The sequence below is a fragment of the Thalia democratica genome, chromosome 3 (assembly GCF_965202585.1).
Source record: "Thalia democratica chromosome 3, ktThaDemo2.hap1.1, whole genome shotgun sequence".
Lineage (NCBI taxonomy): Eukaryota > Metazoa > Chordata > Thaliacea > Salpida > Salpidae > Thalia > Thalia democratica.
The window spans coordinates 50,165,104-50,237,192 of NC_139167.1; the positions used below are offsets into that span (position 1 = coordinate 50,165,104).

The 72,089-nt window shown below is 24.8% G+C and overlaps 4 protein-coding genes across 4 annotated transcripts; 1 reads left to right on the forward strand and 3 right to left on the reverse strand.

The window, feature by feature from the left end:
• Positions 1–23,926: 23,926 nt before the first annotated feature.
• Positions 23,927–31,764, forward strand: LOC145831721 (tetratricopeptide repeat protein 9C-like). Its single transcript, XM_082939032.1, has 5 exons — positions 23,927–24,231; positions 24,783–24,903; positions 25,554–25,682; positions 28,354–28,551; positions 31,420–31,764. Exons 1-5 carry the CDS (start codon positions 23,962–23,964, stop codon positions 31,527–31,529), a joined length of 828 nt encoding a protein of 275 aa, XP_082795158.1. The 5' UTR covers positions 23,927–23,961; the 3' UTR covers positions 31,530–31,764.
• A 10,648-nt stretch (positions 31,765–42,412) lies between these two features.
• Positions 42,413–48,311, reverse strand: LOC145832738 (uncharacterized). Its single transcript, XM_082940067.1, has 9 exons — positions 48,188–48,311; positions 47,964–48,087; positions 47,491–47,848; positions 47,213–47,273; positions 46,603–46,736; positions 44,769–44,933; positions 43,991–44,092; positions 43,568–43,733; positions 42,413–43,056 (listed from the first exon to the last, which is right to left on the reverse strand). The coding sequence occupies exons 1-9, from the start codon at positions 48,237–48,239 to the stop codon at positions 42,935–42,937; spliced, it is 1,284 nt and encodes a 427-aa protein (XP_082796193.1). The 5' UTR covers positions 48,240–48,311; the 3' UTR covers positions 42,413–42,934.
• Positions 48,312–48,365: 54 nt separating this feature from the next.
• On the reverse strand, positions 48,366–49,688 carry LOC145832740 (putative hydroxypyruvate isomerase). The gene has a single exon (XM_082940069.1). It carries the CDS (start codon positions 49,581–49,583, stop codon positions 48,822–48,824), a length of 762 nt encoding a protein of 253 aa, XP_082796195.1. The 5' UTR covers positions 49,584–49,688; the 3' UTR covers positions 48,366–48,821.
• Positions 49,689–50,144: 456 nt separating this feature from the next.
• Positions 50,145–51,484, reverse strand: LOC145832739 (IST1 homolog). Its single transcript, XM_082940068.1, has one exon. It carries the CDS (start codon positions 51,451–51,453, stop codon positions 50,548–50,550), a length of 906 nt encoding a protein of 301 aa, XP_082796194.1. The 5' UTR covers positions 51,454–51,484; the 3' UTR covers positions 50,145–50,547.
• Positions 51,485–72,089: the final 20,605 nt, after the last annotated feature.

Sequence of the window (72,089 nt, forward strand, 5' to 3'; positions counted from 1 at the left end):
AATTTCATATATATACTTTGTTTACGTTTCTAATACAATAACTTTCTTAACATAACCTTATAAACAAAAAATTTATAACTTTCTAAAAGAGTTGATTAATATAATTTTTTTTAGACATAACGTTTATAATGTAATTTCTAACTACGCCTCATAAAGTCTTAACTTTAAATTTTATTGAGCTGTTACTAGTAATTTTATCACTTAAACATCGATTTAAACTTTAACTTCTAGTTTTAAATCAACTAAGTATGTCATACATACTCATTGCCTAAATTTTAAAACTACTTGTCCTAGTAATTTTTTTTTTAACACGACTAGATTAAATTATTTTTTTTAGTTTAAGATATTTTAAGTTATTTACTTAATATTACATTTAACATATCACAAGTTTTGTTATACTAGATGTAATTATTAAAAAATATTTTAAAACCTCATAAGTTTGTTATTAAACTACTCTAACTGTTTAAAAACATAATTTGTTCGATGTTATATACAACAAATTGTTTGTAAAATAGATTTTTAATATCATATATTAAAAGCAAACACTAATTTTGATATAAAAAGTTATTTTAATATATTTAATATCAGAATACGCTTTTTAAAAATATTAAGCTTAATTATAAAAAAAAAATTCCGTTTTAAATTTTACTAATGATGATTTATATCTATGGAATATATTGTATTTAAAAATTCTAAAATTATTCTAATGCTGAAATTTTCAAAAGCACTACTTCTTAGTTTATTAAATCTCAAAAAATGTTTAACATTACAACTTTATTTAAAAAGAAACTTATAATATTTTAGTAATTTCTTTTCAACTTCCTTGTGCACGGGATCTTTGGTCCAGCTATACTACGATAGAGAAAGTGCTGGAAATTTTGCCACGCCAGTAGCTACAGCAGTAGCTTTTTTTACGCTTTCCTGGGTTGGTAAATGATTAATAATAATTAATAAAACAAATTTAAACTAAATTAAGATGCTAAAAATTTTAGATTTTATAGAAAAATTTATAGCTAGAAATATCAGCAACTATGTACAAGAGTCTATAACTACTTTAGATAATGTATATTTTGATACATTTTAGTTCTTTTTCGATAGTTACTTGACCAGGTAAGAACTTTGTTTAAACAAATACCTTTCAATGTTCTTTGTTTTAAACTTTTAGAACTATTTTGGTCAATGATTAAAAATTTTTAATTATCAATGTTTATTACTTTACTTTGTCAATGACTTCTTTGGACTCAGTTTTTTCAACGTTTTTTCTTAAAATTAGATTTCTCTAAACAGAAACTATCTAGAGTTTTTTATATCAGAGCTATTAGTATAATACTTATAAGTTGAATTATGGTTTAGTTTTTTTTTTCTTGTATACCGTAACCTTCAAAAAACACTCATTTAGTTCATTACAAGAGTTAGTTACAATCAAGAGACTTCAAAAACACATACAATTCTAAACTTTTATGTATTGATTAAAGTATTTGTAAATAAGATATAGCTGTAATATTATTAGGGAGAAGCAAGTCTAAAGAAAAAAACAGTTGTTCCTGATAAAGATACATGGTTAAAATGCTTTTTACCAGGATTTCTTTTACTGCTTATGTACGTGTTGCTACGATTCAAATCACCTGAAAAGTAAGTAAATTTATATAGAAATTTATTTATTTTTGGCCAAAAACAAATTACAAAAGACTAAATGTACATTAATATAAAATTGGACTTTTATAAAAAAAAATTAATACAATAACTTAGTTTAATACAATATTTAATAAATAAGTTTATTGATATATTAGTATTATGAAATACTTTTATTACTACGGTGTATTAAGTTGGACACAATGAATGAGTATAGAATCAATGTACTTATAAACAAAGCACTTAGATGTAAAAAAAGTGATGAAAATTTAAGAAATCTAAAACAGCAATAAAAAACGTTAGAAACTAAAAGTTTGTTTGAATATAGGCTAGATGTATGTATAAATCAAAAAAAGACGACTTACCAGTTAGTTTTAAGTATTGGCGTTAAAAAATAGATAAAGTACAGAATATTTTAACAAGGTCTTGTCAAAGAATTTTTTTTTTACCAAGTTGTAATAGTAAAAATAGACATAAATCTCTAGCTTACTTGGGCAGTTAACTGTGGACTTATATGCCTATTGACTAAATGACCAAGGCAATTTTGGAAAGTTAAAAAATTATCTAAGAAATATTTTACTTATAAAATCATCAAAGACAAAGTAGGAATAGGTTAAGTCTGGTTATAATTTTTATACGATTTATAAATATACTGAACATTGATTAAAATCTAGAGATAATCCTTACTAAGTATATTTATTTGATGACATTGGTAACGACATTAGTCCAGTCTAGGTTGTATCAATTACTAATGTACTTTTAATTTATTTTAGACTATTTATTTATTGTTAACTGTTTGATTTTGATACTTAAGTTAATAAGTATTTTAAATAACTGCTTTTAGTAAAATTTAATAATTAGTTTATTTAATTATACTACTGTTAAAATGTAAATCTATAGCATCTTAGCTAACATTTTTTTTGTGCGGAAAATTATTTTTTATATAGTTTAAGTTTAATTTAATTTGATTACTACATGGTTAAGTTTGAACTTTTAGGTTTAGGTACATATTACAATCGTAAAACTTCGGTAGCTAGAAATACTTATAAATAACAACTATAAAAAAATCTAAAATAAATTACCTTTTAACTTTAAAGTTTATCTATTTCTTAGAGTTTATAATGAGTTAATAGCTAGATCTAATGTTTAAAGCAACTTTTCTGTACCAAATAATTGTCTTTTTTATATTAAGTTGTTCTAAGCTCAGTGCCACACTTTCTTTTTATTTTTTAAGTTTATGTTCTCTTCTTTTGTATTATTTTTCATATAATAATTTTTTTTGTATAGCTGAAAATAATAAAATCAATTAAGCGATGTGAGCTTGAAGACCAAGAGGTTTTTCTATATATCCGTATTTTAAGGTTCTGAATTTTATTGTCTTAAATAAACTACTTTAAACAACTTTAAAATGTTTGTAACTAAAACTACATACAGTTTAAAATATTGTTTCTTCATTATAGATATACATTGTATAGGTTTGCGTTTTAAGTTATAAGTTTAGCTTAATTTCAAAACAAAAAGTTTTTTTTTCGTTTTTCATTTGGTACTGGATAATTGTCGCTTCCTTACTTACCTGTAAAACAGTTTATTTTGCTATTGTAGTTAAACTTGCTAAAATAAGTTTATTATTCAATTTAAAACAAGTACAAACGTAGTACCTAATTTTTAGTTGGAATAAAGAGTGGTCAACGTGCTTTAGAATGGTCTTTCAAGCGGCTTCGTACGCGATGTTACTGCGTTCAAAGAAAGATGTAAAGAAGAAAGACCACCGCTTCAAAGTACCTGGGTTTCAAAATCCTTGCAGTTCTTTAGGGTGCTGTGCTTGATTGAAGTTTTGAAGTGACTTTGTAAATGAAATCGTTACTTAATTAATGAAAATACTAAAAACCTGTCATTTATCCACATGAAAAACTATGCCAAAAATTACTGTTGCTATCTTAAATGTGAATTTTGTTTAGAATTTTTTTTAAACACGTTTTGATAAAAAGTATAACAAAAAAATGTAAGCTTGTAAGAAACTCTTAAAATTTTTTGTATATTTTCGTATCATCACTGCTTTTTTTACTGCATATAATTTAAAAAAAACTTAATGGATAAATGCAAAAGATTTTTAAAAAGATTCGCGTTTTTTTAAAACTTTTTTGCGTGCATCCAAAAAAATTTAAACATCTAATTGAAATAATTTCTTAAAACTTAAAACAAGTTTGTAAGAACTTTAATGTTTAGTTTGTTTTATTTATTGTTTTTGCGGAAACTTTATAAACAGTTCTATTAGAAAGAAAACTTGTTTAATATACAGTGTATAACAGTGTCGTAGCGTGGTATTTTGGTCAGGGGGTGCGCAAATTTTTTTCTCAAAATATCCTCTAAATTAAAACTTTTGTAATAAGCTATAAAAAAACTTTTTATAAGTAAATAATTGAAATAAATTTATTAAGTAAAATAAGTTCGTTAACTGTTTTAAAAAATATTTATATATTACAAAATTAAACAATTAAATAAAAGTATAAATTTCATTAGAATTACTTATACTTGCAAAAATGTAAACTTACTAAATAAAAATTGTTTTTATTACTTACAGTAAACTTTATATCTTTAAAAATTAATATATTCAATAAAAGTATCTGCTTTTTTTACGAAAAAAATATCAATCTCTTTAATATACAATACAACAGTGATAACAACACCTCATTGCACATAATTTTAATAAAGTTACACAGAAGTTAATATAGACCAACTTTATAACTGTTATTACAGTTTATTAAAACTTTGTAAAATAGTTAAAAGTATACTTTTTAAATTTAATTCATTTGATTGTATTTGTTTAAAATAAAAATCACAAACAAAGTTTATTTCTCATAGGCCGACACGCTTTTTCTTGTATGTTTACAAAAATAAAGTTCAGAAAACTAGCAGTAGTCTTAACAATGTAGCATAAAAAAAAATTGTAAAATTGTTTAATTTTTCTTTAAGCGTGACGTATTTTTGTAAACTTGTTTTAGAAAAATAATCTGCCATAAGGTTATACTACAGCGGTGCGCTATATTAATTGCGTGCTTTTTGAGTTTAAATTCTTATGAAGTTAATGAACTTATAAAATTTTTCCTTATGGGGTTTTTCATCAACATCGGTGCGCATTTGCAATTACGCACCGAATCAGTATATTGAGTAATAACATATACTTTCCTAACTTGTCACTAATTGGTATTCAAAATTTCGTTTAACTTTTTGAAAATAGATAAACATAGTTGAAAAAAGGCAAATTAAGCAGAAAAAATAAACTATAAAGGATAAAGATATTACATTCTTTTTTTTACATTTTTCTTTTTTTGGGTGGCACGCATGCGCCAGTGTCCCTCCCTACGCTACGCCCCTGGTGTATAATTAAGTTATAAATATAATGTTTAAATAACAATTTTAAACTGTAGTATCTTAAAAACTTTTCTTATTCATGTTACAAAATCTTTATTATAATTTTAATAGGTTTTATAGATATTAAATCATAGCTTAATGGATTTTTCAGTTTTAGTACAAAACTTTACTTTTAAATTACGCAAACAATGTTTTAGAAAAAAAAAACGAATTAAGAAAATTCAATTTATCTTTTTTCTTGGGTACTAAAAAAATTTATAACTTAAACAAAAAAATATTATAAATTTAAATTCTTCAAGGAATTAAAACCGAAATTTATATTAGTAAAATATTGAATTATGGTTCTGCTTTGCTACTGTTTTTGTTAACACAACTGTTTCGTAACTAAAGTTAGTACATGTTACTAGTTTTAGTTGATTCATTTTAAAGTTATGTTTTTAATTTTTTCCTTAAGCTTCTTTACTCATTTTTTTATTACCTTTACAAGCCTTCTGTTTAAATTGATTTTAAAAAACTAATTGCTTTTTCAAACTAATTTTACCAACTTAATTATTATTTCTTAATTTTATGTAGCGCAATAAAGTTATTTGTTTGTATATACTCAATAAAATTCATTACAGTTTACTGTATGTAAAATTTAACAAGTTTAAAACATTTTCTATAAGTATGAGTTTACAGTTATAACTCATATTCATAATGCTCTCTAAAGCCAGTTTTTGTTAGTAATAAGCATTTAGTACAATTTATTTTCACAAGAAACACTTGTAATTAAATTGAAATAAATGACAAAACCATTTCTTAAAAGTTTCAAGGTTTTTATGTGTAATAGATAAATTTAGAAAAAAATACTTTTTAAAGTAATTTAGAAAATCTATTACGCAGAAATTAAGTTTAAATGTTTCGTTCCCAATATTAGTATATAATTGTTTTTTAAGAGCTAAGTCATACACTGACTTATGGCTAAAAACAAAAAAAACATAGTTGATATCAACCAAAATTAGTACAGTTTTATTTCTGAACAAAATAGCGAGCAAATTAGTGTTAACCTACCAAGTTAAGCTTAAAAATGTTGTAAAGATTGCTTGTGAACAAAAACTAAAATGGAAGTCAGCTTAACATCGTTAATTTTCACAATATTTGTTACGAAAAAGTTCTAAACTGCCATAATGTATAAGACTTTGTTATTATATTTTCAATAGGTAAAATTCAAAACAAAAATAAATAAACTTTTATACTACTAGAATTGTAATTTAAAAAAATCAATTACAAGCAACTTTGCTGACATTACTAGTTTTTGTTTTCAAGTAACGGTTACCATTCTGTACAGAGAACTTAAAAATTTATTTCAAAACTATTAAGCTTGCAACAATTTATAACAAATATTTTTATTCTATTGTCATTTTAACTTAACTTCTAGTTAATGATTTTGTTTCTAGTTGATTAAAGTAGAAAAAAAATACTGTAGAGTAAATAAAAGTAGTTTTGTTATAGATGTCATTTACCTTTGTTCGAAAGGCTTTTATTTATATTTTATAAATGTTATTTTTCTCAGTCGGTATTTGGTATTCAAAATGGTTTTTTTTTAACTAGTTTTACAGCTTAATGCATAAAAAAGACTTTAATTGTTTTTATGAGTTATTAAATATTAGTTATTATATTCTATTTACTTAAAAATATTTTGGATTTGTTCAAATAGTATTCTAGTAATAAATAAATCTTGCAGAACATTTTCAACACATTTAAATATACTAAAAGCATATGCTAAAAGCAAATTGTATATGTGCATAGCTTCAAGTGGCAAAAAATTTAGGAGGGTTTCTTACTGAACTTTTAAGAAAATAATGTTAGAATCATCCTATACGTTTTTTGTTTACTTATTTTGATTAGGTAACAATAAAAATTTATGTTAAACTTTAGGTTGAAGACAAAATATATGATTGTGTTATAAGTTATGAAAACACAATCTATAATTTGTGTAAGTAATCATAAGTTTTATTATTTACAAAATAGTATTTTTTCTTTAAAAGTATCTATATCTGTTTTATTTTTGCAACAAAAGTTTACCTATATCATTCAGAATATACATTTGAATTAATTTTTAAAGTTTTTTGTTTTATATATATTTTTGTAAATAAAAAAGTAACTACGTCAATATTAGGTTTAATAAATACTTTTTTGCTAAAAGAATTTTTTACGATCAGTTTCCGTTATTTAGACAATGTAGAAAAATTATTTAAGACATTTCATTTTTAGTAAAACATTGATTATTTGTTTACCAAACTCTGAATAACATTTAGAGACTTTTCCTAATGAAAGTGACCACTTTATTATTTTTCTAATGAAACGTATATATTTTCAAAACCTTTTTTTCTACATACTGATTATTATAAATATGTTACATGTATAGCTAGTTTATCAACCTTGACTCGTTTTGACGGGGTAGAATGCTTTGTTAAGTTTTTTAATAAATAATGAACTTCACCACCACACCCGAGACAACCTACAACCTTGTTTCGTCCTTATTGGGGCTCATTAGGAATATTCCCGAGAAACCGCTGTTAAGATTTTACCAAGCGGGATTAAGTACAAAGTACTGAAGCGACCGTTTGTGAGTAAAGTTAAAAAAATAACACACTTAAATCATTCACAGCCCAACGTCTCAGACATTGTCAGCTAATTGTGAAATTATCGTCTAAACTCGTTTGATCAGTTTCAACCGATATTTATTTTGGCAATCATCAACAAAGTTGAGATGCTCGCACCATCAACAATAAATAATGAACTTCACCACACGACCAACAATAGTATTTTAAGATAAAAATAATTAAAAATAGTTTTATGTACTATTAGAACTATTCTGATTATATATTTTAAAAGTCATACAAACAAATATTTTAAAATAAGTTTTCACTTATCAAGTTTAAATCCAGATCAATTGTTAAATCTATCGTGCAAATTTTCATTAGTTTTCCGTTTCAACATAGCTTTATTGTTTGTAAATAAACTATTTCTTATACAGAATTTCTTATACAACCGACAAAACTGCAAACATTTTAAGTTATTGTTAATTTTTCTTAAGCTTATCTTACACTCTTTTATAGAAATATTAAAAACTTTCAATAAGCTTATAATTTTATATTTGCTTATTAATTAAGATAGTTTCTTTTTCATAAAAACATTTGCGAAATATATAAACCTCTTTAATGCTAAAGCTTAATGTATTAACAAACAAATTAAGTCCAAAATTTAGTTCAATATAAATTGAACAAATAGTAAAATATTTCTTTTATTAATTTTATTATTTTAATTTTTTATGATGCCTAATTTACACATAAAATCTAAAATTTCATTTAAGAAAAACGAGAAGTAACAGTTAAAACTAGCATTCGCTAGGTTTTTATAAATAACAAATTAAATTTAACTATTGACTTAAAAAAAATCTTAATAAAAAAAAAGATTAAAAAAAAGAACTGTCTATAGCTATCATTAAGTAAACTTAACTTGGATGGTTTAAAAAAAAAAATGTTTTCAATCTAAAAAATACATCATGTGTCGAAGTTTTCCTACCCCGGTTTAGACCTTGTAAAGCTCGTTGTAACGCCTTGAAATTAAACTAAAGTTAAAGTTTAATAGTTTAAATATACAACACTAGCTAACAATATATTTTAAACTTCTATGTAAAAAATGTTGTTTGATTTGTATACTTTATTGTATCATTATTTTTGACATAAAAGATGCTCTCAGTAATTTTTTTTAATACCACAAAAATAAATCACGTTAGTTTATTACTCGAACAAAAATAAATATTAAGTTTCTAATTATGTTTTTCACACAACCAAAACGTAGTAAAAATATGCTTGTTTTAAATTATCGACAGTATTAATGACTGTTTTATTATCTAAAACTAACTTTATATTAAATATATTACAGAAGTTTAAGTTTGCACTGTTTTTTATACAAGAATGGGTTCTAGTATCTCTAGTAGTGTCTCTGACAATGATGTTAAAGACTATTTGGACATCAAGAGAAAAGATATTTTTAATCTTATTAGTTTCAAACTTTTGGTTATACCTATATCAGTGGCCAAAAAGAAAGGATTTTTGGCGCTGGCATTTGCGTTCACATTTAAGATGACTGTTAATATAGTAAGTTTTTTTTCAATTTTATATCATTAAAATAACTCAAAAATCTAGAAAATATTAGCTGTACTTTAAGTTTTTTTATACATTACTCTAATATGTGTATTTAATTATTATATTATTATATTTTCATGTTATATTTTAAGTATTTGAAGTACACATTTCAATTAAGATAAATTTTTAAGGAAAAAAAACAAAATAGCTTTAAATTTTTAAAGATTTACTACATTAATAATTATATTGATATTATTATATTGTTTATTGTGCAATGTTGGACTCAGGCATCAAAACCTGAGCCACTTAAACAGGACACACAAAAAAAGAAAAAGAAAATAAACTTATATTCAACACTTTAAGACAAATTATGTATATATATAAAAACATAATTTAAATGAAAACACAAAGTTAAACACAATATGATATACAAATGAACCAAATTAAAAAAAAAAATTCAATTTAAAAAATTTCAAATTTATATATTACTTAGTACACACAAATAAGAAGTTTGTCTAAAATCATCGCTTATAAAACAAAAATTCATAATTACAAAATAAATAAGTAAACCAATAGTTTGTAGGAGGGAGGCGTAGGGAAAATAATATTTTTTCTTTTGTTTATAGTGGAAAATTAGTGAATTTTGCTGGTATTTATTGTATTTAAATCAAACCTTTTTAGCTTTAAACGAAATTGTTCAACCCCCTCACAAGATACTATATCCTGAGGTAGTCTGTTCCACATAACTTTTGCTCTGTGAAAAAATGCGCCTTGCCACTGACTGTTTTGAAAATCATGTTTACATTTTATTTTCAAATTATTTCCTCTTAGTTGATATTAATTTTGGAAAAACTAAAAAACTGGTTAAAAAAACTTTTATATTTGCCATTGATAATTTTGTAAAGAGTTAATAGATCGAATTCCCATCTTCTATATTCCAGTGATTCCAAACCAAATTGAATCATTTTATCATTATATGATGTGTAAGATATGTTGCAACGACTACAAATATGACGGGTAAAACCCCTTTGCACAGATTCAATTTTATTAATATCCTTTTTTAAATGGGGGGGGGGGACCAAATTTAGGTACTATACTCAAGTTTAGGGCGAACGTATGTTTTAAATAGTTTTGTCAGAATTGAAGCAGAATTAGTTTTAAAACTTTTTAATAATTGATAACATGTAGTTGTGCCACCTTATATAGATAGTTGATATGTTCATTTCATTTTAAATCTTTGGAAATATAGATTCCCAAATCTTTAAAAACTTTAACTTCTGGTAACTTGATGTTATTGATTAAGAGATCAGTTGCAAAAGATTTTTTTTGTTAATGGTTAGAATTTTACATTTGCTAGGATTTAAGTTTAGCTTTCTTGTTTTTAACCATATGTAAATATTATCTAAAGATAGTTGTAATGAAGTATTTGACTGACTTAAGATTTTGGCATCATCTGCAAATAAGCTTAACTCGCTTTTAATATCAATGTTTGAACAAATATCATTAATATAAATTAAAAAGAGAAGGGGACCAACTACACCACCTTGTGGTACTCCACTGTAGATTTTTAAAGAGTCAGAAAGCGTATTATTAATGATTAATCTTTTTAATCTATTATTTAAAAAGTTATCAAACCATTCAATTAAGTTTTCATGTAGCCCATACTGATTTAAAATTTTTAATAATCTTTTGTGTGATATTGAATCAAAGGCTTTTTGAATATTCGTATAAACTACTTAAGTAAATTCATTTTTGAGATAAGGAACTAACCAAGAATGTAAGCATGTTAACAGTTAAATGGTTGATGAGCGGTTTGGGACAAAACCAAACTGTTTGTTAGTTAATAATTTGTTATCAAAAAGGTGATTGAGAATTTTTACAGATACAATATGTTCATAAATTCTTGAAAAGCCACTTGTTAGAGATATTGGTCTGTAATTTAACGCATTGTGTATATTACCTTTCTTGTAAACAGGAATAATAAAAGATGTTTTTCATTGTTTAGGAACATCAGATAGTTCTAGAGAGCAACTAAATATTAATGATAGTGAAAAAATTATTGATTGGATAACATGCTTGATATAATAGAAAAAAAGGTGAAGTAAAAATATTAAAACTTATACAGTTATTTTTGAATTAAGTTTTTAAAGTTATTTGTTGTAAAACAAATTAAATTACAGTAGGACGTTGATAAGGTATGCACTTTAAGAGCTACGCACTAAATCTCAAAAATATATTGGTATCAAAAATAATTAAAATTTTATGGTTTTTTATTGAACCAACAAAGTTAAGCGAACAAAAGCTTGATCTTTTTATTAAAGTTCAAATTTAAAGTAAACATTTTATTAACATGATATGCAAAAGGAAAAATTAAACATATAAACTAACAGTCTAAGTCGTTTTTTTTTTTTGAAAATAAAAATAACTATGTTGGTATGTTGATTATCAATTCTAAATTAAAGTTTAATTACTTTTACTAAGATGCAGAGCTGCCATAATACAGTTGAGCTGGCTTTTTAAGAAATTAGCTGTCTAACAAAATCATTAATTAAGCAAGTAACACTCAGTATCATTTATAATAGTTATAAGTCCTAAATCAAAAGACAGCAGTTATGACTTTTTTACGCTTTTGCTGTGATCTGTCACCGTATCAGTTGCACTTAATCTAGTTTAGCCTTTATATGTTCTTCTATTTCGTTTCGTAGGCGAATTAATTAAATTAACATTGATAACTTAGTAGAACTTATTTTATCATGTGACTTCTTTGCCTGTTTTTTATACTCCTAAACTGTTTTTTCTATTGTGTATTCATATGATATAATTTTTTTAATAAGAAACTACTTAAAGTTATTAAACCACAAACAATCAGAAATCGTTAAGTGTTTTCAAAAGTAAACAAAATTAAACTTCTAAACTAAATTAAAATGTATCCTGGACAAGACGTTAAAAGGTATCCGTGGGGTGCACGACTATTCAAATTCGGACAATTCAAATTCCGACAATTCAAATTCTTTAAAAAAATTTGAAAGGGCCACAAATAAAAAAAGTAATGTACATTTGTGAAGTATAAAAAATATATATGTAGGTGATATTAATATCTAAAAGCCATTTTTTTCTTTTTGCTAAACCTTAAATATTTTTTGAGTTATGGCTTAAATAAAGTAAAAAACATAGTTATTTTTAGTAATTTTAAGATATCTTGAAAAATAATTAAGATTTTTCTAAAAAGAAAAAAAATGCATTGTAGATCTTAATAAAATCTACACATGTATTTTTATTTTTTTCAAATTTATATTACTTATTGAGATATAGCCTTTTTAATATTTTTCTAACAATTTGAATTGTCGGAATTTGAGTTGTCCGAATTTGAATTGTCATGTAACCGTATCCGTGGTACTCGATAATAAAAAGATTCTTTGTGCACTAGGTCCTAGGAACAAATATTTTGACGTCTATTTTTTGTCGTTCAATAAGATTGAATTAATATTCATTGTCGAAACTGAACTCAAATGTTTTAAATCTACTTTAAAACTTTATTTTATTGTAGTCTTTTTTCTATAAGCAAATTGTTATTTTGTTGAATAAATTTGACAAGTAACTTTAAAACAGTTTTCTATAGTGTTCAACCTTAAACTTAAGCACTGGTTTACTAATTGGATTGGTGAACTTATAAAAAAAGGAATTGATTTGCGACCAACGCTTGCATTTTTCATTAACTATGCTGAAACTCTTACAAATGTTCATATTTTCATGGCCATCAGTGAGTTTAAAAAAGAAACAAGGTAAACATTTTAAATACTAGCAGGATACTTAGTTATAAATTTGTGTTAGTCTTAACCTAAAAGTTTATAAAAATAATTTTAGAACTAGTAATTTAGAAAAGAACAGACAAAATGTTTTTGAATAAAATTGATTTTGAAGTTATTAAAAAAGGTGTGACTAAATAAAAACAAAAGTTTTAATTTTGAAACTAGTAAACCGACCAAAAAGTATATTGAATAAAAATTAATCAGTTTAAGTAAAATTATGAAATAAAAAAAGTTCATGTAAAATTTATTGTACGGTACATATGTATCAGATTTACTAAGCTTGCTAATTAAATACTTTCTTTACCGTAATAAAAATATACAGTAAAGGTGATATCTATAAATTTAATTTAAGTAATTCTATTGAAAAAGTTAAAAAAAGTCTTAAATCAAATAAAAAAGTTTCAAAGTTATTTTAAACACTTTGTGTTATTTTCTATAAGCTGTAGTGCAAAAATTATTTAACTAGTAACAAAGGTCTATTTCGACGCAATTGCAGAAGTAAAAAACTATATTTAATTATAATAAGTAAGCAATCTAGTCTAAAGTTTATGAAAATACTCTTATTTCGCAAATCAAGTCGAACTATTATTATGAGAAAAATTTTAACAAAGACAAACAATTTAAGAGTATTTTTAACCTCCTTATATTTAGGCATTGAAAGACTATTATTTACAATTTAAAAAAGTGAGCTTTATATTACACTAAAAGCAACAAATTACTGTAAATAATAAGCTTGAAGGTTTAAAAAAACACGTGTTTTTTTTTCTATTAAGGGACATCAAAAAGTAATAAATGCTTTAAATAACAACAGTTTATACTTTAAAAGAAACGATACTAGTTTTTTTAAATATTGTTAGATTATTTTTCTGTATCTTAAAATATCTAACGTAGAATTATACTTATGTGAATGTTTTATTAAATTTGTTTTCTAAGTCACATCTAGTTTTTCTTAAATCCAAGTTAATTTGTACATTTTTTCAAAGCCATAAAAAAAAAAAAAAAGTTTTGTTTTCAGTGTACTATTTACAACTGTTCTATGTACCTTGTCATTATTTTGCCAGTTTGACAATGATCATCATAGAGATAATTATCACTTCGTTTTAGATTGGTCTTACTATTTGTTTATCATATCGATGGTTAGTGAAATTTTAAATACTAGCATACTTTTAGAATAAAAAATATGTTTTAAATTTTAATCTTAAATCAAAATTTTTATTGAAAAAAGAAGTTAAAGTTTAATAACTTATAAAAAAAATTTAACTAAAAGTAGTCTTAAACAAGCAAAATAAAATATAAAACAAGTTTTATTATAAAAATTAATCATAAAAGTATTTAAAATTTATTAGGTTTGGAAAAGTTTCAAGAAAAAGTCACTATACCCTGATCCGAAAACGGTTTTAAAGTTTTTTTTGCCTGCTATTGCTTTACACTTCATTGGAAAAAGTTTAAAACCTACGCAGTAAGTTGATTATTAAAGAGTGAATTAAATAGTATATAAATTGAAGCTTTAAAAACTTGAAAGTCCACTAACTTCAAACATAGTTTTTAATGAAAGTTTAAACATAGTTAAACGAAGTTTTTAATAATTAAAATAATTCTAACCTGAAGTAGAATACAACCTGTAATATTTTACAGAGGTACGTACATGGTGCTTGTCAAAAGCCTATTAGACGCTCTCTATTATGCAGTTCTTATGTGTTCAAAAAAAGAAATTAGGAAGGATGGTTATTTTAAAATTCCTGGATTTCAAAATCCATGTACAAGTGTTTGTTAAGAAACTGTTATTAATTGTTGACAAACAGTAAAATTTCTAGTAATTTTCAAAAGTTATAACTATTTTGTCGATTTTTAATTAGTTTTTGAAATACACTAAAATAGTTTGATTGTGTTTTGCAAAAGTCTGAAAATTTAATTTCAATTCAACAGCTTAAAACTGTAAATACTTCTCAAAAAAAAATTCTTAATAATTTTTTTTTTCACTTTCAAAATGTAATTACTATAAAACAGTATAAAACTTTTCGTAATAATAGTTGGTAAAATGTAAACAGCTGTTTAAATACATTAAATAAACAAACATTTGTTTATTTTTTTTTTTTTAAGTATTTATAAAATTAGATGAAATTTAAGAATTAGAGAAAAATAAAATCGCAAAATTAAAAAGAATAAAATAAATTATTTTTCAAAATTAAGTTGATTTTATTGTACTAAAAATAGGTTTGTATATATATATATATATATATAAAATAAGGTTAATGTTTAAACATAAACACTTTCAACTGAGCCCACTTGAAGGGCTTTTAAATAATTTATTCAAATGGCGATTTTAAAAATTCTGGAACATATGTTTCACAAAGCTTTAATTTTTCATAAAGCTCTGATCATCAGCCAGTTAAATTCAAAATACAAAGCACTGTACTAAACAAAGATACAAAAGTTATGCAAAAAAACAAAAAACAGTATGACGTAATATTGTACATTACAAATATTCAGTACAAAAATCGATCTACCTTCTAACTAATTAAACAACCAAAATTAACGAAAACAACAGTTATTTGACTACAAAATGCTTCAAACAACAAATTTTGAAGCATTTTATAGTCAAATAACTGTTGTTTTCGTTAATTTTGGTTGTTTAATTAGTTAGAAGGTAGATCGATTTTTGTACTGAATATTTGTAATGTACAATATTACGTCATACTGTTTTTTGTTTTTTTGCATAACTTTTGTATCTTTGTTTAGTACAGTGCTTTGTATTTTGAATTTAACTGGCTGATGATCAGAGCTTTATGAAAAATTAAAGCTTTGTGAAACATATGTTCCAGAATTTTTAAAATCGCCATTTGAATAAATTATATATATATATATATATATATATATATACACTTTAATAGGGAACGGGTCTAAATTGCACGAAGAGAAAAATGCATGAGGTTACTAAATTGCACGAGGCGACTAAATTGCACGAGAACTAAATTGCACGAGTTTACAAAATTGCACGAAGCCAAATTTGCACAAAGTCAAAATTGCACGAGGGCACAAAATTACACGAGTGAACAAAATTGCACGTAGACGATTTTACACCAAGGGTCAATTTTGAACGAGTTACATTTTTGCACGTAAGTAAAAAACTAAAGAAAAAATTAAAATCAAACAAAAAAAAAGCAAAAAAAAAAAAAAAGTTACTGACCGAGGGTAAGGGTTAGGGGAAATAGTGATAGTAAAAATAAAAATAAAAAATTAGCTAATAAAAGTTATAATAAAAAAAATTAAAAGAATAATAATAATTAAAAAAAAAAGCTACCGACGTAGGGTAAGGGTTAGGGGTAACAGTGATAGTAAAAATAAAAAAAATTGCTAATAAAAATTATAACAAAAAAAAAATTAATTAAGCAAAAAAAAAAAAGCTACCGACCGAGGGTAAGGATTAGGGGTAACAGTGATAGTAAAAACAATACTTATACAAAAAAAATCTTACCGAATGAGGGTAAGGTTTTAGGTTATCAGTGATAGTAAAAAAAAAAAAAATAATAATGAAAAAACTTAAAAAAAAATTTAACCCGTGCAAAAGTGACCCATCGTGCAAAAGTATCTTCGTGCAAAAGTATCTTTGTGCAATTTTATCTCCTCGTGCAAAAGTGTCTTCGTGCAAAAGTATCTTCGTGAAATTTGGTGAACTCGTGCAACTTTGTCCCCTCGTGCAATTTTGTACGCTCGCGCAATATAGTAAACATACGATAAGTTGTTCTACTTAATGATAGTTACATAACAATTCAAACTCTTGAAAAAATATTTAAGGGGCAATATCTCAAAAAATAATATGTATTTGAAAGATGTAGAATATAAATTAAAAGTTTCTGATAGTATAACAAATTTGAAGATTAATTATTTAAGAAAATTTTCAAAAGTACTAAAAGTTTGAACATTCTGAAACTTATTTTAGCCATCTCTAAAAAAAAAGCTTAATAGCTAAAAAAATTTGCATGTCGATCTAATTAATATAATTGTGATGGTAAAATGTTTTTGTTTTTTAATCTTAATTAACGTGTTTGAACAATAACACAGAGTTATTAAAACCTGTGTTGTCCAAATTTAAATTGCCCTAATTTGACTAGTCGTTAACCCAATTAGCCATATATAACTTTATTTTTAGTTTTTCGTTTTTATGCAGTACTTAAAAGTTGTAAATATAATACATTCGTTTGAAAAATTAAATCATATTGTATAGTTTGTTTCAGAAAAAATGTAATTAAAAAGTTTACAAATACAAGTTCGCCTTTTAAGAAATATCATTTTGTTAAAGTTTTTCTACATATCTTTGTTAATCTTTTTACTTTATAATTTAGTTGCACAGAGTAAAACATTTATCAGACTCAAGATGGTTTATTGATTTAGTTTTTAAGATCTAAACAACTTGTAAACGTATGGTATTGATTATTTATTTCTCATTTAAACAACTTTTACTTATTATCAGACTAGGGAGTTATTAGAAATATGCAAACAGTTGTGGATGATAGTTTCAAGTTTCTTCGTCATAATTGTATTAAAAGGAAAAGTAACTTGTTTGAAGTATATATAAAAGCTTTAAATATTTTTGATTACTACAGAAAATTTGCTAAAAATACTAAAAATGCTTCTACAAAGTTCTTTATTTATTATTTTGTATGTGTTTTTAGTTATCATTAATTTTTGTTTCATTTGAAACTAATCAGTACAAGGTCAGCTTCAGACTAGGGGTTGTTAGTGTTTTTAATCGGCGGGCTATATGAAGAAAAAATTAGTCCTTGACGGGCCAGAGCTTTGCAATTCTATTTAACCTAAGAAAATAACTCAATTAATAAGTTAATTTTGAAAAAATAAGATTCTACGTGACCTTTTTTTACTATTTCTAGTGTAAGTTTCAAATGTCCTCTAAATTTTGCTCTTCATTTCAAATCTTAAAATATCTAGTAAAATTTTATGTTGATTTAACGGACCATATTTTTCTGCTCTCGGGCTGCAGTTTTACTTTTTGTCGGCTGAATTACACTTAACTTTTGTAAGTTACCTACTTCTAGTTTAAACTGCACTAGTTTTAGATTTTATTTTTTTCTCAAATTGCACATAAAAAAATATCTTATAATACACAGAAGTTATGATCAGTGGTAAAATTAATTTAAAAAACCAGATAAGTTTTTATCTTACTCTAATTTTTTAGCTATTTTAAATTAAAATCAAAAACATTTTATATATTTATTCTATTGTTCAGTAATGTCCAAATAAAAACATGTTTACTTTGTGTGCAGAACTTATTTTTATTAAACTACAGTGAATACTTAGAATTACAGCGAAAACAATAGTTTTTTTTTTTTTATTGAAGTTAATGCAGAAGATCTTTTGATACTCAAATATTAAATATACTATGTTTGATATCAAAAACTTGATAAATTAAACCTACTATACAAATAATTTTAAAGGTTTTTGATAGTTTATATTTATACTAACTATATAATTAAAAAAAAAGTTGCAAAGTATTTTTTTTATATAGCGGTCTGTAGTCTTTAATAAGTCGCGAGCAAATTTTTCTATTAAAAATTGATTCTGGTCCACACTGTATAGAAACATTTCTTTCGTCGGCCACTATTATTTAAAACAGTTAAAAAAGTTACCTTAAAAATTCTGTTTTAAACCTAAAATGTGATATAATAAGCACTAGTAAAGCACTAGTAATTATTAATTATTTATTTAACGGACTAATTGTAAGTATTTACCAGAAATAATTTTTATTATCTTTAGGAAGTATGTTTTTAGCTGAAAAGTTGAGCGGGGCGCAGTTTACTAGCTCCTGATCTAAAAATCAAAAACTTTAACTAAGTTTCTTAACGAAAAACTTTAGTTGTAATTTATAAAAGTATTCTTTGTACAATAAAAGTTATTGAGGATAAACTAAAAAATAACTGTTTCTCGGATAAAGTGTTATTTTTCAACTATTAAATTAAAAAACTGATGTTTATCATCGTTTATCGTACATATGTTCAGTACTTTGTAAGCAAAATGTAGACCATATCAAATGTGGTGAAGCATATAACTTTTAGATATGATAGCTCAGTCGTATTCCCTGATTTAAATCGCAACAGAAAACAATCACAAAAGAAGCCAACCGTACGCTATGTTCTGAGAGTTAGCGACATGCGAACCTGAATTCTATGCTGTATAACGGCGGTTTGGTTCCTTAAAAGTGTCGATTTGCTTCAACTAAGACTACGTTATTAGAGGTTTGCAAAGGTGACCAAATATAATAAGTATTTAGTTTATGAATGTTCTGGTGAGCACAATAAATTTCGTTTTATAAATCAGAGACTACTTGGAAGAATAAGTATTTTTTGGAGGATGAAGTATCAAAATGATGTTATTTTTGCTGTAGTTAGTGTACGGTATCTTTTTATATTTTTTTTGTTTTGTACTTACCGCTGAATCCTTGAGCGCGTCACGAATAATCAGTTTTAATTGCTAGAAGGCCATTATTGTCTAACGTAGATTTTTGATTTTTTTCTAGTTTTATGAAAATATTCATATTTACAGACAAATCGACGTTCAAATTAAAACTTATAGACAGAATCAATTCCGAAATAAATATAACCTTATTAAAAAAAAACTACTTTTGTAAGCAAACTTATTTTGTTGACACAGCTCTTGTTTTAGAGTTAGAATGCAAACTGATTCAAGATTGTATAACTAAAACTCATTAAAAGCAAAGGCAACAATGTTAACTGATCTTTAGTTTGGTTTGCTGCACAACTTAGATTTTCTAACACGTGCTTTACGATTGCCAAGAACTTACCTATTTTATTTATTACCTCCTACTGCCCACCATTCAATATCCTTCGTTGCACGTTGCTATTACGTAAAATCTTACCCACGTAACTCCTACCATGGTTGAAACTAAACTTATATATGAATAACTTTTTTATGGATGGGTGAAATTGTATACCTGTTTATTAGATTCTAATGCTAAGTTTTAAGTAAAAAAAAAAGCTAATTTTGAGTTAAAGATTTATTTCAGTTCGGATTGTATTATTTTTATCAATACTCTGATACATTTAAAAACAAAGTTAAAAAATCTAATATGTTATGTTACCATTGACTTATTACTGTTACATTGGAAATACATAAGTGATTTTCTTTCTATAAACTAATAGATAACCTATAAAAAAATACTTACACATACCAAGTTATATAGAGTTATTTATTGTTTAATTCTTGCTATATAAAGTAAGTAGTAAACAAAGACGTCATACTAACGAAGTATCAAGTTTGAATTTGACCTACTTTTCAAAAGTTAAAAATAAGTATTTTATCAATAAAGTCCAGTTATAGAAATATTTCAAATAATGTTTGATATTATCATTATTAAATTATGTTAATCTAGAAAACTAAAAACTTGTCAACTTTTTAAAACAGTAACATTTTAAAGAGTCAATAGTTTATTAGTTTGGTTTTGTGTATTTAAGTTAAACTAAAAAGATATCATGAGTTAATTTGATATCAGTTACAAAATTTGTTAGAATAAACATAGAACTAAATATAGAAATTTACATAAAAAATAGTTTTTTTGTATCTTGTTTTAATAATTATATGGGTAATAATTATTTCTTTCTGGAGTATGAAAAAGTAGTTTGTAATATAAACTTATACCTAAAAGTTTATTGTTATTGTATAACCATAGTATAAATTTGTTAAATGGAATTATTATTAGTGGAATGATTAATATTGCAAACGACATTCAATTGATAGTTTTTTAAAATATTTACAACTAAATAAAAATATGCAAATTAAATATTTTATTTACTACCAGGTATCGGTGGCAAAAAAAATCTGACCTTTTCAAGTATAATAATATAGTAAACTGCACATAGCAATGTTGCTTATCTATAATGTGATATGTAATGAAAAATAATGATTAACTATAATCATTATAGATAAGCAACATTGTTATGTGCATTTTACTACTTTATTATACTTGAAAAGGTCGTAATTTTTTTGCCACCGAAACCTACTAGTAAATAAAATATTTCATTTGTACATTTTTATTTAAATAAGCTCTTTACATTTCAGTAAATCGAGCAATCTTTTTTAGTTAAGACAAATAACTACATAAAAAATTTACAACAAAAGTTATTATAATTTCCATAATTTCCATAATTTATATATTGCGTCACCATACGTATGCAAAAACTTTCAATGAAACTTCTTTTTCTAAAGTTTTTTAAAGTTTTAAAATGTCAGTCAAGCACTTTTTTCTGGTTTTAACCTTTTTCTATATTAATGTTGAAGCGACGACAGAATCTATTTTTAGTTCTTCCGCAGACAACACAACTGCAAATACATCAACAAATCAACAAAACGTCGAAAACAGAATTGCCAAACAAAACATAAGCAATCGACTAGGACCAGCGCTGGCAGTTAGCATCCCGTTGTTTTTTGTTATTGGAGCATTAGTAGCATTACTTGTGTACAACTTTGTACCAGAAAGTAAAAAGAAACAAGAGCTCCCTGAAAAGAAGCTGCTCTTCAAAGTTAGGCAGTCTATAACTCCTCAGAGGAGAGTTGAAAATAGCGTCATTGGTTTGGGAAAGACTGTGTCGGTTACATCTGTAATGCACCACTCATGGAGAACTGCTATGGACACGAAAAAAGTTCGGAGTAATATTGAGACTATCAATAACTAAAAACTTATTATAGTGACAAAGGTCGACTTTACTTTTTTTACTCAAGAAAATTAACAATAAAGACTAACATTAAAGTCTTACTTACCTTTTAAGCTATTGAAAGTTTCAAAGATTACTTGCTTAATATGTCATTAACTCCAAAAATGCATCCAAGTTTTTTTTCAACATTTAAGTATAAAAAAGTTATAGAGAGCTTGTAAATTTCAGATGCATTGTTAATAATTTTCGAATAAAACTTTTATAACTTCGTACTGTTATAAAATGTACACTTTTATTACACTCGTACATGCTTCATTTTAAATGATTTTTAGTTTATTAATTTTAAGAATCTATTTATAATTTAAAAAAAAGCTATATTGTAGTTTACAGTAATAAGAATTCCTGAATTGGATATAAAAAAAAAATAAACAAATGTACTTTTTTTCAAATTAAGAACTTTATAATTTAATACTTTTACAGAGCTATTTATAAGACAGCTTTTTACTTTGAATTACAACTTGTAAACAGAACTCCTACTTACACAGATATTTATAGAAGATCTTAAGTTTAGGATAAAGTATACAAATGTTGCTGTACAATTTTAAAAGATTAAAGTTATAAAAACTAATTTTATGATAAAATATAGTTTTAAATTTAAGTTTAAAGTATTAAACAAAATCAAAATCAAATCTTATTTGAAAACTTTTTATCTTACTTTAAATTAGTATCTTAATTAAACTGTTTCAAAATATTTTAGTTGTATATACATTCTTAAATTAAAATTTATTGAAACTCATTGAAATTGAACAAAAATAATGTGGTGATTCATTTTTGTTTTATATGTAAGATGTACCATTTATATATTTTTTCTAGTTTATATATTTTTACAGTTAATGAAAGTTTCAATTGTGTAAATTCGAGTTATAGTTACTCATGGTATCAATCTATACAACTTTGGGTTCTTTTGTTTATAAAACACTTAAACACAATCATAGTCACTGTTTGTAAATTCTAAAAAAAAAACTAAAATAAATGCCAAATATTTTCATTTAATGTTAAGAGCATTTAGACCAACAAACTTTAGTTTTATAAAATTTTGAAAACTTTACAATACCTTTAAACTTGTAATATCCTTTATAAATATGATTTATTTCGATTAAGCATTAAGCAATTGGACTATTAACAAAAAAAAAACGTCATGAATTCAAGAACTCCAACAAAACATTCAAGTGCCGCTGCTTTTAACATTTCAAAAAAGTGAAACTAAGCGATATTTTTAGCCAAGTTCAAGTCTAAGAAACGTAAAATGTTTGATTTAATAAAACCATTGTTAAGCTTGATCCATTCAAAAATTTAATGTGGCGTTATCGGCTAAAAGATGGTCATCGAGTACAAAAAACAAGGCTTAACTAAGTAAACAAGCAGCAAAAATATCAGTATCTCGTTTGTGTAATAGAAGTTCTTAAGTAGAAGTTCAAAAATAGATACAAAAATATAACTTTTGAGAAGGTATTAATTTTTTACGATGTCTGCGATGAATTTTCAAATTTTTTTAAGATATTTTTTTTCTTAAAGCATTTAGAAATAGTTTTTCATAAAATAAAGTATTAGTGATGATAACTTTAACACAAGAATTAATTTCAAGATTTGATTCGATAATATGCAAAGTTAAAATTCATATTTCTTACTATTTATTACGTTGAAAACTAAAATTTAACAAAAGTACCTCGTATTAAATTTATAACATTACTTTTATTTGCTTTAGTAAAACTATTGCATTTACTTAAGTAATACATACTAATTAAAGTTCATGAATGAAAACGAATAAGTATATTTTCTTTTGATCTACTAATTTAACAAAGAGTGTAGAAAGTTATAGGCTATTGTACAAACAAACTACAAAATAAGCCAAGGCTAGATTTTACTACTGATATAATTGAGTTTAAGTATTTATCGTACTAGTTTCCAGTACAAAATTTGTTTTTGACTTTAACAAACACAGATTACAGAAACTTTGGTGAATTAAGCTTGCTATAATTTAGTTTAGTGCAGTTAAGTTTTTTTTAATTATAAAGCTGTTTAAAAAAGTGTGTATTTGTTTTGTTTTCTTTATTGATATAGTTATGTTTATAATTTTCGGTAGTCTATTTGGCGTGTTTGAATTTGAACTGACTTTAAAGTGACGTCACAAAGAGTACAAAAGAACAAGAGCTGCTTAAAACGCTGTTACAAATACTCAAGCAGTTTTACAATACCAACTGGTTTTTAAATGGAAAAAGCAAACTTTTAATTTAACTTTCATTAGCTCTAGTTTAAAAAGTGAACAGCAAAATGAGCGCAAAGAAAGCAGCAAGGATTACCTTCGGAGGTTGCAAGCACCTTATGACGTCATTTCAAGAAAGAACAGACAGTGATGACGACATCGTTGTTACTTCGGGAGAAATACCATCCAATCAGGAGGAAGTCAAGGGACTTTTCGACGTAGTAAAGAGAGATTTTCGCTGCTCGACGGCTGCGATTCTTAACCGACCGTTGTACGAAAATCCTGAAACTGGCAAAAATCGTAACCACATTCCGATCAAGAAACTTTCTTATGTAAAAGTCAGTAAACAAATTTTTGTTTTTATTCTATTTTGATATTTTATTAAATAAAAGCTTAAAAATTAACAGATTGTTCATATGGCGTGTGTTTCTTAGTGTTTATATATTGTTTTATATAGAATTTTATATTATAAAAGGTTTTCAAAAGCTTAATTCTATATTATTGTCACCAACACTCTTAATTGTCAATCAAGACAAGTGTAAGCTTATTATTATTAAAAGTCTTATAAAAATATTGTCTTTATTTTTGTTGTGTTTAGTTTAGTCTCATATTTTCATAGGAAGCGTATTTGTTGCAAAATCAAAGTAAAGAGATAGAGGTATACTTTCAGTTTAAAAAAAATACTTAGTATTCATTTAAACAGTATTAACTTAAATGTTTCAAAGTTTTGATACAAACGAAACTTTCAAGTGTTATTTTTGAAAGCTTTGATGCTTTATGAGTCTGTAGTTTTAATGCTAAACTAACAAACTCATAATTTTTCTTGAAACAACGCTTTGTTTTTTTAATTTTTCAATTTTTAACTTATTTAATATGTTTTACTTTCAAGGAAATGCAAAGGAAAGTATCTTTGTCTTTAGAACTAAAAAATCAAGCTGACGAAGAGCTTAATAACGAAAACTACCGAAGTGCAATAAAGCTGTATCATCATTCTTTGTTATATATAAAAGGCATGTAATAATTTTAAGACTTGTTTATTCTATTATGTTTTAAGTATATAATTTTTTTATATTGTATTTATTAGTCCTTGGTTTCAAAATATTTTCTAAATTTAATAAAGCACTTATAAAACAAAGCTAACAATCAAATTAACATTTGGCTTTAAGCAAAAACTTTACTTAGATAATTTAATTTAGAGCCTAATACAAGCTGGTTACTAATAGTAATTAAAGTAATTTGATTTTCAAACTAGGAAAAATTAAAATTATATTTTGTTCTTTGATATACATATTTCAAATCAAAACTTTATGCACAAGTAACACTTGTTATATACCTTATATAATTTTTTTTTAGAATTCCTAACTTTAAAATTGTCAAATATGTTTTTTAATACTTCTTTTTTTTTCATGATTTTTTCTGATTTGGTCTAATTAAAAAAAAAGTAAAGTTACTCAACTTTCCTTTTAAAGTTTAGAATATGAACTAAAAAATACCTATAAACATTGAATATGAAAAAAATAGTTGTATCTCATTTGTATAAACTATAACATAAAAATACAAAATATACTCATATTGGTTTTACTTTTTTAGTATGAGTTTGAACTTTTATAATAAGTGATAAAAAATAGCCTTTATTCAGTAATTTTTTTTCAATTTAAAGGATTAGATCCTGATGAAGGTATAACTCTCTATGAAGAAACGTGCACTAAAAATTCTTTAAGAACAATGCCAGATAAGCTGAAAGAAATAAAAGTGAAAGCAGAAATAGACATTTGCTCGAGCCTAGCTGGTTAGTAAAAAATATATTTTAGTGCTACATAAAATTCAATATTAACTAAAATATTAAGACCTGTTTATAAACTTATTAAACTTGAATTAAAATTTTTTAATCAAAGTCATAAGTAATTGTATTGCACTTTTATGTTGCATTTAAAAGAATTTTGAAACAAAGAGTTATGGTGATTTGTTACAATTTATTTTTTTTGCTTTTATTGAACTTTGTCTTTAGCAAAATTTATTATAAATTATCACGTTCAGTCAACAGTCATGACAAAAGTTTGCTTTTCAAAAACAATTTTGACACATTATAATTGATTAGTAAATCTTAAACAAACAATGTGCAAACTATAAGTTTAAGATAACACCTCAAAAACACTTTTAAGTTTACTAAAAATAAAACAAAAGCTAATGTTTTTTTTGTTTGATTATTTTATACATTTGCTTTTTATAGCTCTACAGAAGATAAACAAATTGTAGTTGTTTTGTATCAAAAAATTACCTATTGTCAATTTTGTTAAATTTTTGAAAAAAAAAGTGCTGAAGAATAATATATGAACAATTTGCTAATCATTTGTGTACTTTAGAATTAAGAAAAAACGAATAACTACACAAAATATTTTTCTTTTATATTTCTTGCCAAAGTACACCATCGCAATGTGTTAATAAAATATATTTAGAAAATAGACCTAAGTAAAATATGTAAACTAAGTTGTAACCTAATTTTAATCGTTATCCTGTACAAATTTCAATAACAAGTATTGAACTATAGACGGTTATGATAAAATTATTCAACTGAGTACTTAAAACAAGTACGTGCTTGTTAAATTACTACAAAATAATAGCATTTCGATTTTAAGATGTATTATGAAATTTAAACTAGATGTGGGAAGCTTATCTAGTCGGTAGAACAATGTTACGGTCTTTTGTTCTTAACAACGGGCCGGATTTATAAAACATAGACTTTCGCTTGCCTCTGTACTTTATAAATTTGTACTAAAAGACTTTGTTTTATGATTTAGCCGCTAAATTATAGAAAACTAATAATTAAAATATTACCAGCACAACTTCCTATCAATTAAATATACATTATATTTGTTTATTTTTATAACTAAAAAAGTATGTTACAAGCTGGATAAATATGTTTGACGGACCAGATCTGTCCTGTGGGTTTTGTGTTGCTCAAACCTGCTTTAAAAGACAAGTTTAATTTTAAGCCATTAAAAGTAAATCAAAAAAAAATGATAATCATTTATTCAATAGTTTTTAAATGAAAATTAATTCAGTTATTTTCTTACCTCAATGACAATAGTTTAAGTAAATCTATAGTTCTTTTAAGATTCAAAAAACTATAAAAGTTTTTAGGTTTTACACTTGTTTCCTATACCTCAATTAACTTATCTTAAAAAAACTTTAATTTTTTTAAATTCTATCGTCACAGACCTTAATTATACTATGATTTTTTTGTTTTAATCTAACAACAAGTAGGTCCAAACTTTGTTTATTATCGCTTAAAGAACTTTTTTATTATAAAAAGTAGTTGATAAAGCTGTCTCTAACGATTAAATATTAGAAATTGAAAATATTTTAAGTGAAATAAATTTAAGTGATATGAAACTAGTCAGAAATATTTCAAACTTGTATTTCAAATTTCTCTTTATTGAGAGTTATCGCAGTTTTTCAAAAAAAAAGTTATAAGAAATCAAGAAATGAAAGTAATTATACGTGTAAAAACAAAAGTTTGGAATATTATATATATATACATATTACATATTTAAATATTTTTTTAAGTATAAAGTATTTTATCACTTAACTGTAATTTTTTGGGTGAGTGTCAAATATGCACAAATGGACACTTTTCACGAAGATACTTTTGGACAAGTTTAAAATTTTATTTCTTATTTCTTCTTATTATTATTCATTTCTACTTTTACTATCATTGTTACCACTAACCCTTACCCATGGTACTTTTTTCTTTATATTTTTTCAACTATTACTGTTTCCCTTAACTCTTACCCTTGGTCGGTAACTTTGTTTTCTTCTTCTTTTTTTTACTATTATTTTTTGATTTTTTTTTCAGTTTTTTTTTTTATTTCTCTTTTTTTTTACTATCACTGTTACCCCTAACCTTTATATGCTTGGTAGGTAATTTTTTTTTCTACACTCGTGGAAAAATGACCCTTCGTGCAAAACGAAACCCCCTGTGGAAAAGTGACCCTTCGTGCAAAAGTGTCTTCGTGCATATTTGACCCGTACCTAATTTATTTATAAATTAAGTGACAAAGTTTTACTTTACAAACACGAAGACTTTTTTTTCTTAGTATACAAACTTTCTACTTTTTACTTTTACTATTGCAATCATACTAACATACAAAACAAATATGTTGGTGTAGTATTTTTAATCCAAATGTTATAAGTTCTGATATACTTTTAGTTGCTCAAAAAATTTTATAAGCTTATCTTCTGACTAAGTAAGAACATGTTTTGTTAATATACAAAAATGACTCTTAAAAATGGGTAAAAAATTATAAATATTGTTTGTACTTCAAACTTCTTTTGATCAAAATTACTTTTGTTGTGGAGCTTTACAAACAGTCCATATAAATTAGCTACACAAGTTGAAGAATACTTTATAGTTTTATAATTTTTTTTGAATAAAATTTTAAATAAAAATTGTTCCGCAGTTTGCCTTATGCACAAGAAAAACCCTCCGTACAAACGAATAAAGGAGTATTCCCTCCGCATCCTAAACATGCAACCAGACCACTTGAAGGCGCTTCTGAGGGCCGGCATGGCATGCTACCACCTTCAAGAACTGGAGCTGTCGAGATTTTACTTGAACGCAGCCAAAGACGTCTCAAGCAGCAACGATCCAGCAACAGGTCGCTCTCACTGCCTGCAATGTCAAACTTTGTTTGAAAACGTCATACAGTCATCCTAGTAACATATTACACTTTTTTTAGATTTGCTAACATCAACCTTAAACCCATGGGTAGCTTCAAAAACGTGCAACTAACTTGCATATTGCTGAGCTTGCATAGTTTTTATTTTTTATGTTAGTTTTATTTTTGTTCATTAAACCTTTTTTTTTTGGTTTGTTATATGTTTGGGTAAGGTGGGTAGGGATAAGGGTGCAGAATATATATATATAAATATATAAACTATTGCAAAAAATCGAGTTTAAAAAAAATATAAGATAAGTTTCTTAAAAAAAAATGTTTGATCATCAACTGTAAGTTCAAAATGAATTGAACTTTTCCCGAGATTAATAAAATGTTACTCAAAAAAAAACAAAAAACAGTGTGACGTAACTACAAAATTTTGTAGATAGTTTCATTTTGAACCTACAGCTGATGATTAAAATCAATTTTATTATTTTTATGAAACATGTGTTCTGTTCTTTTTAAGTTCGAATTTTCGCAATAAGTTATTTAAAAGTCCCTCAAGTAGGCTCTGTGAATGGTAATTTAGTTTGTACAACCACATTATTTTCTATAAATACATATACATTAAAAATTATGCAAGCTCAGCAAATATACAATGTAGTTGCAGGTTTTTGAAGCTACTTTAAACCCATCAATAGTTGCATCAATAGTTAAATCTTTTAAATTGTTTACTTGCTTTATGTTTTAGAATATTTTCATTGGTGTAGTTTTTATTAACTTCAAAATGATAGTTTTATTTACTTAATTGCTTTAAAGCATGTTCAATCAGTTATTTAGAAAATATAAACTTTGTGTTTTATTTTTTTATATTGACAGTCTCAAGTTTATTTTTGGTAAGGTTAAAAAACTTATGTAGTATTTATGTTTACGAATATAAAAATATAATAATTTATTTTTTAGTTTTACACTATTATCATTTTATGACAAACTTAGTTACCTAGTACACTTTTTTTCAATATATACATTATCCACTCTATTTAATACTTCATTATACAAAGCAGTTTGTTAATCTTGTTTAATTGTTTTTTTTACTTGTGTAGTTTTATGCAACAGTTTTTTATCCATCCCAAAGTTTATGTCGTTTTTGTTTGAAAGAACTTTAAAAAGTAAAAGTAAATAATTATTTTTAGTAAACAAATTTGTATAAAAAACTTATAAAACTTTAAATTGGTTAGTACGTTAAAACTCTTGTTTTTGTTTAGATTCAAGCTACAGTGTCTTAAAAAAGTATTTTTTACAAATTCGATTTAGTCCAAATGAATATTTATCAAGTTTTATTCGCTTTTATAGATGTTTTAGCTCGCAAAATTTCTAATAATGAAATTCTAATAGCAGATATCATATAACTGTTTGTAAGTTTTATAATAATTTTAGATACTAGTGTAAGTTTTATTCTTTTCTTAGAAATTAACTTATTTTTTAAGAACTAAAAAAAATTATTTTTAATGTTCAAATACAATATTACGCACTTGAGTTTGTTTTTTGACATAGTGTTTTATACTTAAAAGAGGATTGGCAGCCGTTTGAAAGGACGGGGTACTCTTGACTTAAAAATATATCGCTTAAATAAAAGAAAAAAAATCCTTTGCAGGTTTAAGTACTTTAAAAATTTTTTGATTAAATAAAGTAAACATTTATAAGCGACTTGTAATGATACAAAGATATAGTAGAGAGAAGTTTACTCAAAATCAAAACAAAACAATTCTTTAACTTTGCCTAAAAATGATGAACTTGGTCTGCAGTTTGGTCTGCAGTTTGCAAAACTTTAATTAAAGCAATGACCACATAAAATAAACTTACTATAATTGTTGGACAACGGTATATATCAGGGTTTCCCTAACTTTTTTTATAAGGCCCTCTTTGAGTAGATTAAAAAAACTATTGCCCCCTCCAATAATATATATTAAAAACTACCCTTTAATACGCATAAGACTTTTTTCTTCATCATCAAGTCAAGAATATGTAGTGTAAGTTTCTAGGTATGTCCTTGTGGCCACCTAAATTTCTAAAACTTTCCAGTAATACTAACTACTAGTTATAAATTACCCCTACATACGACTTTTGTCCTATTTTTTTGCTCTTCATCATCAACTCCAGAATATCTAGTGAAAGTTTCAAATTATAGTCTCATGGTGCATAGGGGTCTCTAGGCTCCCTTTTGCAGCTTGTGGCCACCTTTAGGAAACCCTGGTATACATAGTACTTCAAGATGTATTACAACAATTCTCTAATTAAGTTAAATCATTTACCTTAAATCATTAAACTTAAATATTTATATATATTTATTTAAGTTTTCGGCACTTATCAATTTACAATACAATATTTAATACTCAATGAAAAAAATAAAAATAGTTATAAAAATTTGGACCTTTAAAATAAAATCAAAAGAACAAATTTAAGTTAGGTTAGAAATTTTTTTTAAGAAAAACGACCCTTAAAAGTATGTAGAAGTATATAAAAAGTACATTAACAATACATAAGATTCCATGTACAAATAGATAAAAATAAAAATACAGCAATTTATGAGTACATCTTCTAAAAATAAATCTTAACATTTCCTTACTTACTTACTTATTAATTCTGTTCTAGAATTAAGTGCTATTTCGAGTCATCAAGTGCTTTTCTTAGTCAACTGTTTGCAAAATTCATATTTTTTATCTTAAAATTATTTTATTTATTGTAGAATCTAAACTAAGCTTTAAGTTTAGTAAGCAAACATAGGTTATTTAAAGTTTCTAAATAATTTTAAACAAAATTTTTAAACAATATAATTTTAATAATATTTTTAAAAACGTGTTTTTACAGACACAGAGGTGAAACGATACTTGGAAAGAGTTGAAAAAAAGTTAAAAAGTTTGAAAACAGTTCACTTTCAAGTGTCTAAAACAAGTAACACTTCAAATGTTCCGCACTGAATGTTCCAAGTCTTTGAATTTTTTTTTTGACACACTCAATCTACTACTTTATTAGAACTTAGTTCTAACTTTTGATTAAAAACTTAAATGGTAGAAGTGAGTTTTTTAAAAGGGACTAAAAAACCTACAAGTGTATAATTTACAAAAATATTGTTTTCTAAATAGTTTAGTATGTAATAAAATTGGTTTAAAAAAACCACATAAGAAAGCTGTTTTAAACCTTAAAAAAAACAGAATCAGAGATCTTTCGTTTAAATCTGTAAAGAATTATTTGCTTTTAAATATAACTAATAAATACATTTTTAGTTTGGATTTTAAATAAGGAATAAATATTCAAATATATTAAAGAAAGTACTTAAATATGTAAAATTGTTGAACAGTTCACTGTAATGTATTACATATTGATATATATATATATATATTTATAATATAAAAAAACAACTAGTTTTCAAATCGTTTACTTAGTTTCGATGCTTTATGCATCTCCTCAGAACGATAATAAAGAACAAAGTAAGATTTTTAAAGAATAAAACAAAAAAACACATTGTGACGTTTCAACTAAAATTGAATAATTTTAGTTAGTCTATTTTAAAAACAACTTATGTACAAGTTAACTTATCTTTGCTTTGTTTGTTCTTGTTTTTAGATTTATTTTGTTGTTATTTTTTCGTTATTATTTAGTGGTTTTGGTTCTTTTGAAATACATATTTTGATTATGTAGGCAGGGTTACTGCCTTTCTTTTCTTTTATTTAATGATAAATATTTTTTAATTTTTTCAATCTCGTATTTTCCAAGCAACATAAATGGCATGTTTTATTGTTTTTTGGTTTTGTTTTGGTTCTGCAGAGTATTTCCCATTTTAAATTATAGTCTTTTTTTGCGTCTTTTAATTCCCAAATATAGTTCGATAGTTCGGTATTGTGTCTTTTTAATTTGTTAATAAAACTTGCTTTATGGTTGCTATATCTGTTTTTAAATGTTGTACTGGTGGAACCTACGTAAAATTTTGTTATATCATCTGTTTTTATAGTAGCTTGGTAGATTATATTTTTTGATAGGCAATTATTGTTTAACGGGCATTTTTCTTTCCTGCAGTTGCAGGTTTTTTCTTGTTGTTTGAGGTTTAGGAATTTTTGTTTTAAAATTTTCCATACAGCTATAAGAAATTTTGAGTGTGTATCTGTTAAAGATTTTGTGATATGGGTGGTTTGTGTCAAAGTGTTTATTTACCAGGTTTAAGAATTCTTTGCCTATTTTAGTTGCTACAGTTAGGGAAAAAGGTGGGTTGAAATAAATAATTTTTCGTTTTCTTTGTTTTTTCATTTGCTTTTTGGTACGTTAGGTTGAATTTGTAGTTGGCGGATTTTAGTGCTGATTGATAACTGTGTTTTATACGGTTAAATGATTCTTCGTTACTTGATAAATTGTTTAGTCTTTCGTTAATAGTTATAGGTAATTGTTTTAATATTTGATTAGGGTGGTTTGATTTGTTGTTTACGTAAAAGATGTCCGAGTTTGGTTTTCTGAATGGGATGTATGTTTTGTTGGGTAAGTTTAGTTCGATATCTAAAAAATCTGTTATAATTAGGCCTGCATCTACTGTTATTTTAAATCCCCATTTGTTAAATATTTTGTGTAAATTTTTTGTGGTATTTTCTATGGTTCTCGGCGATTTAGATTGGATGACCGCAAGGTCATCGTCTCTATATATGCCGAATTCTTCTTCATTGAATACATTAGTTTTTTTTTATTTCGCTTAGCATGAAAAGTCCTACCATGTCGCACACTTCGGCTCCATTGTAGGATCCCATGCTAACGTTAAATAGGTCAGAGGTGTTTATTTTTTCCCATGTTTTGTTTTCGTGAAAGATTGTAGATTTGCAGGAATGCAGTATTAAGTTTTGATCATTGATTGTGATTGGTGTGAATTTTTCAGCAAATTTTAGTGAATTAATTAAAGTTGTTTTTGTTATAGATGGGTAAAATTTAGTGATATCGAATTTTATGAATCGGGTTTTAGGGGTTATTTTTAGTTTATTGAACCAGTTTATAACGCTGTCAGTGTTTTTCCATTGATTTAGTTTTGAGCCTTATATTGTTCTTTTATTTATTGTGTCTAGTTTAGCTTTTGTGAATTTGTTAAAAGGGGATTTGGAGGGGTTTAAAACTCTGCAGTTTAGTTTGTTTGGAAAATCTTTTTTGTGGTCTTTGATTGTAATGAATGCAGGTTTTTGTTCTATTTTTTAATTTTGCCTTTTACATTATATTTGATGATGAATTTATAGGTTTCTTCATTTAGTTTTTCAATTATTCCTGGGTCTGATTTTTTGTAGTCTGATGTGATATTTTCTTTCAAAAGTTTATTGTATGTATTTTTGTCTATTTTGTAAGTGTTAGTTGATTTGTCAGAAAAAATAAATAATTAGTCTATAATATATATATGTTAGTTTTCAAACCTTTAAGGAGTTTTAATCGGATAAAATAAATGTAATCTTATAAGACTTATTTTTAGGAATGATTTGAGTAGTTGAAGTTCAAAAACAAATTAAGTCAAGTAAATAATTTATAAATACCAATCTATAATGATGTACTGTTAAAATTTGTTTATTATATAGAACCAATTTAAGTATAAGATTTATTCACAGGAATAAAAAAAATATTTTCTTAATTTAACACAATTAACACAGTTTAAATAGCAATAAATATATTAAAGCTAAAGGGAACAGATGTTTATCACCTGTTCTAGAACCTAAAAGCAGTAATTCAACTTCTTTTTAAATACAAATGTATGAAGCACAATAACAAGACTAACTTAATTGCTTGTACTTTAACTATTAAACTAAGAGACAGATTTTTGCTTGGTGCATGTTTGTTAAGAAAGAAAACGAAAAACAGCTAACACATTTTTATAACAGCATCTTTATAAAACAGTTATTGTATAACGTTTAGTTCTTTATAAACAAATTGAAAAAAATCATGATTAACATAACTTATAAAAGTTCAAAAATAACATTACTCAACAACGTAACCATTGGCACTTGCACAAATAATTATAACATTTTTTTAAGTGCTTATAGCGTTTCATACTATAAATTAATGAAGAAATTTATGGAGTAAACAATTTATACAGTAATTAATCGTTATTATACATACACATATATATATTAAAAAATCACAACGTTTTACAAATACAATTGTTTCACTATTCTGTTAAACAGAATAGATCTTCAGTTTGTTTATTGTGATACAGTGCTTAATCACTTATACGGACTTCACTTATCCGGACGCTCACTTATCCGGACAGTTTTGGTCAATAAAAAGTTGAAAACTTTTTCAATATTAAGCACTAACATTTTGGCATGATACAAATATTTAAGCTTGCATGGTTTAATAAAATTTTAAGTGATTTTATAAATTCCAAAATTTTGTTAATTATTATGAGTTATGATACTAGTAAAGATTACGTTCTATCTTTTTTCAAAACTAGTTAAGTTATCAAAATTTTAGTTTACTTATTAGATTATTTTTTAGCTTACTATCAGTGTCAGCCAAAAGCCATGCCAAAATAAGTTTCACAACTTATTGAATTCCGTGAGTTTTCTGCTGAAAACGTGAAAAAACTACAAATATAAAACAAACGTTTATTCTTTTTTATTTAAGTAAAAATTCCAATAAAAACTAATTTGTTAGAGAGTGACATTTTTCCGTCAAATTGACTTTAAACTTAGTCAAAGTTTTTCGTTTATTTAAGTCTGTTTTTTCTTTTTTGTTTGAAAAGTTTGAAAAGTTTTTTTTTTGAGAAAGAGATAGTTTTACATTGTTTTTTGTTTTTAAAGAGAAATTTAGTTTATATTTTCTCTTAAACAAGCATTAATTTTAAATTAATAGTTAGGGCAGGTAAAATTACAAATGATAAATGAGCCTCAACGTATATTTTTGCAGAGTGTTAGTAAGTCTGTTTTTTCTACCTTAGAAAAAATTGATTAATTAACCTAAATTTTAGCTTTTATTATTTATCATTTTATTATACATTACTCACAATTACTATTTATTTGTTTTTACCACAACAATTTGTATTGCGATATATGCAGAAGCTATATTATTATATCAAAAAAAAAGATTTTTTCTACTTATTCGGATTTTTAGTTATCCGGACATGTTTACAGAAAAATCTTTCCCAACGTGTCCGGATAAGTGAATAAGCACTGTAATATTTTAAAACATAAGTCAAAGTGTACATAAAGTTAAGCAAAAACTTTAAGAATTGTTACGTCACTAAGTGACAATAATTTTTAAATTAACATGCATACGATTATATAGAACACTTTTACATAAATAAAAAATGCTCATATCCTAATAAGTTTTCAATATATAATAATGTTTTGAACTGAATCAAAGTTCTACTTCAATAGTTACAAAATTTCATTGATTCTTTCTTATTTGTTCACCCTAAGCACAACAAGTTGTATTTAGTAATACTCATGAAGGCTGAATTAAACATTGTTTACAGATATTCTTTGTTTCAAAAGTACCTTTGTTTTATACAAACTTTCATATCAAGCGTTTTATAAAACTTATTCGCAGCAGATTCAAGTCAATTTTGTTAAGTTAACATAGTTAATTAATATTTTAGCTAAAAATAATATATTTTTATAAACTATAATAGAACCTCGAAAACAGTAAAACTAATTATTTTAAAACATAAGTATATGATCTACAACAACAAGACTAGGTAATTTTTATATATTTAAACTATCAAATTTAAAGACCAAGTTTTCACTTGGTTCACGTTTATTATGAAGAACAACGAAAAAGTAGCACACGTATTTTTATAACTGCAACTTTATCAGTGAACTAATTTTTATTGTAAGTTTAGTGCTTCATACACATTAAATAATTAAAATAGCAAAAAATTTAAGGAGTAAGATAACTTATATAAGCTTAAAGATAAAATCTTATACAACTCGACATTGGCACTAATACAAATTATTATAACAATTTAAAATTGCGGAGTAAATCACTTGTAAATTAGACGTATATATTTTTATATATAATTTTATAAGAAATTGGCACCGGCACTATTCATTTCACTGCAGCTACTACGCTCACAACAAAGAGGTACTTTACCACGTAATCACGAACAGTACTCGGGTACCGATTGTGGTAGCCAAGCCTTGGATGTTTTGGAAATCAATTCCGCCGTCATAAAACAAATCAGCCACGGTGTTTGTCTCAACGAGGTTATCGGCCGCCAAGCAGTTGTTTACTTTGTCCATGAAGTACTGGTGCATGGTCCTCTGGTCATTTTCATCGACCACGTCTGGTCCAACTTCAACTTCGTCACCGATGAGATCTCTGTTTGCGTCAAAGAAAACCCTCGCAATGGTGGTGTTGAAGTGGTAAATCGTTTTGCTCACTTAAGTTTCTAAAAGTTAATAGTGTTAGATAATTGAGCTGGATGAATAATGTGTTAAACTTACTAAACATTTACAGTTAACAACTTTAAGTGTTGAATGATCAATTGCTTTGTTTGGTATATCAAATAGTTTAAAATAGGATGATAAGTTAAATTAGCGCTGCAGCATCGGAGTACTTATATAATTAAAAAAATCAACTTATTTATGTTAGACTACTAATTTATTTTCATGAAAAATTTATTTATCGAGCATAATGACTTCAGTCTAATCTAAAGTAATGAAAAATTAGTTAGGAGTAGCTGAACTTACAAATTAGTTGAGTTTTATCAAAAACATTACAAATCTTCATCTAGTTTAAACTTTTATTATTTAGTTGTTTATGTACGCTAGACATTGTGTTTGGTAGAAAAAATCTTTAGAAACATTTATATAACTTTTTATAAATATAATTACTATAACTCTTATTAACAAATTGTTAAAGATAAATTTTGACAGATAATTTTAATTAAGTTTATGTATTTTTGTACTATTTTGTTTATACTTATCAATTTTTTTAGTAAAACATTTCTCTTTAAAAAATATTACTTTTTGTATATCCCTTTATATAATACATATTAAACGCAAAGTTTTATAACAAAAAGTTTAAAATTATTTTAAGTAAACAAGTAATAAACTGAAATAAATAGTTCAAATCTCGGGACAGTGTTAAACAATAGACTTAGTTATTTGTACACTTTTTTTAATAGCTAATCTTTAATTCTACATTATTAGTGAATTGTAGTTTTTGATTAAAACTATGAAAAGTGGTTAAATGACTGAAATAGATTTACAACTAATGACTTTTTATAGCAATTTTTTTTTTAACAAAGCCTTTCAATAAGTGAAAGCACTTTTCGTACTAGTTTGTGTAAGATTAAAATTCCCTAAAAACTAAAAGCAAGGAAAAAGTTATATATATAGTTTATTAAACGACAAAAAATACTCAAAATATTTAGCCCTACGACATAGTGCACAAAACAACCTTTCGGTTATCGAGTCGCACACCATAGATACTTTTTAATGTCTTGTCCAGGACAAGGTGTTAATTATCTTAAATAAAAGATCACTATATTTTCAATGATAAAAATATACTAACTTTTATATCATTTAGTTTAAAAAAACTGAAACCTTACTTTTAAGTTTTTAAAATAATTTATTTTTAGTAGAAACTATTGATGTTTGTGAATAAAGATCTAGCATGCTTTTCTTGAAACTATTCGATTTAGTTAAATATATGAATTTCAATTGATTTTAAAGTTTACGATTCTTTTATAATTTATCATAGAAATTTGTGCAGTATTATTTTTTTGTTGTTAAAGTTTATTTTAAGTTGATATTAAAAAAATATTTTAATTCGATTTCATAGCTTCTGTAAGGAAAAAAAAACTACATATGTTTAGTGTTGCTGTTTTTTAAGACTTTTAGAATATTATTAAATAAAAGTAAAGCTAATAGAACTTATAGTACTTTCTTTAAAGAATCAACTTTCTATCATATAAGTAACTGAAAAAAGTACTGTTAATGTTTTATCTCGTATTTTAAAGATAAAAAATGAAAACAATACAAAAAATTAACTACAACCTATTTAAGATATTGTTTTACTTTGTTTTAACAAGCTAAGTTAGCAAACTAAAATGATAAGCTAGTAAACTTTTGAAAAGTGCTGAAAATTATACTCTTAAAAGCTTTAAACCAGGGGTCGACAAACTGCAAAGCGAGCATGTTTTTATTTTAAATGGGATTCTGCCCATGAAAAGGAAAAACTTCGGTCCGCAAACATGCAAATGTGGCGCGAAAAAAAAAGTTTGTAAAACGTACACTAGATGTTCTGAAATTTGAATTGAAAATCATTAAAAAAATCTCTTAGAAATAATAGAGGAAATTTCGAAACTTACACTGATAAGTTGGATTTAGTACGAAAAGTAAAAACTTAAACCACTACTGCGGCCCGAGAATATTTTTAGGCGTAATAATGTATTATAAATGCTGAAAATGTACAAAATATGTGTGCTTCTAGAAACTTTTTTTAAATTTATACTTATCAATTAAGTATTCACAAATGTAAATATATATGCGCAACGTGCTGTGCATCCCTACCCAAAAATTTTACACCCATAAATTCAACTATAACGAGAAATTCCATGTAAATATCCACAAAAAACACTTAAACTGTATTTCATACAATTTCCTAAAACATAACAAAACAAATATAAAATTTAACTAAGATACTATCAAATTTATATTTAAAAATTATAAAAATATTTAAATAATAAACATTTTTCTACTAACAGTCTAAAAATTTTCAAAAAGATAAAAACTATTGCTAAAATCTAGACTGGATTAATGTCATAATAATCTGATAAAGTTACTCAGTAAGAACTATCGTTAATATAAAAAAGTTATCATTATACTTCTAATAACATAAAATTAATAACATTATGCATTTTTTTTATTCAACTTTTCTATAAGTGAAACATTTCCCAGACAAACCTAGAAACTTCCAAGATGACTTTAGTTTTTTAAATACTTTCATTACCCTTATAAACTAGAAACTTATGTTTATCTTTACTATTTTTTCTTTGATTTTTTTCAAGAACATTTGTTGAGTTGTATATTTTATGTTACTTATAAAATAGTACTCTAAATTTACTGAAATAAGTTAATTTTTAAAATTTTGCTTTATGAGAAGTTTCTCATACTAAAATAAGCTTTTACTATTTAATAATATTTTTAGGTTTCTTATACTTTTATAACAATTACATCTAAGTTCTCTATCAATAATTACAAAGATGTCATTAATTATATCTTATTTATTCTCCCTAACACACTAAGTTGTATTTTATGTTACTAATGAACAGTAAACTAAGTTCAAATTAAATGGTATCATGTTTTACATAACCAAAAATTGATTTTGATAGTTTAGTTTTTTATGTTTCTACAGGTCCTATCTATTTAAGACTATTAATACACAAATAATAATGTTTTATGTACTTCTATTTAAATTGCTTTATCTTTGTTTAAATTGAAAATTTTTATTATTGAATGAAGAGCATACAAAAATTTTGTAAATTTTATGTTTAAGCTTGTTTATAACAATCCAATCTAAAATTGATGTAAACTTTTAAACAAGGTTGGCTCTGTCTTGTAAACACATATTTTGTTGAAATGGTATTAATGGTAATGTGTCATCTTCAAACTTAAATTCTCTTAAACTAGTATCATTGTGCAACTCATTACAAATAATTAGTTCATTATTTAATAATAAACGTCTTAAGGCTGAAAACGTTGTGGCAGTCATAAAGCTACGTTACTATAAACTTAAACATATTTTGTTGCGTTTTTCTTAATTAGCAATGTAAAATTAAAAATAATTCATTTGCTCTTCGAGTAATTTTTTAATATGTTTAATTTAAATATAATACATGATATACATATATGAAGCAAAATATCTTAGTATAACTAATTTAATTGTTAGTTAAGCAAGTTTATAAATGTTTCTAGCGTTTTGGTATTCAAAATTTAACTAATCACATATGTTTCAGTAGAAGAAGGCTAGGGGAGTCGTATCATTGATTGTTATGATGCACAATTAAAATTTTACTGTTACAGTATATTTAAAAATAAGTATTTTTATTTGATGTTTTTATCACACTATTTTTCTACATATCTTAAATAAGTCACTTATTAGAGTTAAAAAAGCTTTACTTGTTTAAATAAAGGTTACCACACGGTCATTAACAGAAGCCCCTGCGACAGACTAAGACGCTAGTTTTTTTACTCAATAGTTGAGAAATTCTTATATCAGTTCTAACAAGGGTTTCAAAACTTATCGACATACTTTGTAAGAATCGGTACTCTGACAAAATGTATTTTTAGCTGAGTATTTGAAGTGTAATAATATCTTCTATAGTTGATTTATTATAAATTTATAAGTGTGTTTCAATACGTAATAAATGTGAAAAATTTTTAAATATTTAAAACGCCTTTTAACTCTAATAAAAAATGTTTTCAAAACAAACAAATAATTTTGTTTACTATTTTTATTGTAGATAGAAATCCTTTTTTTTACTCACTAGTTTTAATTTTCGGCAAAAACAGCAAAAATCAATGAAAGTATTGACAGTAAAAAAAAACGAGCTTTTAGTAGTAAAAAACTATTAGGGACCTTTTAATACAATATGCGTAAAAACCAAGCAAAATTTCTGTATTAGTTTATGCTGAAGGCATTACGATTACAAAACACTTTCCTAGAAAATTTCAAATCAGCTTATGTATTTTAGAAATTGAAAACTCATCTTTTAGTATCAGTTTGTCTAATTTTTTAGGAACATTTTGTTTATAAACTTAACTTATTGTTTAAAATATAATAAGTTTCTAGTAGTTATAACTTTAACAAAATTAAGGTGTTTTTATTGTTTTCCTTTTGAAATAAAAACCAATGATAAACTTAGACTTCGATAAAATTAATCAAAAAAAAAATTCCCACTTATCTTTAGTCACCCCTTTTTACCAATCTATCTTTTAAACAGCCCCCTTTTGGAAACCCGCCCTAGTCTAACGAAACTGCTTTTAATACTTTATTTCAGGTTCGTAAGTATCGCAACTAAATTTTTACGATTCCATTGTTTTTAACATAATATAATTTCATTTAGATTTTAGACACTTTCAGTTTCAAAGAGTTCAACGATCACATTTTAACCAGCTGATAACTTGTAATAATGCTTACAATTTAATTGAAACAATTTCGTAGATTTTTCTGTTTAACTTTAAACTAACTTAAGCTATTAAATATTGATTAAATTTAGTAACTTATTAAATTCAGTAGTTCAAAACTTTTACTTTTAAAAACAGTTGGAAAACTTGTAGAACTGGTATTTATGAGTTGTATACAGGGTTGCCAAAGGTTTTTGAGAAATTTCTTTCCGGTTTTCGAAAGCAAAAGTTATTGGGTCTATTTTCAGTATAAAATTAGTTTAAGGTAAAATTACTGTTTTAAGTAGTATAATAACATTGTTTAGATACTGTAAAGATACATTAGATGTGTTTTTTAATAAAAATATTAAAAATAATATGATAACAAAAATTTTTTATCAAAATGAAGATTTTTTATGTCAAATCAAAACTTTATTACTTAATATGTAAAAATTGTTTAAAACCACAGGTTTTTTTTTTCCAAAATTTCTCAAGTTTCAGGTTTTTTTAGCCTAAATTATCAAATTCCAAGTTTTTTTTAGGTTTTTTGGCATATGTTTTAGTTACAAAACAAAGTATTACTAACAGATAATCAATCAAACTTCCATATATTTTAGTAATTATGTACAAGTGTAATGAATTTTAAAAGAAACAAAAAATAATGCAAACATAAAATCAGCAAATTATTCATGAAAATAATTTTTTACATATAATATTTTTTAATGCTTAAGTGACTGCATTGTAGCGTTTAAAAGGTCAAAAAAATATTATAAAAAGTGAAACTTTAAAATTAACAGGTCACTTTAAAATCAGATGTTTTTTTTTAAAGGTATAATAATGTATTTTATAAAATTATATAATTTAAGATAAAACTACTACCAAAATAGTTATTAGCTAGCTTGATTATTTAAGATTTATAGCATTACATTACTCAAGTTTTATAGCATATAGCTGATTACAACTAAAAAAAGGTGTAAGTGAATAAAACAGTTAAAATTAAGACACTGAAATAAAGTATTCAATACTTTAAATATAATAAAAACTAAAAGCTTTTAAAAGCTTCATAAAAATTTTATAACAATTACAAATTTTTTAATTACAGATAAAACACATTTCATTGTAAAGAAATATAACCATCTAATCTTTGTTGACGAACCACTTAACTCTGTAATTTTGTAAATAGATTGAACCCAACCCTATGCAGTAACAATCCCTTTAAATGAGAAAAAAAATGTTTGCTTCCGATTATTAAACTTTCATTTTTTCACTCCAGCAGATGCATAAGCCAAATTTTCCATTTCTTTCATATGTGTTGTCAGACAACTTTTAGCAAGTTTGCTTTTCAACATTGCAGCCTGCACGTGATCTTTGGTTACACCTGTACAATCATGTGTTGAATTGGGTTATAACAACTTTTAAATACTAATTTTTCATTGGTTAAGCTAAACTTTTAGGTCTATTAGAAAATAATTAGAAGTGTCTGATTACTTTAAATGAAATGTTTTATTATGGTTTAGATTTTTAAGAAATATTTATACTCATCTTCTTAAAACTATTTTTTTTTATTTTTGCAACACCGACTTTGACCTGAAAATACCTGATGATACAGGGTGGAAACCGTTTTGAAATGAATTTTACAATTATTAAACTTTTTTTAGTACAAACTTTGGTTGAAAAGTATCTACACTACTGTTTATTTAATAAAGTATTAAACTTTGGTATGAAAAAACTTAGCGGTTTCGGTATGAATTGCAACATTAGGTAAAAAATGCATTTTCGCTTAACCACCTGTTGAAACTAGGTGAGCAATTTTTATTACTTGTATTAAAAAAAGTAAATGAACATAAAGAGCGATCTCTGAAAATATACTTCAACAATTTAAAACTAACCACAAGATTTATCTCCATTGGAGAAGAGGTCGATGAGATCCTTTACAGCGTGGGGGTTTCCCAACTTGGCGCACTTGTGAACGAGGTTGTACGACAAAGCAACGTCCTTTTCAACTCCTACACCTTGCTTGTAACACTTGGACAGTTCGTAGATTGCAAGCGTGTACTGTCATGTTTAGAAAAAATAAATTTATATTATAAATAGTGTCGCAGATTGAATTTACTCATACTTAAAGTTAACAAAAAGGGTTAACATTTAAACTTATATAATGCATTATAGGAAGCTTATTGAAAACAATGTTCATAACAATTTTGAAGAGACATTTCATATTACTTGAGAATTGTAAGATATATTTAGAGAAAAGTTAAAAAAATTTAATAAGTAAAATTTACTTCTTTTTTATTGATGAAGTTCAAACTTACGTTTTTTCTTGAGGCTTCTTTTAAGAGTTGTACAGCTTTCCTTTCATCTTCAATACTTTTATTTGGGTTTTTTAAGATTCTTTTTGCGAGGTACAACATACTCTAAATAAAAAAATTCACTGTTATAACTGTTTCTTTTAATAAAATTTAAAATGTGTATCTAGCGATGTTACATAAAGAAAATTTTGAAGAATATTATTAGCATCACAAACAATTATTAAATCCTTTTTAATTAAATATCAGGACTTTCTTAGGGTTTCCACTATTGCAGCAAAAAAATATTTTGAAAAAAAAATATTCTGACACAACCTGAGTCAATGGGTAAGGTTAAAAATAAAGTAGATTAAAGTTTTAGAAATATACTAAAAGTCTATAAGTTAAATAAGCTTTACTTACATAAATTGATAAAAACTTCTATAAATAAAAAGTTAAATGTTTTTTGAGGACGTTTTTAAGAGATGGATTAAAAAATTCTTAATTTTTAAACAAGCCTGAGTTTTTTATAAAATTAATTAACCTAAGTTTTGCAAGTTAAGTTTTAACTATCGAGTCAACCTAAATTTTAAGAAACTTCGTTAGAAATTAAAACTAGTTTGAAAACAGTTAACCTTAGTTTTCAAAAATTTTTATACTAGTCTGAGATAGTCAGAGTATATGGCTACCTTCGTTAATACCTATTTTCAAATCGCTAAATTTAAATGGACTTAACTATAGCATAAGTTGTTCAAAAATAAATAAAATTATTGAAAGTAACTGTATGCACTAAAAACAAACTTACATTTAAAACTCCTTCATTTGCGTTTTGTTCTAAGAAAAAGTCTATTTTTGCGTCTAAAATTAATTTATCGAGCCCATCTTGCTGGCAGGTCATTAGTTTTTGTACAACCATTTGTCTTGCTACTTTATGACCGGATAGTGCTGCAAATTCCAGGCATTCCATAACCTAGATTAATAAAATTGTTTTTAGAATATTTTATTACAGATAACAAACTACACAGTAAATCCTAGTTGAGTAAAATTGTTTTATAGCAATACATACTTTAAAGTAATAAGTCAGTACAATATTTAACATAAAAATTATATTTTTTGTAAAGGTACCTGATAAGTAAAACTACATTTATAAAAATATTAAGGCTATTTACTTATAATTATTTTTACTTGTTTTAAAAATACAACCTAGTTATTTTCAAAACTTGAGCTTACAGGACAAAAATTATTTAAAATCCTTGAATGCTAATATAACTTTATTAACTTAAATATTACCAAACATAGTTTTTGAGTAGTACTGAAGTTTTATCTAAAGTAAACCTAAAATTTAAAAAGAGTATAAGGTCAATATTAATTGATTTTTGTTTTTTTTTTTTCATTATTTAACTCTTAACAAAGTAGAATTTGAAGTCAACAATTATCCGACTTATTAAAAGTTTAGAAGTATGAACTTCATGTAATTAAAACTCAATTTGATACTTGAGAAGAGATAAACTTCGACATTAAATCATAGAGCTAACTATAATATATCATTAAGTTTATCTTATTTTTACCGAACAGAGTAACTGATACTAACTTACTAAGATATATTTTGTATATTGAGAACTTACAAAACAATATCTATACTGTCTTTGTTTTATACTAGAGTTATAGACATTTCATAGAATTGAAGTATCTTAAATTTATCTATAAAAAACTATAATAAATTTACTACAATTACTGTTTCAAGACTAAAATAGTATTGTAAAACAAAAATTAAAACTAAAATAAAAATTATACAGGGCTAAAATTGTACTTCTCTAACGGAAAAAACCTAAACTGATGAAACCTGATTTTATATAGAAACTAAATAAATTGTTTCTGATGCAATTTATAATAGTTTTTATTTTAGAAAAATCAAGTACATATCTGCAAATTGTGCAGGCTTACATAAAGTCTGTTTGCAATCCTAGAAAATAACTTTTTTTGCACTGCAAAAAAAATAAAGGTTAAAATCATGATATAATAATAAGAAATGTCTCAGTAAGTGTTAATTTTTTTTTTATTGTGTGTAAAAGAACATTTTTTACAATAAATTTGATAAGTGTAGTTTTAGAAATTTAAAAATAATTTCATATGTTTTATAACTCAACTCTAGACTTTTCATAATTACAGAAAATCTGATTAAATTAAAGACTTTTTGATAGCTATTTGGTATTAACTTTAATTGCCAAATCAAAAATAAACTTAACTATAAAATATATATATTGAAAGAATACAAAAAATATTTATTACTTCAATTTCTGACTTTAACATTTAATTTTGAATTTTAAACTAAAATAAACTGAGGAAGTGGTCCCTGATATTTGACTCTTTACAGTACAAAACATAAACTTTTAACTTATAAGCTTTTAAATAAATTACAAAAACAGGTTTTGTCTTGTAAATAAAAAACTGATTATTTAAATACCTGGAAAATTACAATTCAACAAAATAATTCTCATACTTGACTAATAAATTATGTTTTAATCAAAAGCTAAAATAAGCCAACCTATACATTATCAAACTCGGGTGAGTAATTTTACAGCTACATCATAAAAAATTACTTCAAAAAAATACTCTTTTAAACAATTTTTTCAACTAACATGTTCAGAGTATTTAGAGTTGCTTTTGCATATCTTATACGCTCTCCAATTGCTGTTAGCACAGCCAAGTTTGCCAGCTTGCAAGAAACACTGAAGTGCTTTTGTCCGATCGCCTTTTCTTGAAAACTGCATACCTTTAAGAAAATAACATAAGGCAAACAAAATATATTAAGATGTGATAGCTCGTTTTCAAAAACTGTTCCAAAGCAGGTTTAGTTTAATTTGAGTAATTATTACAATTCATTGAAAAATATTATACTAACTAAACGTATATATAAAAATTTAAAAAAAATATTTATCAAGTTCAATGGTTAGATATGTGTAGAAAACTATGATAAACAATGCAAAAACTAAGCTGGAAAATAGTTTTTGATTTAGTTTTAAACTACTTAACACTTAGGTTGTATTGTTGATTATAATTTAAATTATATGTACTTATTATTTAAAAAAGTGAATTAAATATTTAAGTATATATTTTTATGCAAAAAAAAAAACAAAATACTTTTTTTTTTATCTTTACTTATACTTGTTGAAAACATTTGTAACAATCATTAGAAGTTTAATACTTACACAGATATTTATTACAAGTGTTTAAGATGAAAACAGCAACCTTTTTTGTATAAACTGTCAGCTTGTTTTTTGTTTGCTTCAGCTGTTGCATTTTCCATTGTCTATAAAACAATTGATTAGTATACAAAAAACTAAAACATTTATACAACTTGTATTTTGTTGCGAAACTACCGAAAATAATGTGTGAAAAAACATTTGTAAGTTCAAAACAACATGTTTACGAAATTTTGGTACTTAACTGACATTTCAAACAACTTTGAGTTGTTGTGTTCAAAATACAAGTATCAATTTTTAGTGTATAATTTAAATAATATTCACCTCTTGTGATGCATTTTTGTTAAAAGTCTTTGCAGTACGATTTAACTTTTGCTTTTCACTTTTGTTATCATTTTTAAGTATAGTTTCTACGGAACAAACACTGGAACTTATACTTGAAAAAAACACATTTAAACTTGGCAATTCAAGGCAATCAACAACCGCAAGCTTTGCGTTCAATTTTGGAAAGGTTGTTCTTTTGATGTTCTTAATGCTATCTGACAGTTCAAACTTTTTCTGGGAATTTTCCTTTAGTGCAGCATTAAAAGCCAACGATCTATTCTCTAATGGAGACAAAATCGCAGACTGGCTCAAGTAGGCTGGAGTGCTCTTGTTTTTACGTAAAACAGGAACATTTAGTCTAAAAAAATAATAAAGTTACATAAAACTCTTACTTTTAAAAACGTGCTTTTAAAAACTTTATCAAATTCTTAATTTAAAGTAGTTTAACTTTATTTCAATATAAAGAAACTAACCTTCTTTTTTGAGGTGTAAGCTCAACATTGTAATACTCACTGTTCACTGTATCATCCTTCACATCAAACTTTTGTTCAATTAAATTTCCATTGTTTGTTGTCGCAGTGGTGCTCAAACGATTTACTATTTTTTTAATTAATAATAGTTCAAATTAAAAATCAACTAACTTTAAAAATTGGTTTAAAGCAACGAACTATATACTTTGATTAAAACTATAGCTTACCTCTGAGAAACAGGGGTATATTCTTGTTTAAAAAGTTCATCGTTTTATCCATTTATTCTGAATAAAAAATATGATTATTAAGAATTATAGTCACCAATTACAGCTAAGATAAGAATTAAAAGTATGATTAATACAGTTAAATGATATATGCTAAAAATATGTTTAGATATAAAGAAAATTTAAGTTTAGAGCAAATTAAGTTTTTGATTTAACATTTATTTATATTTTCTGTGTTTAAGTATAATCAACTCAAATCTTCCAACGGTCTGAACCTAATACCTTTAAGCTTTTAACAATTATCTTAGTAAGAATCATAAAATAATTTAGCTAAAAACTTAAATTAAATTGTTTTTGTAAAGCTAAAAAAAATATCCAAACAATTCTAATTGTGATACTTTATTTAATTTGCTACATAAACACTGTAGTTTTTAGTAAAATTCTTTGACTTAAGGTAATTACATAGCTAATTATAAATTTAAAAAAATACAGCACAGTAGTTCTGGCAAATAATAAACTACATAAAATTAAAATTGATGTTAATCTATTGCAAGTTAAAAATTAATTAAAAACAAAAATTTTGAAATTTCTTTATACAATAAATAAATTGATTTTTCCCACAAAAATATATATAGTTTTATTCTGCAAACCACTCTAAAGTATTGTTAGTGTGAACAGATGGCTTATACTCTAGTCCGACCCAACCAGAATACTCAGACTCAGCAACACTTTTCATTATATAGTTGTAACTTATTTCACCTTCAGAAAATGGCTCTTTGCGACCTGGAACTTGGCTAACTTGTACATGGCCAATTAATTTGTTTGCAGCTTTAAACTTTTGCATTAAGCCTCCTGCCATCTGGTGTTGGTGATAAAAGTCAAACAAAAGTTTTATATTTGGCAGATTTACCTCCCTTAGTATCTCTATAGCTTGGTAGAAGTCATTAAGAAAATACTCAGGCACATCATACTTGTTGATAGGTTCAATAACACCTGTAATTCCACTAGTAGACAATTTTTCAGATGCAATTTTTAAGTTGGAAATATAGGAGCTTCTAGCTTTTACTAAATCAATTGACTTAACTCTACCAGCCATTAAATGTATTATTTTACAATCTAGGGCATTGGCATAACTTATAGCCAGATCAAGTTCTTTGACAAACGCATCACTGCTATCAGAATTAGCTGCATTACCAAGATTTTTTGTGCAACCTGAGTTAATAAGCACAACTTTTAGACCTGATTTTTCCTTAGCTTCTTTGAGTTGCTGAAGATTCTCATCATATGGTAAACCAATTTCAACTGCTTTAAAGCCTTTTTGTTTTGCTAACTCAAACCGTTTTTTAATGTCTGGCTCCTCAGTGAAAAGCCATGATATGTTGGCTGAATAATTAACCATTATACTTTTGTCTGTAAAAAAATTAATTTATTTTTTCAATAAAATTTAACAAACCAAGTAGAACAGTTGATGCAAGAGGGCTATTTATCAAGTCTTTTCAATGAATAATTAGTTATAAAATTTTTTGTTATATATTATACTTAATAGTATGATATTGCATAGATAGTATATTGTTCATGCATGTAATTCTATAAAAATTACGTTAATACATTTAAAAAATACTATTTAAATTATACCGAACAGTGTATTGAAACAAATGGCTTTGATTAGATTTTGTTAAGCAGAAAACCAAATTGATATGAACTGATATTATGTTCAACAAACATTCTTACATTGATAATAAATATTTATTTTTTAATGAAAACAAATTAACATTTAAAATATAAAATTCTGACACTAATCTAATTTAAATGTGTCAAATACAATAATAGACATATAACTTTAATTATTAAAGAAAGTTTAAAATAATACTACTTTTTATTCTTATTTTTATGTTTATTAACAGTTGTAGTTGTTTTTTACTAAAATGTATTTATTTTAACAAAATAATTAATCACATGCATGCAAAATACCTAAATACTATGAATTAACAAGAGTTTTTCAAACATTCATAACAATAATATTTTCAAATAGTTATTAAAAAAATTAAGAACAATAAGGATGAAATTTTAAAACTCATTCATATTTCAATCAAAATATATGTTAAAAATAATTACTAACTTACTAACTTTATAAATAGCATAGTTTTTTTTTATGAAAAAGAGTAATCAAATAACACTGATTACTAAGTATAAAAATAATTCAGGAAACAAAACAAAGTCGGAAATAATCAGTATATGAAACAGTATTACAATTTGATTTCCTGTGCAATTATGATGTACAATTTTAAGAAAGATATATGAAATGTTAGTTTATGAAAAACACAAACTGTACTAGAATGAGTTCATTTTACTTTCTAATTTCCTTATTTTTTTCTTAAATTGTTAAAACGCTTTGTTAAATCATCAAAATCTATGTCTGAGTTTTCCTCTTTTACCGTACTATTGACACCAGTGTTGGAAGGAGAAAAACTTTGAGGAACTGCAGGTAACTCAGGAAATGAAAGTTTACCTTGTTGATTTTGAGTTACAGAGTGTGAGGCTGAACTATTTGACTGGTTGTTCAAATTATTAGTCGGTAAATTCAAGAGCTGGTCATTTCCTGTGTCATTACTAGACATGTGATTAGCTGAAGCCTTCTGTTCAACTGATAAAGATGAACCTTCTTTGTTGAAGCTAACAAGATCAGTGCTTGGCAGTGGCTCCAGCAGCAAACCTTCTGCTAAAATATTTGGGTCTGGGTTAAACTGCACGTCAGCTGCTCTACAGATTTCTACCAAGTAACTTTCAACTAAAGTTGCATTTGGAGGTTTTGGGTCGAGCTTTTGCATGACACGTTCACACACATAGCCCATCTCGTTTGCCTGGCAAGCTTTTGCAAACTTTTTTCCAAAAATGTCTGCAAAAACTGATTGAACTTTTTTCAGTTCATCACAATATTGAGATAGTTGAGGAGTAACCCAAATAAGTGTTGCTATAGGTTTTTTAAGAGACTCATCAAGTTTACCAGATTGGAGCAATCCAAATCTACTTTGAATCAGATCTGCATACATTTCGACTAACTCCATGGCTTCAATAAGAAAATCTTCTCTTATAATTGATTCTACCCTTATTCTTGCTCGATCAACCTTGTTGTTTTGTACATATTCAGCAATTTCAGGTCTAGCTCTCAAGTTTAAACTTGTTTTTTTCTTTTCTATAAGTTTCAATCTTGCCTGAACCAATCCAAGATTTACTTTTAGTTTTGTGTTTCTTGCATCTGTCCAACCCATACTAAACTAGTTCATGAAAATAACTACACTAACACACTGAAATTTTATAAGTTTTAAAAATAGTTAAATTAGTTATTTCAATCAAATTTTTAACTTGAGTTATAAACATGGGTTACGACTCTTTAAAGCTAAAAAGCAAGTCTAAGTGACCAAAAACCAATCTGAGTTTATACAAAACAAAAATAACCTTATATGAATAAAAAAAAACAGAAACATATATATATTAATCAAAATATTTATTTAATTCTATAATAAACAACAGTTTCATACAACTATTTTCTATATCTTTGTTTAAAACTGTTTTCCGTAGATCCCATGTACTGTGTGGTTGCTTTACTTGATGTTACTGTTGCTCTAAAGAATGTTACAAATTAGGCATCAGTGTCCTTTTGGGCTCAATTTTTCTAGGCAAGAATTTTGTAAGCAACTGATTGTGTTTTTATAAGGTTAAATTTAATATTTTTTGTAAATTTAACAAAACATATGTTAATACTTAAAAAAATTCTATGATTAAGATTTTATGTTGAATTTTATGTCTGCAAAGTTTTAATTGTTTATATTAAGAACTGTTTGTATAAGATGTTAAATAGTACAAGCTTATATTTTTGAGTCTAGAAAAATGAAACCTGAAAAGATACCAATATGGCCAAGTGACCAAAAGATCTTTCAACTAGGTCACCAGGTCTATCAACCAAACTTATTTAGAATTTATTTTTTTACCTTACACTTGTTAAAATTGGTTATAATTTTGTGTTCCATAATCTTCTCATTTGTAAACTTGTTGAGTTGTTCATACTTTATTTGTAGCAGGATATAGGTTTCTTGAAAAGGTACAAAAGGGTTATTGATAAAAAATATTATATCAAGTTGTAAGATATACAAACTGATTTGAAAAATTAAAAATTACAGGCTCAAAAAATTTTAAAAATTGTTTGAAATTCTAAGGTAATAGATGACTTTACTAATTATATAATATTTACTGTTTATTAATTCAATTTTCTATGATGTTAACTTTATTTTAAGGGCATAGGGGGGGTTCCAACATTTTTTTTTTACTAAAATTAACATTGGATCTTATATGAAAGCTTTAAGTGCAAACTACAAGCCAGTTTTTTATAGAATTAAAAAATCTTATTTAACTTTTGAGATATTGTAATTTTTATAAAAATTTTCTGCTCCGCAAATTTTTTGGGGTCAATTTTCTCGGAAATTTAAAAAATTACTAAAAATCTATCTTTTCCTTCATTTTTTTAGTTAGCGACCTCAAACTTTCAGGAAATGTGCCTTTTATAGTTTAAAAGACTTTGAATGTTGGAATTTCAACAATATCAAAAAATAAAAATTTTAGATCAAAAAAAAAAAAAATAGGTGTTTTTTTTATAAAAATTATATTTTTAAAATTTAATACAGTAACCTCTCGGATCTTTACGCACTCGTGACGTTACGCACTCTCGTTTAGTTACGCATTTCAGAATTCTATAAAATTCAAAAATTAAAATTCTAATTTTTTTTATATTGCACAAATTAGTTTTAATGTATATTTTAAATTTAAATATGTTTTTGAATGTTAACACACCTATCTATATCTTTAGACTTTGTAAATTTATGTTCCTTGACTAATTGATAAACATTTAGTTATACTTCAGTATATCAGAAATTTTGTTTACAATAAGAGATGAAATCAAAGTTCTGAAGTAAATATAACTGTGTTTAATAATAAAAGTAAAATGAAATATTGAGAGTTCAAAACACAAATAAATAATACAGCAGTCTTGCCCTATATATTAATAAAAACCATTTTATAATTGTAAAGAAATGCTTAATTATAAATTGAATTTGCTAAGTAGAATAGCATATAAATGTCATATATAAATAAAGATAAAGATAATTTCTACTTATTATTAAAGTAGTAAAATTATTTCTATTCGTATTATTATTTTATAGAAATTCAAATCCTTTTTTTTTTATATATGTATAGTTTTATCTGTTTTTTTTTTCACATTTATAAATAAAGTAAACAAATAGTTAAAAGTGGGAAAGTGCCCAGTCTGCTTTTAAGTAGAAGCAATATTAAAAAACAGCCATTATAGTGAGTATATTTGGTACCTCTCGTTTCTTTACGATCTCTCATATCTTTACGCACTTTTTCTGTGGACACAATGTGCGTAAATAAGCGAGAGGTTACTGTAATACACTTTCTGTGAAAATTTGAAGAAGATTGCTTAAAAATGAATGAGGAGATAGATTATTAGTAAAATGGTCTTTTTTAACGCTTTTAGTTTGTGCTTTCCCCAGGTTGCCACTCATTTTTTCAAAAAAATTTTTAAGTTTTTAAAAGTACACATTTTTGGGTCTACTTTTAGTTAAAAGTTAAGTTTAAGGTAAGAAACTGTGTTAAATAATATAAAATCATTGAAAAGATACTGTAAAGCTACTTTAAATATGTTTTTAAATAATAAAATTTTTGATGATGACAAAATATTTTATTTGTATAATAGAATTTTTGAGTCAAATTGAAATTTTACTACTGAACATAAGAAAATTGTTGAAGTTCCAGGTTTTTTTCAAAATTTCTTAAATTCCAGGTTTTTTTTGCCTAAATTGTAAACTTCCAGGTTTTTTGAGGTTTTTCCAGGTAAAGTTGCAACTCTGCCTTCCACAACAAATCTATTGAAGTCACTGTCTTTGATCCATCATATCTCAAAAAATACTTTGAATTTTTTCAAGCGTATAAAAATGTCTGATAGCTCAAATAAAACTCTATAAAATAAGATCAACTTGTAAAAATCAAATTGACTATTATGTTAGATTTTACTTTAATAATACAAAAATACTGGTGTACGAAAAAACCTTTTGGTTATCAAGTCATACACCAGGATACAGTTTAAAGTGATGTCTTGGACACTGACGTTAAACTATGACGTTAAACTGTATCCATATGGTGTACGACTCGATAACCGAAAGGTTCTTTTCTGCCAAAAATTTTAAGCACCTTTTTTAAAATAAACAATACAGTATGTGAAATGTTTCTTTTTTGATAGTAGATAGATATGTAATGTGACTATCATGCCATAGTTATTTGGTCTCAAAAAAATTCCCCAAGTTAAAGTAAAACATTCTCGATAAGAAGAGTAATAATGCAGGTTCACTACATATAACTTATACTAACAACTAAAAAAAGAGTTTTAAGCAAAATAATTATCAAAAAAAAACATTTTAACCAAAGGCTTTATTTCAAAATTTAATTTCTATAGACATTTAAAAGCTTAAATAGCTCCACTAACTTTTTTAACTGCTACACAACAATTAAGATAAGACACGTACTTCTTTTTAAAATACATGTGAATTTTCTAAATACGTTGCGTTTGCGTTAAAACTTAAAATAAGTTTTAACATTCTTATCACACATTGTAAAATATGTAACTAAAATACAAGATTTTATATTTTTATCATAAAACAAAATAAGACCTTAAATGGTTTATTTAGTTTTAAGTAAAATATGTGGTTGTCTTAAAAATATTATCCATTAAGAAATAAGAAATAATCTAAATCAAAACGGTGCTTAATATGTCTAGTACTTGTTTGTTTGTTATTGTATATACTACAAGTACGTAATAAATTAAATTAAAGCAATAATAAAGTATAAGTAATTGCTTTGTAAGAAAATTATTTTTAAGAAGTTTTTAGGTTAGTGAAATTAACGTATATAAAATAAGTAGGTAGCCTTAGTTATAATGATGTCTCAATTTGTTAAGAAAAAACCAGCCAGCACAGTATGCTCTAAAATAAGTAAAAATAATTTTACAATTTTTCACATCTTAAAATTAAAAGTTTTTTTTACTAATTTTGTCAGAAAAAACAGTAGCTGTCAAAAACTACCTAATTTTATTACTAGAAGTAAATCTAAATATTTTTAGATATACTTTTTTGTTTTTCTTCAAAGTAAAGGTTCAAAGCAAACTGAGGTATATAATACTAAATATTTTGAATTAAAAATATCGATAATATTTAAAAGCTTTCTTACTGAGCTTTTTGATAAATTCGAATAAATAATGTTATAGAAGTATATTTAATCAAAGCTCATAATTAATTTAACAAAAAAATCTAAGAATGCAACATTTTAAAAATAATAACGAATTTAACTACCACACCCCAGTGTTTAATTTTGAAAAGATTAGTAAGTTAACATAAACACGCAGTTGAATTTAAAAATTTTATAACATTAAAATAAAACTTTTGCAACTAAACTAAAAAGATATAAAAAATAAGTTTTTTAGTTAGAATTATTTTCTAATTTCATAAGAAAGAAAACCTTTTAAACCATTTTTAAACTTAAATCAAAAATACGTTTTTTATACAATGTTTTCCAGAAAATTAATGTTTCGTTAGCTTTTGTTTTACACAAGTACTTCTTTAATATATAGTCTATTGTAAGTCACTTAAAACCATTTCACTTTGCTTAATTTGCTAAACTGTATAAACAAATATTAACTGTTTTATAAGTTATATGTTATTAATGCTTGATTTTTATGTTTATTTTTAATTCTTAATTAATTCAGTTGAATTAGCATATGCAATAAAAAGAAAAGCAGAAATGAATATACATTAAAAATTCGTATAAAAATATGCTTAACTTTTATAAAAGTACTCAGCAATAAAAATAAAACTAGTTTAGAATCTTATTGATGTTAAGGTCTCAACATGGAAAGAATCAATTTGACCTAAAAGAATAATTGTAGCGACGAAATTGCTTTAATAGTCCTTGACTTGGTTAATTATTAAACACTAAATCCCGTGGTAAACACTTGTGGAGCTTTTCGGTGGTAGTTATCTAAAAAATTTGCAGCTGACCATATGTTTTTTTTTTTTCTTACGTTTCTATTTGTATTAAAACTTTATGTTGAAACTAAATTACTTTACAAAGAAAACTAGACACAAAAATAAGTGATAAATTTTTATTCTAAAAAATATGTTAAACACAGTACTGATATATACACACTCAGAGAAATACTGGTAAAAACTATTTATAAAGAGACTTGAAAACTTTACAAATCAAAACTTCTTATATTCAACTTTTAACCACAACCACTAGAGACCAAAAAAATTATAAAAAAATGTTTTGTTTAATTAGAAACTGATGTACTAAAGAATAAAAACAAAAAAATTAAACAGATTTAATTGTTCAAAAGTTTTTAAAGTTGTGCCAATTGAAATATTTTGTTTCTATATGATAAGTCCCAAAATGGAAGTTGTGGCTACATAAGTAGTACAGATTTTTTTTTTCAAGAGTTCATATTCAGACGGCAAGAGTTGTTTTCTAATATTTTTTTAATAATTAGCCCGAGCAAAAAAGTTTATGTTTGACACTCGAGAGTAGCACACATTAAAAATAATAGTAGGTGGTTGCAATTTCATTACAAATAAAAACACAACAGAAACATAAAGCTACAAGTGTTTTTTTTCAACTAGATCTCGCTTCTAGTTTGTTTGTGAGCTGCATTTTTTGAGCCAAAGTTGGTCGGAGATAAGTTAAAGATTTGCATTTGTTGTAACTTGTTGTAAAATCTGGCATTCTGTAAGCTTTACGGATTCTGTAAAAAATTTGCTTCTAGTGACAAATAACATAAGAGCTTGAAAAAATTAAAATTATTCTGTGTTAAAATTCTAATTACTTTTTTTAACACTTAAGCACATTTTTGAATTACAAAAAAATATGTGTTAATTGTTTTAATAATTTTAGAAAATAAGTTAATATTCTATCTATTTAGTGCTCAAAATCTTGATATAAAATAAAACAAAGTAAAAAAGATTTAAAAGGAAAAATCATTATTTAAGTTAATTTTCAATGTGATTTATTAGGTTTACAGTTATATTGTTATTATTGTTATTATTGTTATTATTGTTATTATTGTTATTATTGTTATTATTGTTATTATTGTTATTGTTATTATTATTATTATTATTATTATTATTATTATTATTATTATTATTATTATTATTATTATTATTATTATTATTATTATTATTATTATTATTATTATTATTATTATTATTATTATTATTATTATTATTATTATTATTATTATTATTATTATTATTATTATTATTATTATTATTATTATTATTATTGTTATTATTATTATTATTATTATTATTATTATTATTATTATTATTGTTATTATTATTGTTATTATTATTGTTATTGTTATTATTATTATTATTATTATTATTATTATTATTTTTATTATTATTGTTATTGTTATTGTTATTATTATTGTTATTGTTATTATTATTATTATTATTATTATTATTATTATTATTATTATTATTATTATTATTATTATTATTATTATTATTATTATTATTATTATTATTATTATTATTATTATTAAGTTTATTGTCCAACGAAGGACCTAGGCATTAAAACCTAAGCCACTTAAACTGAAAGACACTAACATAAAAAGAAAAAACAAATTACAGTGATTTAATAAACATAAACATAAAACTTATACAAAGCACAAACTGAATAAATTAAAACTTTCACAACCAAATATTTAACGATTCCATAGTCACCAATCTCCAATTATACGTTCAAAAGCAACAAATTCCTGTAACAAGTATTTCTGTCAAATCTTCAGAACCTGTCTTCATCTTGCAGAACATTGATCTCAGCTACTATTTGCCACTCGTTATGACGGCAAATTCAGTCAAAAATCACTTCAAAATTGTGGCAGCAACAGTTCACAAATCTAGCTTAGGAATCAACTGAGTATCCAATAATTTCAAAATCTATAGCCCAAAGCACATTAACAATAGCCCTTCCAAAAATCAAAGTTGAAAAGTACCTAAAATCTATAAGGGGAAGGTGTAGCTTACAGATTAAACTACTAATAAACTACATACCACACACCAAATCAATGGCTAAAGAGATGAACAAAACTAATCACTTATAAATTTTACTGGTAAATATTTTATTTAAATCAAATTTTTTTAAGTTTAATCGAAAATGTTTAAGATTTTTGCACGATACTAGTTCATTTGGAAGTTTGTTCCACATTTTTACCCAACGATAGAAAAAAGATTTGTGTTAACCAACATAGTTGAAATGATATTTGCATGTATATTTTCTATTATTACCTCTGAGTGAGTAATTATTTTCATAAGGTTTAAAGAAAGTTTGAGAATCAATAGTAGTTTCATTGTTAATCAGTTTAAAAAAAGTAATTAGATCAAACTCAAATCTTCTGTACTCTAAAGTTTTTATATTAAGCTTTGTAAGTCTGTCTATATAAGACGTATATGAAATGTTGCACCGATTAAAGATTAATCTCGTAAATTTTCTTTGAATAGATTCCAGTTGGTTGATGTCTTTTATAGAATATGGAGACCATAAAGGTGTGTTGTATTCCATATTAGGTCAACTATTTACATAAAACGCATAACAATATTCTGTAGCTGCTTGCTTGTAACTTATAGTGTAAGGTAGTATTTTTTTGTTGTTTATCAAAAATAAATACCAATATGTTAAATACAAACTAAATTATAACTTGCTATTTAGTACTAAAGTTTTATGTTAAAGACTTAAAAATATGTTTACATTTTACTACTATAAACAAGAATTGTAAATAGAAAAAATTCAAGGATTTCTAATCTTTCAATTTAGGTGTTTTTTGAATCTACTAAACAAAAACCAAGTAATAAAACATTAACCTTCCATCAGGCGCGTATATTTGAGAATGCGTCAGATACTCCTTGCTGTTTTCATCAAACTTTGGAAGTTTCAGTATCTCATCGCCTTCGACGTTTCGGATTTTCGGAAAGAAAGTCCTTACTTTCCTCCCATCGACCGGAGGAAGTTTTACAACAGAAGAACTTTTGTTTTCATTCATGTTGTTCTTAGCTTCATACTTTTGGTGCTTTTTCCTGTTTTTCTTGTTTTGCAGCTGTTTCAGCAAAGCTGCCTCTCGGTCTTTGGCTTCTTTTATTGCTTTTTATTTTACAAGCATTGATAAGGATTACTAATTGGTAAAAACTGCTAGTGTAAGGCATTCTCATTATAAATATTTTAAAAACTAGTTTAAATTTGTTAATTCTTTTTTGGCTTAAAACAATAGACTAGTAAATAAGCAAAAACAGTAAGCATATTTTTTTTGTACTTTTTTTTTATATACTACTTTATTTAGCATTTCTTGAAATAACGATATTTAGTGGTTGTGATATAAACTTTTTTTGTTTTATTTACTTACATCTAATTTGTTCTTCTTCCAACCATTTATCCAGCTTTTCTTTTATTGTTTCGTTAACTTTTTGTTCTTCTTTCAATTTTCTTTGTCTTCTCATCAGAAGGACTTCTTTTCCAGCTTTAAGATTTAATTCTCTAGAAATTAGTTTATTTTTAAAGGTTTTTTATTATAGTTAAACAATTCTAAACTACTATAATTGATTTAATGTAGCAGTTTTTATTGATTAATTTTATGTAATTAATAATGAACTAACTTAATGAAGCATAAAAATGTAAATACACATACTATTTTATGTTTAATTTATTTAAGAGTAAAACGTATTCTCTGAAACTACTCGGTATTAGAGATTATACTTGGTTTTTTATTAAATAAAGTACAAAAAAAACTATTAAACATACTCTAAATTTTCCTTTTTTTCAGTTTTTCTGTTTTCAATTCTTTTATTACGACTTTTGCTAAGATCTAAATTGTTCCCAGGGCAGCTTCTATAACCATGATAGTTTTTTCCATAGTCTAATATTTGTTAAACAATCTATAATAGTTCATCAAAATATCATTTATAGTTTTTTTTTCATTTAAACACTGTTTTTAAATAACAATTTAGAATATCTTTATTCAATTTTAAATTAATTTCTAAACACAGAATGCTTCAAACAGGTAAGGGTTTTTCAAAGTGTGCCATAAGCAGTAAAGGGCCGAGGGGAGACCATGAGTAGTAAAAGGGTCACGGGAGGGCCATGAGGACATAACTTAAAACTTACACTAGGTATTCGAGAGTTGGCGGTGAAGAGCAAAAAAAAAATTAGGTGTATTTTTGGAATTTTACCGAGAAATCTGGTCGAAGGGGGGAATAGCTTTTTTTATTTCTTATAAAAAAAAGTTTGGGAAACCCTTAATTAGACTAATGTTTACTTTTTTTCTGAATGGTACCTTATAAGTTTTTGATATACTAATCCTAAAAAGTGTAAATAAGAAGATTCTAAAAATTAAAGACGACGTTTTTATTTAAAAAAAATCTTATTCCAAATTAAGCTATAACTGTTACATCGATACAAAAGCTTGCAAACATTTTCTAAAACATTTACGAAAAGAAAATATTTGTATTTTAAACTCGATTAACTAAGAACTTTGTCCTACACTTTTCAAGCTAGAAACCTCAACTGTAAAAAAAATTGTCTTGTGTATAATTATAAGATTCACAAAAAAAAGTTGTCAAAAAAAAAAAAAGTCATACTTGAGTTTAGAAGACTTAATACATATGTTTATATTTATTTGTAAATAATATATACTTAGGAACTGTAAAGAAACGTAAAATTTTGAAAAGTTTTTTAAAGCTGTAAAAAAATAATCATCAACTCTTATTAACATAATTTTAGTTTTTTTATCTTTATGTACATATTATTTTAAAACTAACTTTTATGAAAGAAAGTTTAATAAATGGAAGTTAAAACTTGATTTAAATGTCTCTAATGAATATATGCACGCAATATATGAGTTTTTTCGTTTTATTAAATAAAATATTTTCAAATTAATGAAGTGCTTTTTAATTTCAAATTTTTTTTTAATCATACTTAAAGACAATAAAAATTTATCAAAATACTTTTTTATAAAAATCCTTAAAGCTGTATTTGCACATTAAAAGTTTCTGAGTATTTTCTAACTATTCTTTTTTTTTCAGACAAAGTTCAACTTATAGATAGTGAAATCAAAATGCGTACAACTTATTACAGTAACCTCTCGCTTATTTACGCACATTGTGTCCACAAAAAATATGCGTAAAGATACGAGAGGTGTCAAACATACTTACTATAATGGCTGTTTTTTGATATTGCTTCTAGTTAAAAGCAGACTGGGGACTTTTTCACTTTTAAAAATTTGTTTACTTTATTTATAAATATGAAAACAAAAGATAAAACTATACATTTATTAAAAAAATAACTTAAATTTATATTAAGTAATAATAAGTAGATTTTATCCTTATTTATATGTGACTTATTTGATGGTTAACATTTATAATCTATTTTATTTAGCAAATTCAATTTATAATTAAGCATTTCTTTACAATTAAGAAATGGTGTGGTGTCTATGTTAAAATTTGTTTCTATAGCATTTTACAAAAATATGTTTTTGGTGCTGTAATGGATTTCTTCTTTTGAACAAAAATATATTCATCGCTTGCTGTGCAAAGCAAAAATTTCAGAAGAAGAACTTAAACTAAAAAAACGTCAAATGAAAATTAGTGATATGTTTACTAAAAAACAACAACAATTGAGATTTGTGTTAAATGTAAGCTCTATATTTATTAAGTATCACTGCTACTTTTTGCTAAGAAGTTTCATTACATTTCTTTTTTAGATGTTTATTCATATATAGGGCAAGAAAGCTGTATTATTTGTTTGTGTTTTAAACTTTTATTATTTCATAATACTTTCATTATTTAACACAGTCACATTTCTTTAAGAATTTTAATTTAATCTGTTATTATTAACAAATTTTTTTAATATACTGAGGTATAACTAAATGTTTATCAATTAGTTAAGGAACATAAGTTTACAAAGTCTAAAGATATAGAGAGGTGTTTTAGCATTTAATTACATATTTTAAATCAAAAATATACAATAAACGTAATTTGTGCAATATTATTTTTTTTTTTGTTTTCGGAATTTTTGAATTTTAAAATGCGTAACTTAACGAGAGTGCATAACGTCACGAGTGCGTAAAGATGCGAGAGGTTACTGTACTTGTTTAGTTTTCTCATAGTTTTTATTGTCTGAATAATTACAATTCAAAACTTTTTGAATCTTTTAAAATTTGAAGAGTTTAGTAACTTAACTGATTTTCAAGTGTGCTATTTTACGACTAACCCAAAAGTTCTTAAAAATAATTGAAGTTACTAAGTATAAAAGCATCTAAAGATTTAATGATTATTCAAATTTATTATATTTCATGGAACTTGAGTTTTGTTATACTTTATTTATAAATTTAATATAAATTATATATATAAATAATCTTATAATACCTTTTAATATTGATTATAGAAGTACTAAATATTGACATGTACTAGATTAAAAACCCTTTTAAGTAAAATAAATACCATGTACGTACAGTATTACAGATTAGGCTAAAAGTCACATTACTTGATCAACTGATGTAAATTTTTAAGTTTTATACCTTAAAAACAAACAAAAAATACTTTATAATTTACATGTATACGTCAAATAAACTTCAACAACACATTTAATTCTCGTTACGTAAACATCTAGAATACCGCAAGCTTTTAAATTGTCATTATAAAACAAAAAAAATAATGGTATGATTTTTTTTCCGAAATTTTGCAGTTTAATACTTCAAAAATTATTATCTGTTATTACTATTGTTAATTGATTGACAAAAAAGGTATCAAAAATATTTGGTCCTAGGACTGTTACTTGAAACTTTATAATTGCTTTGATTTAATTTATGGTTTACTAGTTTAAATAAGTAAGTGCGAAATAATTCACAGACTAAACTTGATAGTATTTTACAAATTTTAAAAAGTCCACTTCTATAAGTGTCCCATTTATTTGTGTTTTTAATAGATGGATAAACTATTTGACTACTTTAAATGCTAAAATGTTCCATAAAAATCGTTCAACTGAAGAAAAAAAATGCTAAAACACTTGTATACTCAAAAACTCTGTTTAAATTAGTGTTAAAACTTATTAACCTTAAACTAATTAACCTCTAGGTTTACTCTTCTTTTCGAAGCCTTTGATATTTTGATTAAATTGTATGTTTATACAAGATATTGTACTTATTTATAATTATAATCCATTTTCTAACATCTTTAAAATCAACTTATATACACATACTTTTAAAGCTTTCTTTTTTTATTGAGTTGTATAACATTTAATGTAACTTTAACCCTACTACAGGAGAAAATAAGAAAATTTTATAAAAATAGGAGTTTAGTTATAAATTCTGAGTTCGAAATAGGTCGAGTTTTGTTATTAATTTTTTTTTAAACCGAAGCACTGTTTTACAAAGTATTGTTGTTTAATTTTTATTAAAAACTTTGTCGTTATGCTTCTATTTTTATCCCATGATGGATTGTTAAATTTAGATTATCTAATGTTTGTTTAATATTGCATAAATACTTTCTAATTATTTAAAAAATCAGGTTTTTAACGTTTTACAACATGTTTTAACCTTTAGTTTTTTCAGAGCTGGAGTAATTATTATCTTTAAGCACATTCTTTAGGTTTTTTATTCTTTCCAGTTTCATTCCTAAAAGTTCTTGTTTCAACAAATCTTGTTGTCGATGAATTTCATTTATTTGAATTCTATTGAAAAATAACTTTATGAACTATGCTAGACATAGAAAGCTAGTTATTTAATTAAAGTTTTGTAATCTAACTTTTTTATTACCATTAAATTGTTTTTTTTAATCAGGTTAAATAAATAGTTTTAAATTCTCAAAAAAAACACTTTAATTGTAGTTTTATACAAACTACATTCATAAAGGCTTGCTAAAACTTGGTGAAGTAAAGTTATTATAGTTTTTTAAACATTATATGAATTCATTAGATAGCCGTTGAAATACTAGAAATAACAATATACTTTACAATAAATCAATGTTAATACAGAGTAAGTGCTAAATTTAACATAAATATCCAAAGAATAATTAAATATCAAAATACTCTTTCTTATAATATAATAAAAATAGAAAGATATGAGAACCTATTTTTAAAACACAATAATCTTAGTTTTTAATTTTAACAAAAAACACAGTTTAATTTCTTTTTTTAAAGTACTAGTAGGAGTTTTTATAAAATATTATAGTTTAAACGTCTAGTTTTAAAACAAAAATTACAACCATACTAAAAAGTAAAACAAGTTACTAGTGTAACTAACTTTGTTTTCAATAAAGATATAAAAACATACATAAACTTTCCTTTTTTATCTGAAGTCATATTCTTATACAGCATTGATTAATACACATAGCTGAAAATTGTAAAGGTTTTCTTATTTAGATGACGCATAATAAAGTATGTTGCTGGTTATAGAAAAGTAAATTTTCATGCTTATTGTTTATAAATCCTATAAGTTATATAAGCTATCTAGAATAATTCTGAATTTAAGAAAAAATCACTAATGAACTGTTTTTTAGTAGTCATATTGTATATTCAGACTATTCACTGTGCTATAACTGTTTAACTTTAAGACTTTTTTAATGATTAAATAAAAGCGTTTTAGGCATTTTAAACCTAAAGTAAAGATTAAAATCAAATACAAAAATATTAAATTTACAAGTATTTGTACTTATTCACGTTTTTATCAAATTACTAATTGTATAAGTTAGTTTTTTAACTTTGAAAGATTATTAAAATTTATTCTTTGAATTTTTTATCGAAAATTACTAGACACAAAAAAAGTCTAAATAAGTATTAAAGTGCAATATATGGTTATGTTATAAAACTTTATAATGGTATAAATAAAGAAAGTTATTTGTAATTATTTAAAAGAGTCGTAAATACAAAACAGAGTATAATATTTAAACAACTATGCTAAAAAAGAAAAAATAGACTTTGCAAATAATAGTTTTAAAGCAACGTGCACAATAATAATTAAAAAACTAGAGTTTTTCAATAATTTATCTTTAAGTATTCATAGAAAAAAAAAACTTTATAAAAATGTATAAACCGCGATTTAGATGCTCGGACTAACACAAATGATTGGCTAATCTGTTTAAGAAAAACAAAAGTTTTCATTACCATAGTTTAGCGAAAAAAATGTCTTAAACACTGTGATATTAATAGTTTGTAAAAACTATCCTTAAAAGTAAAACATTTGTAGTCTCCTAACCATAGAAATTTAGTTTAACTGTAACTATTTTATTATATTTCTAGATAAAAATAATTAGCTTGTATTATTTATTTTAAACGCGATAATATTGGATGTTTTTAAATACCTCGTTCCTTGCTCCAAATCTGATTTACCGTCTTCAATAATTTTTTGCAAGCGTCGTTGAGCTTTGAGGTTGCTTCTTCTGGCGAGTTCGGTCTTCCTTACAATGTCCTCTCGTTCGTATCTCCTCATTACTCAAAGGTGTATAAATTATCTAGCAATTGTGTTTTACGAAAAGTAATAAAACTTTTTTGATAAGATAGAAAATTAAGAGCATTAAGTTATTTAAAAAAAGTAAATTTAAATAATTGAGTTTTTGTTCATATTTTAAAATAAATTCACTAGATCCTAAAGATAAGTATCTGATGGTAGTTTTAAAATAAAGTTTTAGATATCTCAACAATTTTCTTTAACTTGAATCACACTTTAAACTCATTTAACATTTATTCAAAGTGTGCAGTCAATAAAAAAAAAAATTTTTAAGTATTACTAGTAATCACAAGACTTTTAATTATAAATTTTAGTAGTGCACTAGAAAATGCTTAACAAACTCAAAAATCGTCTAATGCTTTATAGAGCTATAAAAGAGGAAAGCATGCAAAAAAAAATTTCCTGTTAAATAAACTAATAAAAAAAAAGTTTAGTTTTACTATTTGTTTTCAATATAAACTAATTTGTTAAACTACTTAGAGGTCTATTTGATAATAATTTATGAAAGTTTTAAGTTCATAAAAAGCGTTAGATATACAGTGTTTATATAATTTATAGGAAAAAATAGTTCAGATTTGATAACAACTTCAAACTTTAAATAAACAATTAGGTCTATCATTAAATAAGTTTCTCATACTTTATCATAAAAAAGTTACTACAACAATATGATAATTGACCAGTTATATATTATATTTTTATTAATGTAAAACTCACTAATTGTTTTATATATCAAAATTCGTACATAAGTAAACTACTGTAGATATAGTATTTTATTTAGTTTTTGTTCTTTTGGTATAAAAGGATGTACTTAAATATTTAACAATTTAACAAGTAAGTTTTATATAATTTTACATTATAACAATTAAAATTTTAGACAATAAACTTTATCTCTATAAAACTTTTTGTTTTCACAATAAGTATTAAGTAATAAAATAGTAAAATATACTTTTAAAGTTTCTTGTTTAGTAATAGTTCATACAAAATTAGTTAAATTATCTGTAGTATATAAAAAAACACAAAACATTCTAAGCTCTAAAGTAAAATTTTCAGTGTAAATTACGTATACTACAGTAGTATCAATTTCAATATAAAACATCTTAATTAATATTGATGTGAAAGTAATAAAACAGTAATTTAAACGGTTTTATAGACCCTTTTAGATTTAATTTAAACTAAATTACATTTAGAGTAAAGTCGGTAAAAGACTCACAGTTCTACTATAAACAAACAAAAATTTTCTCGCTTTTGTAATAAAACTTTCTGCTTTAAAAGTTATTATATTACCTTTAAAAACATTCGTTGTTTAAAATACAGTATGCTTTTGTTAGTCTACACAAAATATTTAAATTAGAAAATAAACTAATTTAAAACTTTACTACCAGTACATCTATATAAGTTTAAGTAGAAGTAAATTCAAAAAACGATGTATGAAAATATTTACACAAGAATACATGTTTTACTGCCACAGTCCAAACAAAACATACACTGACGAAAATATAACATCATAAATTTAAGTATGATGTAGAGAAATTTAAATTATGTTATAAATTTTATAAAGTGTGACGTTAGTATAAGTGAAAATTTATGCTTTGTTTATATCTTTTGACCTTCTGATTTATTTACTTGTAGATTGTGTAACAGTAAATAAGATTTTACTGTTTTTAAAGAAAATATCCTTTATATTTTGATTTAGTTGAAATTTTTTTTTTTAATGTATGGTAGTTTAATTTTTTTAATGTAGTAAAACATTTATGACCGATTCATTTCTTCTTTTTTTTTTTTATAAAACTTTAAACTTTTATTTAACTATAAATTAGAACAATAATAAAAAACAACCTTTTTAATGTAATCAAAAAACAAACTCAACTAATTTAAACAAAAACTTTTAAATAAAACCTATAAACAATATTGCTATTATTGATATTTGTATAATGCATTTTACCTAATTTCTATTTGATTTACGGGTGCTATATTTAAACTTAAAATATATTAACTTTTTACAAATAAAAAAGCATATTTTAACCCAAATAAAAAAAATTGATTTAAACCTTTAAAAAAATCTAAGCTATAATGTAATCAATTAAGAATAAATTACAGTATTTATTAAAAGAGTAACAAGTTCATGTACAAAACAAAGTAAATAAAACTCTGAAAAATAGGTAATCAATTATGTTCTAGCATATTAAAAAACTTAGCTTCTGTTCAAATAGTTTATCTTTATTTACTTTACTAAACAATTACTTAGTTTGTACAGCTTAACTTACAATTAGGTAATTTAAAGATATACATTTATAAAAAATTTTATTCACAATTTTTTTTTAAAGACTTTGAAAAGCATATTATAAAAACTGCTTCAAAATAACGTTAAAATCGGTTGTAACCAACTATTTCATTTTTTTTGCTGTGTAAGTGCTAATTACTGGGTTTCGTTTTTGGAACTTTCAACTCAAAGAGCTTTTTAAAGCCGTCATTAGGACCCAAACGCCATCAGGCTACAAATATTAAGGTAATTTTTTTAACAATATGCGTTGATTTACTTTAGTAGTTATTCATAAAATGTTAATATTTTTTATGGTTATGTACTATTCGTTTATAATATTGACCATAAACAAAATTAATTTTTTATTTGTAATTTAGAGTTATTTTAGAACGGGGTTTCCCAAACATTTTTTCAAACGACCCCCTTTAGAGAAATTTAAAAGCTATAACATCATTGCCCCCTTGTCTTCTTTGCTGCTCATGGCCCCCGAGGAGGCTACTTGGCCCAGTTTGGGAAACCCCCTGATTTAGAGAATTACGTTTTTATCTTACTTTAGTAGTTTTTAAGTGAGAAAATAGGTGTGAAACTTTTTTTTTCGCCAAATCATAATGAAAGTACTTAACATAAAAAATAGCTCTAGTTTTATTTGGGTGCACGATATTTTTTGCTGTAACTTTTTTTATTGATTATACATTATCTTTTTAAATAAAATATAGTTAACTTTTCATCATAATCTTTAATTTATATTAATTTATACTTTTAAAAATTTCAAACTTTTTTAAGGCTTGGCCATAGAACTTTTTTAAACTTATTAATGCATGGATATTTGAACCGATTATTAGTTATCTCTTTTGCTATAAAAAATTATTTTTTATTAGTTAATTTATTTTCGTAGTAACCTTTTGGTTTTTGTTTTTTAATTTATTTTTATTTTTTAATATATGGCATTTTAAAGATCTCATAACAACATTATTTGACGTAGTTAAAGTTCTCAGGTACCCATTTATATAAAGAAATATTTTTAAAGCTGACTTTTACTTTAGAATAAGCTAAAAACTAAATATCTTTTATAAATTTGAATATAAAAGGCAAATGATTTATACATTATTTTACAATGCATATATATATTACACAATAAAAAAAAATAATGTTGGTCATTTGTACTTAAACAAGCTTCTTAAATTAAGATTACTTAATAAATATAATCTAAATAACAAGCGAATTAAATTTATATATTACTACTCAATACTTAGTTATGTATATATACTTTTCGTTACGTAAAATAAAAATATTTAGAAGTTTATAGAAAACCATTTTCAAAACAGTAGTTCCCTAAAAAATTTAGCAATTAGGAGGACTTTATCAATTATTTTGTAAAATGTTTACGATAACTGAGAAGCTGGTTATGCATCTTTTTCTCAAAAATACGATAGTGACCCAGCTTCTAAAGACCCTTCTCTAAACGATTCTATTTAAACATTCCTAAGAATAAAAGACCAAAAAACAAATTTAAACATTAAAATAGAGTACAATTTTAGAAATAGCTTAAGAAATTGATATCAATTTGTTTTTATATTATCTAAAAAACGTAAATCGGATATCTTTTAACCTATTGTGTCTTAAAAGTTTATAACCATATGTAGACAACTTTCTCATTTTGAGTTTAATAGAAATTTTTAGAAGATATTTTGTAAACTCAGTGTTAGAAGTTCGTTTTTTTTACTTATTATTAATGGCAATATTAATATATGCAAAAATATTTTATCATATTTAATTTGTTTTAACTTTGAAGTTTATAAAAAAGTTATTTAAAATTACAGTAATATGTTAGATTTTTCTACTCTTATTTAGTTATCTAAGAAAATTAAAACTTGTATTTAAGTCCAAAATAGATTTAAAAGCAGGTTTATTTAGGAAGGCGGTATAGCCAATTTTTAGATAAAAACTTTGATGGAGGACAAAAATATCATTCTAAAAAAATACTTTTTAAAATCTGCGATATCGCCTTATAAATTTAAAAACTGCTAGTTTATAACGATTAGTTTAATTTGAATTATAAAAAAAAGTTTTGATATATTTAGTTACAGATTAATATATTATTATTTACGTTTGCATTAAGTATATAAATATGATAATATGGGAACCGTTCAGTTCCAACCCGCGCACAATTCCCACCCGATCAATTCCAACCCGAATCAAATCCCACCCGATCATTTCCCACCCGCACAATTTCCACCTGAATCGAATCCCACCCGATCAAATCCAACCCGAATCAAATCCCACCCGAATCAAATCCCACCTGATCATTTCCCACCCGATCATTTCCCACCCAAATCAAATCTCACCAGATCAAATCGAACCCGAGTCAAATCCCACCCGCATCAAATCCCACCCGAGCATTTATCATCCGAATCAAATCCTACCCGATCATTTCTCATCCGAATCAATTCCCACCCGAATCAAATCCCATCCGATCAAATCCAACCCGAATCAAATCCCACCCGATCAAATCCCACTCGACCAAATCCCACCCAAATCAAATCCCACCCGATCAAATCCCATCCACATAGTTCCTACCCGGTTAATTCCCACTAAATTATCAAACCCGATTATATTTATTCTTGTACGAATTAAAAGTTTTAATACGTTTGGAACACACATGAAAATTTTAGTATTTGTATTTTTGAAAATCGTTTGAAATATGAAATTAGTAAGGTAAAAATGATTTTTTATTTAAGCTAAAGCTGTTACTGTTGCTTATTAATTAAACTTATTTATCATATTTTTAGTTTAATGTCATTTTTGTTTGTTGATAACTACGATAATTAATTAATTACGACTTGCGAGCAACAGAAAATTGGTCTGTTACTTGTAAAACGCTAAAATTGTTACTAAAGTTTAATCCAGATCAGGTTTAAATAATAACTAAGTTTTTAGTATCGCAACCATTTTCTATCATGGTAACTAATTTATGTCCAATTATTTTTTTTTGTACGATTTAGAACAATTGACATTGACAGTTAATATATTTTAGTTTTTGTAATTAATTAAAACAATAAAATAATATAGTACTGTACAACATGGTTTTCTTAAATAAGAACTTTAAAATTTGAAAATTATATTAATGCTTATTTTATTAAACTCTAGACCTAAATTACTTTTGTTCGTTGATTACTAGATTTTTTTAAGTATTTACGGCCGGCAAGGAAAATTGGCCTATCTTTTGTAAAATGCTTTCACAACTAATACAATTTAGTCCAAATCAGGTTTAAAGCAAATTCAAGTACTTTTAATATCCGAATTATTTTTTATTACGAAGTATTCTACGGTAACTGATTTATGTTCAATTATATCTACCTTTGTAACGACTATAGAAATTAGTATTGCACGGCATAGTTTTTTCAAGTGCAATTTTTAAAATTATTTTGTTTTATTAAGCTTAATTTTTCATATTTCTTGTTTAAAACAATACTTCATAAGTTTAATTTAACACAAATTTCAGGTATTTGATGCCTGCTGCGCGAATAGCTTATTATAGAAAAATTAATCTTTTTTAAAAAATATTTGTTAAACAAAAAAGTTCTTATTCGGTTGTTATTCAATTTTTTCTTTAAATCTTAGCTTTCAAATCAACTTAATTAATTGTGTTCTATATCTACCTAAAAATGAGCTTATTTTTATTGTAAGTATGAAGTTTTTTTTCTAAAACATATGTTTTATTATTTATGTGAAAATAGATGAGTTAAAAAAAAAATTAAACAACAAACAAAAACTTACTGTTACACAAAGACTGATGTAAATGTTTAAAATAATACAGGGTAAAAAACATTTATCTTACTGTTTAATTTAAAATCAATATAATCTAAAATATTTTTAAATGCACATTTATCAATTGTCTTTTATGCTATTTTTAAACACCTCCTAAAAAATATTTTAACTTAATATCTACCGCTATAAGACTTTTAAAAATTGATTTTTAAATATGTATATTAAAAGCACTTTCAATAAATTTATCTTCATTAAGAATGTAGTATGAG

Excerpts from the sequence above, each read along its gene's own strand:
- LOC145831721 (XM_082939032.1), top strand. The coding sequence starts at position 23,962 with ATGAGCGCAAAGAAAGCAGCAAGGATTACCTTCGGAGGTTGCAAGCAC. Across the intron at positions 24,232-24,782 it reads AGAAACTTTCTTATGTAAAA|GAAATGCAAAGGAAAGTATC; the intron begins GTCAGTAAACAA and ends TTTACTTTCAAG. Across the intron at positions 28,552-31,419 it reads CAGCAACGATCCAGCAACAG|ACACAGAGGTGAAACGATAC; the intron begins GTCGCTCTCACT and ends GTGTTTTTACAG.
- LOC145832738 (XM_082940067.1), bottom strand. The coding sequence starts at position 48,239 with ATGGATAAAACGATGAACTTTTTAAACAAGAATATACCCCTGTTTCTC. Across the intron at positions 44,934-46,602 it reads ACTCTAAATACTCTGAACAT|GTTATGGAATGCCTGGAATT; the intron begins GTTAGTTGAAAA and ends TTATTAATCTAG. Across the intron at positions 43,057-43,567 it reads CAATGGAGATAAATCTTGTG|GTGTAACCAAAGATCACGTG; the intron begins GTTAGTTTTAAA and ends ATGATTGTACAG.
- LOC145832740 (XM_082940069.1), bottom strand. The coding sequence starts at position 49,583 with ATGGTTAATTATTCAGCCAACATATCATGGCTTTTCACTGAGGAGCCA.
- LOC145832739 (XM_082940068.1), bottom strand. The coding sequence starts at position 51,453 with ATGGGTTGGACAGATGCAAGAAACACAAAACTAAAAGTAAATCTTGGA.